The 72,089-nt window shown below is 37.4% G+C and overlaps 2 protein-coding genes across 7 annotated transcripts; both read left to right on the top strand.

Moving 5' to 3' along the window:
* Positions 1–15,258: 15,258 nt before the first annotated feature.
* Positions 15,259–19,965, top strand: LOC114365788 (keratin-associated protein 10-5). 6 transcript variants are annotated; one of them, XR_003656980.1, is made up of 4 exons: positions 15,259–15,691; positions 15,880–16,388; positions 16,531–16,977; positions 17,217–17,298. XR_003656980.1 is itself a non-coding variant. In XM_028322458.1 (3 exons), the coding sequence occupies exons 1-3, from the start codon at positions 15,326–15,328 to the stop codon at positions 19,884–19,886; spliced, it is 582 nt and encodes a 193-aa protein (XP_028178259.1). In that variant the 5' UTR covers positions 15,259–15,325; the 3' UTR covers positions 19,887–19,965. The 6 variants fall into 6 exon arrangements, 4 of the variants coding, with proteins under 4 accessions (XP_028178259.1, XP_028178260.1, XP_028178257.1 ...); XR_003656979.1 differs by lacking the exon at positions 15,880–16,388; XM_028322458.1 differs by lacking the exons at positions 15,880–16,388; positions 16,531–16,977 and adding an exon at positions 19,812–19,965 and having other exon boundaries at positions 17,217–17,357.
* Positions 19,966–20,026: 61 nt separating this feature from the next.
* Positions 20,027–52,333, top strand: LOC114365738 (uncharacterized). Its single transcript, XM_028322379.1, has 15 exons — positions 20,027–20,162; positions 22,703–22,861; positions 25,283–25,466; positions 27,796–27,945; positions 31,749–31,864; positions 35,556–35,730; positions 41,070–41,198; positions 41,668–41,813; positions 42,850–43,078; positions 43,671–43,945; positions 44,120–44,301; positions 45,568–45,753; positions 48,309–48,468; positions 49,203–49,327; positions 51,898–52,333. Exons 1-15 carry the CDS (start codon positions 20,072–20,074, stop codon positions 52,186–52,188), a joined length of 2,598 nt encoding a protein of 865 aa, XP_028178180.1. The 5' UTR covers positions 20,027–20,071; the 3' UTR covers positions 52,189–52,333.
* Positions 52,334–72,089: the final 19,756 nt, after the last annotated feature.

Here is a 72,089-nt window from a genome sequence, read left to right as displayed (position 1 = left end):
TCTTTCTATCTTTTCTGTTTATGTTTGTAATATTCGAATATTCGAATACATGTAAATTTACTATTCGAATACTAATTTGAAATGAAAATTCGAATATTCGAATATTCGATTGAAATCCCTATGCACCATCTTATTTTAGCTTTGACAAACGTCAAAAATCTGTCAAACTCCATACAAAAACCACCGGTTATCGTTATAGTTACCGTTAAAGCTTGGTGGTGCAACTCAGCCTTAGATTTTAGCGTAGTCTCTATCACAACCATTGGGTCCCGAAAATGAAAACTTTTTGTGCACATATTAGTGGAATTCCGCATGCAAGCAAATAAATGAATTTGTAACATAAAGTCAACTTTGAAACCAGAGTTAGCCGACTTTGTTTCTAATGTATTATGCTCTGAATAGCAAAGCTCTGTTTTGGTATGCGGTTTTGGTTGTTTTGTTCTACACAATACAATGTTCTACTTGGACTGTTAAACGAATACCTTATGTGCGAAGTATTTTCTGAGAACTAGCGTTGAATTAAAATTGTATAATACTAGATATCTCGTATCTCAAAGGAGTACACAGGAATACAATATCAACAATAATACCTACTTGAGATTAAAATCTATTTGATATTGAGTTGATATTCTATTAACTTTAACATTAACTCATTTCAAAATGAGTTTTGGAGAACGTCCTTTAACAACAGTAAAAATTAATCTGTAATAAATTAGCTATTAAGTCGGGCAGATGTGTAATTAATATATTTTTCCTCAATATATATTTCAATTAAATGCCTTTTCCGGAAAGTTCCTTTCCCAAAATTTGCCTTCACAACTTTCCTATTACGTAACTTTCAGTTCCAGGAAAAGTATTTTATGTAAAACAAGTACCTACCATCATTGTATTTTTAAATTATATTTAAATAAAACTATGTCGTTATAATGATAACTCCATAATTCGTAGATCAAAATAGCTAATACTGGAGGTACAAATATTAATTGATAAAACAAAATACGTTGGTTTCACTGAACAATTCTAAGGCTGGGTTGCACCATCTTAATTTAACTCTGACAATCGTCTGAAAAAAGCTGTCATACTCTATGAAGTAAAAACACCGGTTATCGTTAAATTTACGGTCAAAGTTAGGTGCTGCAACTCCTTAGCGAGTAGCTAGTAATAAAGAAGTTCGTTAAGATTAATGTGAAGGCAAATTAGATATGTATAGAAGCGATTACGAATTGAAACTACAAAGTTATCATTGAATTTGTAGAATTATTCATCAAACATACGTCTTTTACAGTCAAGTTGCTATAGTTAAGCTGGGTTGCACCATCTTACTTTAACTTTGACAAACGTCAAAAATCGGTGAAATTCCATATAAAATACTTACACCGGTTATTATTATAGTTACGGTCAAAGTTAGTGGTGCAACTGAGCCTTAGTGTACCTGTGTTCTAAGTAGACATAGGTATTCTCGATTCTCACTTTGATCTCGAGATATTTAATATTCACTGCTACCTAACTGTACGTCACGTCTATTTTGGGAATTCAATCAATGTACTACCTGTATGTACTTTTATTAGCTGGTATAAGCAACGTAAACCGAGCAATATTAAGGCTGGGTTGCACCATCTTTGTTTTACTTTGACAAATGTCTAGAATCTGTCAAACTTCATACAAAAACACCGGTTATCGTTAAAGTTAAGGTCAAAGTTAGGTGGTGCAACTCAGTCTAAATATTTCTAAAGGATGCTTTGTCGAGTAAATACGAAATGTTCTACGTATTCCGACACAGTCGCGTAAATATCACTCTAAATAAAGGAACAATGCAAAGTCAAAATGGATTTTCACCCAAATGAGAAAATAAAAGTAGTAAAAACGGACGGGGATTTGTTTTCAATACAATAACTAGCTCTTAATCTGGGTCGCTTTGAATCATAATAGAGTATATAGGTCAGTCTGAGATCAGCGGAGCGCAGTAATGCACCATTCCGTCGTGAGACGCGACCGCGCAACACTCTCGTTTTTTGTATGCAAGCGAGAGTGCCAAAACTTTTGCGCACTGCGTCGCCTGCCAACCTGAATATGTATGGTTTGAACTTGCCAATTCAAATCCGGTTATTTTATTCAACACTGTGCAGTCTTATTGAATGCTTCGAGCCTATACAACTCGACAACTGAATATTGGATGTTGCTTCAATATCGCTGGAATATTTGAAAGTTTGAAGCGATATTGGTATTTGTTATGGCAAATTGTCGCTGTCTTGCTTTACACTAGCAGTAAAGTTAGTTTATTTACCTTCACTTGAAGTAAAACTTTACGTACATTTTTTGTTGAAGATATAACTACTAGTACCTCTACACGGCCTATTGATTATTGAGCTAATTTAACTTCATATTTTAGTAGTAATTTACCATCTTGTATCTTGTTAGCCGAAGACACGTGTCTTTTGAATCTCTAGCGTCAACAACTTGTCAATACCGCCCAAAACTTAGGTACGCGGTATTAGAACTTACCTAAGCCACGATACGAGACTATAGGTAGGTACCTAGAATGATATAGATAGTATTCTTGAATATGATTATGTAACTTGCTAACACCTGAGGAACTACTGAGCTAAAACTTTGCATAATTCTTGAATAACTAGTATAGAACAAAGTTTTTATGGCTACTCGCACTTAGGCACCTTCTAAAAGGAACTAGCTGTGCCTGCGACTTCGTACGCGTAGAAATATATGGTTTGAATAATATTTCCCATTTTTGAAACATTTTTCTTTACTGCACCGCCCCTATTGGCTGCAAGGTGATGTTGTATAGCCTTCCTCGATAAAATGGGCTATCCAACATACATTTTTTTTTTAAATCGGTTCAGTGGTTCTTGAGATTAACGCGTTCAAGTCAAACAAACTTTCAGCTATGTCTAATATGTATGCTTATTATGTTTATAACGATAAAATATAATATAACTTTACAATGCAAAGTATACCCCATTGTATTAAAACCTGTGTAAGAGGTAAATTACTTGACTAAGGGGCTACAATGAAAGAAAAATGTATATCTACCTACAACACTCTCTCTCAAGAAGAACTGCTTATAATAATTTTCTTTTAACCCATAAGGGAAATCAAGCGCACAAAGTGAAATCAGGTGGGTCTTCTCCTATATTTATAGAGTCTTATAAATATAATATCTACTTTGAATAGGGAAAATGTGCTTAGTTTTTGTTCAATAACATTACGTAAATTGATATTTGAAATACGTTTTCTGCTTGAGAAATAGTATTTTTCATAACATATTTCTTTAGTAAATGAACCTGAAAATTAATAAGTTACTAGTCAAATATGTATGTGATTTCATCGGCATAATAATATCGAACATAAAATATAATTATTTGTTACTTAATTTCAGGGATATCTCTTTCTTTTTCTAAGTATGAATATGTTCCCATTTACTAATGATCGTCTCCTGTGCCCATGGAGTGCATTAGGTTTATCCCAAGGTCTATGTGATATTTTCATTAGGTCATCACGTTTTGAAATACCCTCAGAATAACACTTTAAATTAATATCCACGATGCTGTTTTAGCTGTGAATTGAGATAGCGTCCAAAAATGCATAGTATTAGAGCTACCACGTAGAGAGACCATTTGCATGGCTTGCATTTTCGGCATTCGCTCAGCAAATGTGCCTTTGTCAGAGGCTGCTGACATTCCAAGCGCTTCCCGGGTTATTTTTGACCCGCAAAACTTTGTTTTGTATTGTAAGGCTTATTATTTTCAATTTATTTTTCACCCATCACTGACTAAAAGAGGAAATGTTCCTTTGTGTCTTGGGAATGCACAAAAGAGGTATTTTTGGAAATTCCATTACTAGAAGGGTTAAATTGGAATTGAAAGGTTTTTCGGGGAATCTGACAATCACTCGCATAATTGCGATCCATAGGAAGGGGTTGATTTTCGTCTTTAGGTTTATATTTATAGTATTATTGACTTCTTGGAACCGTCTGTAAGGAATACTGCGAATTACAAGGAACTTTGTAAAATAAGATTACCATCTACTTAAAAATAATAGAATCGTTTCTGATATTAACAACCAATCTCAATTCAATCCTATAAGTAGGTACTATACGATTTAATACATCTTGAGATAAGTACCTATGATTTTTCTACCTTTATGCCGTGTCGGTCTTAACTAAAGATCATAGATTAAACAAAGTATACTGATTTCTTTTGTTAAAACCAACACCAACAAAAAGATATGCCAAAATATGTTTATAAATAATCTTATGGTATAGCGACAGCGAGGTCGCAACGCACTCCATTTAAATTTTACCCACGATCCCAAGAGCCCGGGACCTGTCAGTGAAACTTCCTGAAATTTAAGAAAATGGACACCGTTGGTTTCCATTTCAGAAGTTAAAAAAAATAAATCAAAATATTTAATGGTTTGTTATTTTCAAAGAACATCTTGCGAAAACTTGTGACAAACAACAAATTGAAGGTCTATTTTTAGCATTAAAATAAACTCTTTTGTAACTTAATAATTAAATGTAACAAAATAATGTTTTTTCCACGGAAGATTGCACTGAAGATATCATAGAAAAACCATTGACCACTTTTATTTTGGAAAAATAATCTAGAATTCGAGAAAAAGATATCAAGGCCCATGAAATTCTGGATCAATCTGTATCTGTCACAGAGCGATATCCACGCGGGTTTAGATAATAAAAACAAATGCTCAACTATTTCATTTTCCTACCACAAGTTTTACTCTACTACAAAACAAAATAACTGCTAACTGGAGTTTTACTTGGTATTGTTATTAAAATACTTTGTCCAGCGATGTCTTTATCTACTACGTACTAACAGTAGCGCACCTGCTGAAGAAAACTTTATTTTTGTTGTTGAACAGAGACATTGTACTCGATCTCACGAGTGGGTACTAACTTTTACGAGGGGTACTAAAGCAGATCATTTTAAGATTATTTTGGGTTTTGTAGATAACGATCCTTGAACAAAGTAGCTAATATTTTGCGATTGCAAAATAAAAGTCGTAATTTGGTTGGAGTATACGAGTTTGTTAGTATCCAGTTTAACGCATACGGATATGAAATGAGAATCTATACGGATATTTATACTAAGAATCTTGGGGCAAAATGGGCTACTTATTATTATTGATACTTAATATAATTTAAGCTAAATAATGCTTTATCCCTTTCTATATCTATTTTTTATTTCCACATACATAGAACAGAATGGATAGAAACAAAACAGAATTTCAATTAACACAAAGTTCAAAAGAACGTCGATGAAGAAGAAAATAGCTCTAGTATTTAATAAAGTGTAGCAATTTGGCAGTGTTTTCGTTACAATAGATCCTACAAAACATGCCACTGTCGAAAAACATATAACTTTTGTTTAAACTCGATTTTGGTTCCTGGAACTCGCAAACAAATCAACCAGCAGTTCATGGAGCGCGAAGATTTAGCCTCGTCCAAGATGCATGAGCGCGCGCTCCGCACAATTCGTTCCGTTCGCGTCGTTACATCGTCTGGATTCTGAAGAATGTATAATGTTCTCAGATTTTGGGAACAGCTTTATTGAGGACCGGATAATGGACGTCCTAAATCTTTTAATATTGGATATATGAAAGGACAATCGGGTGAAGATAACGATAGGGATTAAAGGGAACTCCAGTCTGGAGTCTCCAGACAAGAGAAACGTGGGCGTAGTAGATTAGTAACTAGGGAGATTTTAATAGACTTTAACCTAGTTGACATGGGTATTCTCGTACCGACTCACGGTTCAGTACTCAGTACATCGACGTCTTTCGGTACTGCAACCAATATTACAAAATTGTTAAAATTATACTTACGAACGTTTTTACACCTAAACCTCTGACTGAACCAATTTTGGTGAATTTTGGCATATAAAATTGGTTATAGCACCGATGATGCAGATGACTCCTAGGAGAAGGAATCGAGCTACCTTTTGTTTCAAAAAATTTACATTATAACCACTCAAGCGACTTTTGTTTCAAAAATTTACATTATAAGCAAGGCACTGCAATAACCCTAATTTCGCGATAGCCCGACATAAATCCGGGTAAGTCGCAGTCAAAAGTGTTTAATAAAATAATGACTGGAAACATCAACCAATAATCATCGCATCCAATCAGTTCTTCCGATCGTATAATTAAGTCATAATGAGCTTGACAAAATATTGATTTTACCGAGCCCAATCACAACCACAAATGCCGGTAATTACTTCGTTAAGGTACCACTCATATATGCATTGCATTTTAATTTATTAATAGCTAAATAGACGTACTGGATGTAATTTTTAATTTATATTTGACGGTTAAATTAAAAAATGTAACCGCAATCGATTTTTTACGATGTAAAATAGAGTCGAGTAAGTATTTGTTGTTGAAATGTGGTATAGTTTTTAGTGATTTTTTATTCGTTAAACTAAAATTAGTAACTGGATGGTATAGTTTAAGATAAACACAAAATCCAGGACTGTAGCGTCTGTAGCAGACTTTTCAACTACCTACAACAAGCAGAAAAGAGCAACTCAAAACTGAAAAATATCTTAAAGAATGGTAAACGAGCGATTGACCCAATACTTGTTTCGCCTAGAGACTAGAATACAATATTTACAATATTTATTTAATGAAGTCTATTATTGAATCAAAACTAAAATTAAGTGTATTTTATTTAATGTATGTTGAACGTAACATCCCTACTTACCGGCCAATATGGGCTTATTTGAAATTCAATCATATCGAACGCGATAACTGCTCTCGCAGTTAACTGCGGTTTGCTTGTTTCTATCGCCGTCAGTTAATTTCGGTAACGAATCGCTTGGCGGTGGAATTTAATTTCGGTATATCCCTTCAATACGAAATATGAATTGCTTTTGAACTGAACTTCATTTGTTGCGGTGAGTGAGTTAAATTAAACGATTGTTAAATTAAAAATTAATTTGTTTAGCAATTTTCCAAGACAACAGAGATTGTACTTCGGCGACTGAATAGCAATATACATATAATACACTCAACATCAAATAAACCGCACCTTCCGCGACGCGAACTTTAAAGATTTTCTTCTGACACAATTATGGTACCCCAACAATATTGGTGTTATTTGAAAGCCCAATAAATATCCTTAAAGAAAATACATTTCATTTCTAAATAAATGATTAACATTTACCATAAATGTGTCTTGAAAATAGACCTCACTTTGGGCTCACCTCTGGGATCAATTAGACCAATTTTTATGGTTATAAAACCAAATAAAGATCTCACGTGTCCTCTTTAACAGATGGATAGCGATTAATCCCAACTTAACAGTTTTATAGTCATAAAAAATGGCTATAGCGTAACTACCTATTTTTTGAAGAAGTGTCTCTGGATCCTTGTAAAGACACATTTTTGGGGTAAAAACCTTTCCTTTAATGAAATGAAGTTTAGAACTAGGCTTTCAAATGGTACCAACGTTGGTGGGAAGTGGGGATGCATATCTACGTTTGATAAGTGCTTGTCGCGGGAGGTGCGATTTATTTGATGCCGAGTATAGTAGTTAGGAATATAAAGGAAGACAGAAAAAAGCAGAATATATTTACGTCCTTTACCAATATTTCAAGCTGGACAATTCTTGGATGGATGAAATGTGATTCGTTTTAACCGTGATCCTAAAACGCTTTTACTTAAAATGAATAATTCAGTGTGAAGTTCAGACAGATAGTAATGCCATAGATAAGTAGAAAACTAGTTTAATATGAATTGATTTGCTTGTTTAATCTCTTCAAATTGTTACTAACTAGGAATTATTTCTAGAACAATGACATTGTAGTTGTAAATATAGTAATCAAAATGCCAAATATAAATTAGTCCAAGTTTAATTTGACGCCGCGAGCGCTGACGTCACGGCGCCGCCTCTGGTTCCTTTTAATGAAGTTGCCCGACTTGGATTGGTTGTTGGTCATTCAATTTGGATAACTCATCTTTTAATTAATAATTATTTTATCGTCTTCCGAGTTAATATTAAACGAAAAGCCACGTTGATGATGAGAATTGAACCATTATATTTTAATAGGTAAGGTAAAATGAGAGAAAGTTAATGGTGGCTAACCAAAGAGAATTTGATAAATGAGTAAAAGACCGAGTTTCAGTCAAAGGTATTTTAAATAGCATATTGTTTGTAAGGAAAAGTTTAGAGATACTTTTTTGTGACTTATATTTTTCTATGACAATGATAAGTAATACCATATTTGCAAGACATTGTGATAGTGAGCACGCATATCTTGCCAAGATTTATTATGAAATATTTGATTTCTGTCTTAGAATTACCCCTGAAATGGAAGTTTAACTCATAAATACAATCTTGTATATGTATAGGCACAACCCATTATTTAGTACCCATGACAACGAAAAGATATTGGATTTTTTGAGAATTTCATTTGTGTACAATATGCCGAACAAATTATAATATCGCTGTACGATAAATAACGTGCTCGTGATTTATAATAGTCCCCAAGCAGAATTCAAGGCGTCATCTGATGTAATCAACACCGTCATTTTTATGACTGTGGATAAAATTGTACTACAAAAAATAAAAATTGCTCGCCTGAAACATAATATTGCTTTTTCGCTGCGTATGAAAAGAACTACGCATTTTTAAAACTTAATTCGAAAGACTAAAAGATAAGTTCGTTCGTTCGTTCGTGCTTTTCAGCCAAATGACGTCCACTGCTGGACAAAGGCCTCTCCCCCAAGGATTTCCACAACGAAAAGAAAAGTTTTTTTAATCATTAATTTTGATACAAGAAATTAAGTAATGAACTCACAGAGGATACAACCACAAGTTTATAAAGGGAGTTGTAATTATAGGTTCCAATTTAATTTTAAAGGAAATTTCACAAACTTCGGGTTAATATTAATGTTAGAAACTATTCAGCAATATAATTTGCTTTCAGCGCTTTAACTTTGTTTGTAATATAATGAACTCGAAACAACGGAAAACTATCATCAAGTATAAAGGTGTAGTGCTTGAAATACAGCAGTTAGAATGACTTGAGGAAGTTACAAGTTTGCTGGTATGAAGCCAGTATACCACCTGGAACAATTGTGGCGTAGCAACACATCCGTGGTCCACATAATTTAATTATATTTCAGGGGTGTTGCTTGTTGTATCGTACGTCTGTATTATACGGAAAGTTTTGGTAATTTGGACCATTTTTTTCGAGACATTGAAACGAAAACGACTCTACCAATCAGAATAATAATACTAAATACCTGAGGCTGGAATGTTAATAGGTAACAGTAATTTGTCGGACCAAGCAATTGCCAAAATAATCATCAATTTGTTATAATAAATAAATAAATAACCTATTAACAATATGTATAAAAACATAGTAGGTATCAGTAAAAATACCTAAATGTAATCTTTTATGAAAATAACTGGCTGGCTAGAGATATGCCACATGACTACTGACTAATGACTCCGATCCCCTAGAGACTTTACCCCCGATCCCCCAGTGACTGAGGTTGATCCCTGATCCCCGATCCCCTATCTCACCTGTAGCGGTATAACGTTTGCGGAAAAATACCAGCTTAAAATCCAACAAAAAAGTAAATAAATAACAAATGAAAAACGAACTCACGTTACCAAGAGATGAAAATTACTTTACCAAAAATAGACTACACTAAAATTCACCGTAAAATTTGAAACAAAAACAATCTCGTAATTAGCGAGGAACGAAATGAAACCAGTAGAAAAAGGAACCCTTTTTCTGCGGGAGGCATAAATCTTCCCGTTTTGGAGATCAGACGCTAAGCATACACTAAAAACGAATTGTGTTTCCCTTTCAACTTTCTTCTGTGTTGCTTATCTTTGGTTTACTTACATCTATTTTATACTAGCTGACCCGGCGAACTTTGTTCCGCCTTAATGGCAATAAATAAGCAGACTTTTTTTTAATTTCGAACGGGATAAAAAGTATCCTATGTCCTTCTCCTGGCTCTAAACTACCTCCCTGACAATTTTCAGCTAAATCGGTTCAGCCGTTCTTGAGTTATAAGCGAAGTAACTAACACGACTTTCTTTTATATATATAGATTATTTACTCAGTCACTTTATTGTTACATTCTTGTAAACAAGAACACCAATAACAACAATAATACCCTAACGTTATTAATCATTAATATGAATTTTAAAAAGATCAGAACATTTGTTGATAAAATGAAGTTTAAATTTTTCTCTGTTTTTTAAACTTCAATTTTGCTCTAATAATCGTATAAAATCACCAGATGCTAATTTCTATACAAACTTTAAAATTAATTTACTTATTCTAAAAGCATGAAATATATTAGTCGAATATCTATAGCAGACATAATATTACTCACAGTATTAGGTATTTGAGATTTTGATGTTTGAAGTTGGACTTGAAAATTGTTATTCATCAAGTTACTGTTAACTTGTTATAAAACTGTGTCACACAGTCACACTACGAGAAAACTCAAAACTCGAGAAAAGTTTTAACTCACAAAAAACAAATCTAAAACAAGTTTTTGCTTCATAATTAGTTGCTAAGTTTCTTGTTGTATTTCCACGCGGATTTCCCCCGAGATGTCGAGTAATAAACAAAAGTACACTCCTTTATTTTTATGTTTTATCTCCGAGATGAAGTTTAGCACTTAATAAAATGTTTAAGAAATACAGCGAATGTTTCTTTCCATTATGAAAGATTCATGGTTGAATAGGTATCACATTTTTTCTTTAAAATACTTTATTTTATAGGGATTGTTTGCAGATTGGATTGGATCGCTTTCTCGATTATACAGTTGCACATTAATTTGCAGCATTAACACTGCTGAAATTGTGAGAGATATGAATATCTTCAGTTCCATTAAAATGCATTAAGAACATTATTTTATTTGAATACCTAACAAAGACTCGTAAGTAAAATATCTTACCTAACAATTTCCTAGTAGAGAGCTACTCTAGTAGCAGGTTGCAGGCAGGCAGTTTAAATAGGTGATTAAACTGCTTAATCATACATAATTTAAAAAAAATAACATTATCGTTATACCAATAATACCTACCAAAATCGGCCAATAAAAATTTTTTTACGCATTAAAAATGTAATAAAGAGTACGAAGTGGCCACTCGATTAACTGTCCTAAAACAATGGGAAAAGCTCTTTATGAAGCCAAGAGCACTTCCATTTACAGTCCCTTTTATTGATGCACAGATAGGGAAGGCCTATCAAAATTTAAATGCGGCCCATTTTGTTGTATTCAGATTGCGGGTCAGTAATGAAAATATTTTTATTTTCCCGAATATTGGGTTATACAATCGGGCCTTCCGATTATTATCCCAATTCGATTATATTCCGATTGTGATTACTGGAGCATTTTTGGTTATCCTTTTTTGTGGCGAGTGACTAAAATTGCAAATAAAATTGTAGCGGTCGACCGCGCCGCTTGAAGACGGACGGGAAATATGGCGCTTTCATAAAATCCGAGGTGTCATTTCCTTTTGAATAGTTCGTTATATCTGCGCTGCGAACCACGGCGTGTATAAAAGTGTCAGGTTATTCAGGTTATTACGAGTAGTCCCGAGACCCTGGGAGATCGTTTCGGGCACGGATGGTATAAAGCGGACACTAAATCTTGCCCCTATTGACAAATGACGCCGCTCGTTACAATACCGTATCGTTTTCCATGCCCATCACATTTTATATTTCCCCCGTATCTATTGGATGTACCATCGTAAACTTATATTTTCTCTTCTTCCGGAGCGTTAGGAGTGAATATTTTTTTCTAATAATATTATTTTACCCCATGCGGTTTTATGTTACGTTTCTGTAAAAAATAGGATTTATTCTTAAACATCATCATCACCTACACACGATGCTCACGATATTAAGCGTAGATTTAACTGCGTAAATACAATCAAAGTCATTCGTACAGGCGACAGAGCACATTTTGTTCCGAAATCACACTTTAAATTACAACTGCATAAAATATCGTTATGTTTTCTAAACCTGCCATCGCGTCTGTTGTACCAAGATGCTACTTTACACTCATCAACCCACCAATACTGTAAATTTCGTCTGCACATCTTGCAGAATGACATCACATATTTTGCCAGCTGTGACCACCGAAGAATTGCTCCACCTACCAATCAACAATACATACCTATCTACTAAGTATAGGTATTACCAATCAGTAGAGCACGAAATCGAAAACACCAAAACAATTTCATCAAAGCTAAATTCTGGTATAAAGTTTAGCGCGAAAAGTCGACAGCTAAGGAAAAGTTAATTGAAAACAGTTTCCCCGACTCTTTTACGCATTTTACCTTCGCGCAAAAACTTCTGTTTCGTAAAGTTGAATTCCTCGTAGCACAGGTACCTATTAAGAAGCGTAAAATGACTGTGTATTTATTGAGTTTTCTTAAATCTTAACCTTTAGGAAGTGGGGCGGAAAACATTAATAATACCGATTGAATTAATAAAGGTATGCTTAGCTATCAGTAAAATAACAAGGTTGAAACAACACGTGCAGAAAACATCTACTTAATAGGTATCTATTGTTATGCGAATCATTGACTTAGATTTAAGAGCGTTTCGACGTATTTTGTGATTGTTTTGTTCGTTAGAAGTACTTTTTATTAATTTAATAATGACCACACGTGCAACATCTGGAAATAGAATCTGACTTCCAAGAGTCTATATCCGTAAAATATTCTGACATGACAAACTATGAAGAGTTTATTTTATTTATTTATTTATATTAGGGAAACAAACAATTTTGATATACAGACAAATAATCACACAAAAAATAGGACAGAAATCAGCAAAGTTTCCACAGTTAAAATGAATACAGAGTGCAGACTAAAAATTAATTAAATAATTAACAAAAGCATTCAAAGTTAAGTAATAAGAAACGTTNACAAATAATCACACAAAAAATAGGACAGAAATCAGCAAAGTTTCCACAGTTAAAATGAATACAGAGTGCAGACTAAAAATTAATTAAATAATTAACAAAAGCATTCAAAGTTAAGTAATAAGAAGTGATTTACGTTAATTGGTAAATATATCTTTTACACGTATTATTGTGTATTTGTATAACTCTACAAACAATGAATTGAACATAAAATAAATTAAAATTACAAGGGACGACAGCATTGTGTGTTATAGACCGATTCTTTGTATTCAGCTCTCTTTATGTCGCATACAAGTGGAAAGAATTTATCACGACTCGATAAATAGGCATGTATGAACCCTCTTTGTGGAATGGGTCATAAATCACTCGAATGAACACGAGCATTCTTTGACAAAAGTACCATCATAAATAAATAAATACGCCCTCTTGCTCGATTCTCACAGACCTCTTTAAGGTGATGCGCTATTATGCAAATAAATGATGACAGTAGCTTTGTGGTTTATTTATTATCTCTTTACCGAGTTATGCTTTTCATTTTTTCATTGGAACGGGTTACTTTTTCTACTGTTACATTAGTTAGTACCCACTCTTCGTATATTTGTTTTATGTATTTTGCAAGTAAAATGAGATTTGCTAATGTAATGATAAGCTCAGGCTTATCATGTCTGATATTGAGGTAAAAATTCCACCTTATTTACCATGGCGAATTGTGTCTGTCTTTGCCATTAATTTGGGACTTATGTGTGTTAAACATTTAAATTGTAAGTTTTTGTTACAAGAGACGTTGCACACTGGGTATTTTCACGCAAAACAAAACGGCACGCTTTGTTCACGGAAACAATAAATAACCGCGCGTCACCGTGCATCGTTTGAGCACCGCAAGACAAACTCAAGATTCAGGTTCTGGCGAAAAATCAAGTGCTATGCCACATTGCCGATGTGATGAGCGCCACGTGCTACACGTAAATAATATAACTAAAGCCAACATTTGGGGTGACAATTTAATATAATATCCATACAATTATTCCGCAAGTCAGCAACATCGTGCGGAGGCTTTTATCAACGAGATGGTCACTCACACGACATGTCTTACATAATTTCCGCTCTCCCACAACGGCCTTATTTATCTCAGACATAGGATAGATAAATAAAGATATATATCTCGTGCTCTATTCAAGTGTGCAGAGTGGAAACATCTTACACGAGTGTACCGCAAGGGACCCTTGAAAGGGTTAAGTCGATTGGAAGTAATCGCCTTTTTCAGGTAATGTTAGGTCTCGGTTGTTATTACAAACATATTTGTTATTTGGTACAATTTCTAAAGCATTTCATCTGAGTAAATAGTTATTCTAATTAATATAAGATTTACTAAAATGGTAAATTATTGGCCCGAATTAATGTTTTCAGTATTAATAACAACGCTATAATACCTCTATTTGTACACTACAATAATCGTCTAAAGTAAAACTCATTTCACTTGGCGAAATACACATTATGGTAGCAATGTAAAGAATAAAAGTGTGATTCGAACGGTCTAAGTTTGCCGTTTTAAAGCTGGAGACAAAACGTTTGCCTTCAAAATTTTATCAATACAAACAAAATGCACTAGAGTACATTTTCATGGTTGGCTCGTGTAAACATAGACAAGAATTGTGAAGCAATTTGAACAGTGTACTAGAAAGATTTCTATGTTATTGTGAGCATTCGTTTTATTTTGTTGTTTTTGATTTCATATGTGAATTTACTGTATATTTTTTTCAATGGAATACCATATGTTATATCATAAGTTCCTTTAGCAACATAAATCCATTTTGACGAGTTGATTTGAATCAAATTATACCCAATGGCCTTAGTGGCTGACTATCTTCAATTCTCTTCGGAAATGATGAACGGAATCGGCAAGTAAAAGGCATTAAATCTGTCTGGCGTTCGATTTGCATTGGGAAAATTGCATTTTCGAGTCGTTGGCGACAAGGAGGCGCCTGCAAATGTTTGCAAATGCTTTCGAAAGCTTTGCTTTGGGATTTTACGCTGTATGACAAAAAGCGTCAAAGTGCCAAAAATATGTAAAAGCGGTTGGTGCTTGTGTATTTTTATTGCGGAACAAGCACTCAGGAAAATCCTGCGGGAAAAGCATTCCTGAAGATCAGAATAAGAACGTAATGTGTAGCAAGAACTTTTTAGTGTAAGCACCTACTTACTTTAAAAATTGACTATTGGCCAGAAATAAAATAAGACAAATAAAAATAACAAAAAGAATTCGATTTGAATTTGACATTAATAGATATAAAATTTTCAGAAAAACATCCAAAATTTTTTGTGAAAATTAAAAATATTATGGTATAAAATTTTAAAGTAAATTAAATAAAAAGATTTGAAAAACATGGCCTGCTGCTATCCAGAGGATTGTGGAGAGTATGCTGTGACGCCGATGCTGATAGCGCCTTGTTTGCCGACGAAGTGTTGCGAGGACCCGCCAGTGTGTTATCCTTGCTTGCCGCGATGTCCTAAAGGGCAGATGGTGTATTGTTGCGAGAAGCGGCCTCCACCCAGACAGTCTCAGAGCTGTGAGAGCGACGAAGGTTGTTGTGATCCGCCACCAGCGCCGCGGCAGAAATGCTCCCGACCACCACCCGCCCCTCGCCAGTCCTCATCTTGTGCAGCGCCTCCCAACTGCTGCCCGACCTGCTGCAGGCCAATGAAAACAAAATACGTCATCCCTTGCTATCGATATGAAGATGGACGTATTGTAAGTCCTTTTGCAATTTATTTTTTATTTGAAAGCCTTGGTCACAGTGTACCCCTTGCCACGTCTTTTGTTTTGCGTTTGCGTACGAAAATGTTAAAGTAGAAAGGCTACACTGTGACCCATTGAAACCTTTCTCCTATTTCCTGAAACCAATAGCGAAATTTTAAGCATAATGTTGTTGGTTTCAGGAACAGTACGTTCCGACACGTCACGGTAGGCTTCCCATGACAGCGTACCAACGGAACGGAATTCAGGATCAAATTCATGGGTATAGAGGGGCGATCCGATACTTATGTGCAGGAGAGGGCCCGAGAGGCTGTTGTGTTTACACCGCAGTCGAACCAATCAAGAGACTATTTCCTAAAGTCACACAAGAAGTCCTGCCTGTTAAAAGGAAAAAGGATAAGAAGTGAAAATAGAATCCCAAAAAATCTATTTGTTTACGTTGTCGCGTGATTAGTCTTGATATAAGTAAGGCGACAATTTCAATGCCCGCCAGGTAAATCCACTGCCATCTTCTGCACTTAAGCGAAATGGACTTCAAGACCAAAAGTTTATAGAGAGCGGTGGTATTTCATACATTCGCAAGTCCTGGCGCGAAGCGATATGGAGCTACTGTCCTATAACAATACCAGTCAAACCAATGAAGAAACTTCCCGTCTTAGTTACTAAGAAGTGATGTCTGCCTGCTCTCGTGGTAAATGCATTAATATTGTTAGTTTGGGCTTGAAAGGCGACATATTAAATAAGATTTTTGATATAATTATACACATTCGGATCTTTTTTAAGTTGTCTGACGAGTGAAATTGAATTAACTGCAACTGTCTGGTCGATTGCAGGTGAAAACATTGCCAGTGACTGCTTTCAAACGCAATGGGATGCAGGACCAGGAACACTCGAAGCTATTGGGCACTACGAATTTCCTCGTCAGACACCCGCGCGATGTGTCCATTGAGTGCGACATTTGTACCAACCCAGTCAAAGTAGCGGATCCCGCAAAAGTGCCCCCATGCCAAGCTAAGCCTGTGCTAGGCTGCGGCTTACTGAAAAAGAAACCAATAGAAGTGTCGCTAGAAGACATATTAGACGATTGAAACATTTTCTCGCGTGCACTGGGCTAGACCTAAGGAAATGAGTTGAAACGAATGTTTTGACATGTGAGTCATTGCGCCTCGAGGAATGAAGGCGCCGAAATAAACGGGTTTGCCCACGTAAGCGGATTTTCAGCAGTACAATGTGCGAAAGGGTCAAACTAATGTTTGGATTTGTCAAGATGGAAATTTCGTGTATGTATAATGCAATTTTTGTTTGTAAGAAAAAGACCCTTGCCATAAATAAACTAGTATGTTTTCATATCCGGGGTAGTTTTGATAGTAAGTTGTGTTAGTAAGCTAGCAAGATACTTCGTGGTAATACTCTTTTATTCTGGTACAGTTTTTAGATCTAACATTAGGTCCCCATTTTCATAGCAAAATAACCTTCAATTTAATTAGCTTTGGATTAACGTCTTTTTCTTTTGTTCCAGACTAACCAGCCGACGTTGCTGATGCGGCGCGCCTGCGAGGTCGCGGTCGGAGCGCGCCAGCGCCGCAAGCCCTTCGTGCTGTCCACCTACAGCGCCGACCCCTACAACGTGGAGCAGCGCTACCACTGTGAAGATGAACGGGTATCTCACAGTTAGTTTATCTCCTACAGTTAGTTTTGGTTCTACTTCGTGTATTTGTAAGACTGGGAATCCTTTAACTGCCTATAGCACCGACATAAGGGTCGAATGGAGCAGTGAAGATGTGCTGGTATTTCATGCTCAAGGACTGGAACCATGAAGCGCTATAATAATGTGCTTTTTTTCGAAATGCAAATAGTTTAACATGTTTTGATTGCTGCCAGGTGGAAACTGTCGGGATTTCCGAACCATTTACACAATTTTTAAATGCTTATCACAGCCACTTTTTCACGAGAATGTCTGTCATCTCAATATAATTTCTTTTTACACAGACAACATTTCCAACAAAATATTGTAATAATAATATCTTCTTACTAAGTTGTTGTAAGCGATTACTACTTCTAATAACACACGACATTTTACTTTAATTACTCATGTTAAAATGACGTCTCGTCAAAGTTTCTTATTTCAGAAAGTAATAACTTTAGTTAATAATTCAAAATTTTATCTCAAGGTGAACGTAAATTGTTGACGCCCGAAACCTGTCATAACGATTTTCTCCATCGAGGAAATGTTCATTTAATTTCGATTGGTCCCAGCGGTATTTTATGAAAAATTAATATTCAGTTTGAGGTTGGAAAACCGCCACCTGAATTGATTCCCACGCAATATCCTTTCAGAAACCAAAGCAAAAAGCCGAATAAACGTCGTCACTGGCGCCCAGGAGAAATTGAATTTCATTAAGAATCCAGTTCTGAACTAGAAAAATGAATTTCACCTCTGACATAAAAATTAATCCATCTTATTCGGAAAAACTTTGATACCATGCAAATTGGATGCCTCGATATTAAGAAGCTTATCTAGAGATCGGTTCCCTTTTTGATATTTAGTCGTTTCCAGTTTTATAAAACGTATTCGCAAAAACCAGTGACAAAATACGAATGCCAGTCATTGTTATCTAATTGATTTTCGAAACCTTACTTGTCTTAGCTTAATTTAAATAGGAAATGCTTCCAAGTGACGCTCTTGGATCCACAAACAAAATGAAAGTGTTTAGGAATCGAGTTATCTGGTGAATTAGAATTTTAATTGAATCTCACCACTCGTTTGCGAGCAAATTACGTAAGATTAGATGTTATTCGGGGGCCGGTTGCTGGGTATGTTTTTAACATCGATCGTGCTTCCTGGACCGCAATGTTTATTCGCTGAACGCGGCGAGGGTTCAGATGGGGATTTATTTCCGACTGGGGCTCGTGTGATTGGGCCCTATAATCCCGCAGGCTTGCACGGCCATCCGCACACAAAGTTTCGCCACTACTCCGTCCCTAACTCGTTAAATATTTTGCTTAGCACGAACACTTTAATTTAACCCAAATCGTTTCGTCACAAAATTGTTTATCCATGTTTTGATCGTAGTAAATCAATCAACACGCTACTTCGGACGTTCCATTTCCCCAGTAGGCGTTCATTCTTCGTAAAGTGAGAAATCTTAGATCTCCCCTAAACAATATGGAGGGTAGATGGAAAGCCGGAAATCTAAAGTTCTTATCCCCCTCGCACACTTTACGCTGAGTAATTAACAGAAAGCGTGTTTATTACACGAAACACCCAAGTTTTGGACAGGGATTCTGGCTCGCGATTTCAGTTTTTTTACCTGGAAGTTAATTTATTTACGAGACTCGACTTGAAAACTTATCTGCTTATGCAAATAACGAGATAGCTGTTTCGTCGTAGAGCGATTTTCGCGAAGTTTGCGAGTGGCCATTGCGTTTGTCTTAACGAAGTTTAGATTTCTGTCGAGTCGGGTAAAGTTTTGGTGAAGGGTGTATTTTAGATATTTTTTTAATTTTGTTTTTTTACGCGCAGGGTAACTGTTGTTTTCACTTCGAAAGAAAGAAGCCCATGTCCAGCTGCTGCTCGCTAGTGCCAAGCCACCACCACCATCACCCGTGCCCCGCGTGTCACCCCTGCGTCTCTAGTCCACAGTGCCAGTACACCGATTGTGTGCATGCCCGGGTGGTCGATTCTACCTGGAATCGGCCATCCTGTTGTTATTATTGTTGATGGTTTTGTTGATCGAAATCTTTTGTGATTGTCTGTGCCTAAACAATTTGGCGGCTGTGTTATTAAAGTTTGTATTTAATTATTTTTTTGTTTTATTTTATTTTATTTATTATTTGTTATTATCTAAAATATTCTTGTAATTACGCCAAGAACGCGTCAGAAAAGTAGGTAAAATATATATATCTGCAAAGCTTAGGATAAACGAAGTAGGTAGGGTATAGGTAATAATCATTTTAGGAACAGTGTAAGATAGTTTAATTATGTGCACTTTTACACAGAAGATCTACGTAAGTGAAAATCTTATTCAATTCATAAAATTATGTTAAAAACTTAAGTAGATAGAAGTAGTTAGCCTTTAATTAACCATAAGTTTAAAAGATTTTTTTGTTGCAGGTGCCACGTCCTTTGGATAACACGGCCAATCCAAGACACCTCTTTAAGAATTCGGGCATCTCAATAAGCGCTTGAACTATTTCGCGCAATCATGCGAAAGGGGTTACCTGTTGTTAGCTCGCTGAGGGTGCGTTGAAAGGGGTGGATGTATCGGGTGGGGTGTTGATGAGTGGGCGTCGGGGCAAATGAGAAGGCGGCGGTGGTCGGGGCGTTGGCTGGGGCGTCGTACGGGGCGTCTGGCGCGGTGACTCGCGCGCACGATGCGGCACGCGTTAGCGCTGTTGCTGCTCGCCGCGTTTTCAGCTGCCTCTGCGCAGATCGCTTGGACGCCGATTTTCTTGGACGGGAGCAGTGAGTTTTTGTATTATCCCTCATTTATTGTTATTGAGTAGACAAGTATCTCTCTGTCAGAAACTTCAAATGCTACCAGATACCCAACAGCTGCCACAGAATCAATCTAAAGTATCAGGGCTACCTTGCGCTCACAAGTTGGCGCCACAAAATGCCGCTATAGGGAAAGCTCTTGTCACTCGCTTGGGCTACAACAGTAGCAAACTGATGAGTGCTGAAGGAGTGAGAGTAGCACCATGATAGCGCTATTGAAAGAGCCTATCACTTGCCAACTAGTGACGCAAATACGGCAGCTAGGGCATGTAATATCGGAAGGTTTTCAATTCCGATATTGGATTCCGATATTAGATCTCAATATCGGAATTCCGATATTAATATCGGAATTGAGTTTATGTGCTATAAAATTAATATTTGGTTATATTCGTAAGAATTCTGGATTGTTTACAGTAAAGTAATGATTTTAATCAAAATATTCAATTTGGTACAAAACAGCACTTCATAAAATTGAAGTATTTTAAAACCATTTTTACGTTATGGGTATCCATTGCATTTGGTTTTTTATGTGACAAGAGGCAAACGAGCAGACGGATCACCTGATAATGAATGGTTACTGATAATGAACCTATATGGACTAGCATATAATAGGGATGTTTCCTGGGTCAAAAAGCAAGAGTTTTAATTAGTCCGTCAGTTAACTTATCAAAAAATACTCTACACGTATTTTTCACTTTTTCAAACTAATGAAAATTTAAAGAGATCAAGCGCGCCAAAGTTCATAAGAAGAGGCCCGTGACGTCAATGCGTGCATAAAAGTGCCGCACGTTGTGACGTCGTGCGGAAATTTAACGCACCATAACTATGTAATTATTTGTTAGATTGACAAATAAAAATATATGTGTACAATATTTTTTGATATTAAACATGACGGAGTAAAAAAATTTTTTTAGGAAACTAGCCCATTAAAGTGTTTTTGTAAAATCACAGGTATCAAACAAACTTTTACTCCTTCATTATATTACCCTGTTTTATGTTGGCGGAACGAATTTTAAGAGTCATTCAAATCACGTGTTACAAAAATTGTAGAGAGTGGTAAAAAACTTGAATATGCTTGTAATTTGTTGCTTTTTGATTATCGATGTACACTCGCAAAACCACTAGCCAGCCATATGTCAGCCATAGGACGTCCACTGCTGAACACAGGCTCCGATGCTGATTTTCACAATGGCCGGTTGGTGGCGGCCTGCATCCAGCGCCTTCCTGCTACCTTTATGAGGTCGTCGGTCCACCTTGTGGTTATGAATCCTACGCTGCGCTTTCCGGTACGTGGCCTCCACTTCAGAACCTTGCTGCCTCATCGTCCGTTTGTTTTGCGTACTAAGGCAGAACCGTTGGAAAACCTTATCACAATGCTCGAAGACCTTAATCGAGTTTCCCAACAGGTAGGCCTTCGGATGAATATGGAAAAAACGAAGCTTATCTCGAATGTCCATGTTGCTCCTTACCCAGTTTCGGTTAGGAGCTCGATTCTCGAGATTGTTGACAAGTAAGTATGTCTATCTCGGATAAACGATCAGCTAGGTAGTTAGATGCAATTTCGAGAAAGAGGTAGGCCTTCGGATGAATATGTAAAAAACGGAATAAAGTCTTCAATTAGTGTGTGTTACCAGACCAGTGATGATATTATACGGCTTGAAAATGTGACATTTGAATATAGGGAACAACGTGCTATGGAGAGGGATAAGCTTGGTGTTTCTTTACGAGATCTAATCAGAAATGAGGAGCTCCGTAAACTAACTAAGGTCGCTGACATAGCCCGACGGATTAGCAAGCTGAAGTAGCAATGGCAGGACACATAGTACGCAGAACTGACGGTCCATAGTCCAGTAAAATTTATGTTTGAAAGAGAGTGGAGATGTCGTTCTTTGTTGACCAAGCACCTATGGCAAATGCTTAAATTGATTTAGAACAAGTTAAATTAACCATATAATAGTAAAGATATTAAAATATTTGCAGTGGAACAAAAAGTGATGGTGAGAGACATGAGAAAATGATTGGTCTTTGCCTATCATGTACTTTGGGCTTTGTGGCAGGTTGTGGCGAGGTTAAACGCTTTGTTTAAAATCTCAATTAAAACTTTTATCTGATTCCGATATTACGATATTGGGTCGCTCAATATCGGAATTGAAATATCGGATCTCGCAGTCCGAGATTCCGATATTACGAGATTCCGAGATTCCGATATTCATGCCCTAACGGCAGCCCTTTAGTTAAGACTTAACTAAAGAGAGTTAAGTAATCATGTGTTTATTTTTTCTATTTTTATATCTGTGTCGCTATTCATCATGCTGTGTGTATACAATTAGGTTGTCAATCTAGAGCTCTTAACTCTAACCATGTGTACTTAAGTATCTACTAACAAAACTCGATTGTCAACTGTAGTATATACCTAATAAATATATAAATAAATATCGACGAACCTTTGTGTGATTTTGTTGGTATTTATTATCTCCATTTATAACCATTTTCCTATCGTCTACCAGGTCAAGTGGACCTATGGACGCAAGCGTCGTCGGGATGCGCGTGCGCGAATGGCGGCGGGGACGAGTGCGCGTGCTGCGTGCGCGACGGCGCCTGCCCTTGCGGCGACGTAGCGCCTGCGCGCTGCGCGCAGTGCGGCCTCGAGCAGTACTGCGCCAACAGTAAGTAATAATAGATTATTTAACCGCCTCTGTGGTCTAGTGGTAAGACCACCTGCTTCAGACGCAGAGGTCCCGGGTTTGATTCCCAGTGGGGGCAGATTTTTCTGTTTGGTTTGGTTGGTGGTAGGGCTTTTTCTAAGTCCGCCTGGCTATAGCTACCACCATCTTACCTAAGTCTGTCGCCATAACAATGTTGACAGAATTGTTGTGTTCCGGCAGTTAGAGGTAAGATAGCCAGTTCCTCCGTGGTTGAGGATTCCGGGTGAAGCTCGTTTCCACCTTAGGCCTGATCGTCACTTACCATCAGGTGAGATACAGGCCAAGAGCTTCCTCGTTGTGGATAAAAAAAGATCCTTAATAAATATCATAAAGGTAGCAGGAAGGCGCTGGACGCAGGCCGCTACCAACCGGGCAACATGGAAAGCATTGGGGAGCCCTATGTTCCGTAGTGGACGTCCTATGGCTGAGATGATGACGATGATGATGAATAAATATCCTTGGATATTTCACACTGAGCCATTTAGCCCCAAACTGCTGTGCGCAACGGGACCTATGTGAGTTTTCACATAGTGCGGCGTCGAGTAGTACGGGCCAGTAGGTAAATAAACATATTGAACATAACATACTTCGCTATTTAGCCCCAAATGCTGCTGTGTGCGGCGACATGACGCCAACAGAACCTCTGTAAAGTCTATCTCGTTGCCTATGGTCTGCCTCGTAGCAACCAAATACACTATAGATTTACTGTGTTACTTTGTATAATTGTGGTAATAAAAACCCGCCACGTGTAACATAGTAATAATCCGCTACTACAAAGAGCCAGAGGCAACGACTTGTCGGTTCGGCGTAAGCGAAAAGTTAAATATAAAGCTGTGGAAACCAGCGGCTGATATTTTTCGGTGTCAATGATAATAAAAACAAGCGTCATAACAAGGTCAGCATTACGTAACCACTTTATCAATTCCGCTGAATTTGAGCGGACAATAACAACTCAATAGCCAGTCTAATCGCATAATAAAAATATTGTTAAACCCAACAACATGATAGTTAAATATCAGTTTTGTACCACGAAAATGAACGCTCTCCTTCCCAGTAGTGGGTTAAGATAAGGACAATCAAAACTCGCACGAGGACGATTAAAGATTATATTTAATGTTGCGATTATTAGCGCAAACAATGGTAGACAATTTGAGAACGGTCTGGATGTTGGTAGGTTCCCGCAAAACCCTCGGGTATTGAGACCCAAACAATGTTTACCTTTTCCTTGAATAACGGTCCATTATTAACCCTTAGCCAACATCAAACCTTTAGAACGATTTCACTTGTCCAGCTAAATTTTAACCGCAATTTTTCACGGTTTGCTCGGTCACGTTTCGCTTTAATTATAAAGTTTATTCTTTGTGTAGACAATGAGATTGAATCAGAAATGAGGACACAAATGATTGGGTTCTTTTATGTACATAGAAGATAAGTACTGGGATGTTTTCGTTACCCTTATAGGCAGTGTTAACCAGTCTCGTGCAAAAAAACGGTGTGAATATTTTTGTCTCGATTAGCGGAACCTATATAATTATAATTATTTTCGATCAATAAGTTGTGAAGAGTAGCTATAGCATTCAGCGCATTTTTGATGGAATTCTTTTCAAACAAAATACATGCGATTTCCTCTCTACGGTATTTGTTCCATGGCTGGGTATTGTTATTCCATGACTTCGCAATTTTAAAATGCTCGACGCCTGAACTGGTGCTGGGAATCTAGTCAAAGAGTTTCATTTTTAAATACCAACCAAGCTTGCTTTCCCGTCTCAATCGTTTTAGTTGACAACTTGTAGCACTCCAATCAAGTTTTATTGATACACAAAGTGACGCTTGAGAAGCGTTTGTAAAATAGTTCAGTCAATTAGCTAAACTCTAGCTTATGGATTGATGAAGGCAGCTTGTCAATTGTTTCTTTATTGATGTGAAATTGCAACGAAATAAATAATTTAATAATTAAGTAATATCGTTTTGTAATGTTTGTTGATGTCTAAAGTAACTAATATTTACCAACCTGTTCTATGTACGCAAATTCCTGAGATATTCATCATTGTTCTTAGCACCAAAACGTTGCCTACGAGCGCTATATACGTTGTCTAGTTAGGTACCCATAGGACAAGTTTTGCTTAGATCGGGACTAGACAGTGTATAAATATCCAAGGTTATTTATTATCATTAAGGATGGATTCGACCAAACAAGAGTAATCTCAGAATAAATCGTCAGTTATTTGAGATTTTGACATATTTCCCATACTGAAACTGTCAATGTCAGTTATACCAGTTAATCTCAGATAAAATTTTGGTCAAATCGGGCCTAAATCAGGTTAATAAACAGTAAGAATATTATGATTGTCATTTGTTATTGATACTTTGTTCTTGTCCTAGTGTGCAACATAACCATCGACTCGCGCGTCCTCAAGACCAAGTCAGGGAAGACGTTCGGGCAGATCAAGTCGCCGTCGATAGAGGGCCCTGGCGCCTGCTCGTACTTCCTCCAACCTGACGCCGGCCAGCGGGTAGAGATACAGCTCTACCGGCTGGTCTCTGTTGGGAGGTTCAATGGCAGTAGGTAAGTGAACGCTTTATACCTCTTTTTTGACTAATTTAAATTAAAAATTAACATATAAGCGAATGATCATCCACTACAAGACTAATTACTACCCCTGTTCTGCTCTATAATATTTGTCGATATGATCTTCAGTTGAGAACTTTTTTACTCTACTTTCCATCGGTTCTGTAATACTTTGGCTTGTGTCAAACTACGATTACTTGGACATTCATTTTAGCTTGCTAAGTTTTTGTTCACAATTTCACTGGGGTATTTAAATATTAAATCACGGAAAACTATCAATAATCGACAATTTAAAACTCTTGGCACATGATTGTAACCATAAAATAGGTCAAGGACACATCGGAGGTTACACGCTTTGTAAAAATTTTAGGAACGAAAACAGAAACTCGACACGCCCTAAGGGAGATGTAAGATTATATAACTAAGACATCGCGATCGGTTTATTTGCCAGAAATCTACCTGCGGTGTGTATTCGGTCTTACATCAACAGATATTAATCTTTCAATTGCCAGCGAATCGAGACAATAGAAGTAAATTGTTAGCTGGCCTCATTATACCACTTAGGTAGTTATGGGTTAATTGTGCACTATTCTCGTGTTTTACTTAGTCTTTTATTAAAATTACTACTAACGCATTATTTATTTCTCAAAATGCAGCATTTTCACTAAGACGCATATTTCATTACCAAATGAAGCTTCAAAGACCATAAAACCGGTATTCAAAACCAGTTAGGTACCATTTAATGCTGTTTGAATCAAGAATAAAACTTTTTAAAATGCATATAATTGCACCATTGCAATAGTCAGAGTGCGGGTGACTAGCGCTGAGGTTGCGTATTGTCAAAAAGTGCATTGCTTTCAGAGATGCCTCAGACACGACTCTCATTACGCATTCAGAATTTCAGTACTGCTGTTTGAATATAATTATATTTTGCTTACCATTACAATGTGTATACCACTGGGAAGATATTATGCACTTTGCAAGTAGAAGTTACGGCAATTTAAAACAAACTAAAATAAATGTTATGTTTTATTAAAGCCTTATTTATGAGTAGTCTAACTATACTAATATTATACTATTTCTATAAAACCCTGATTGTTCTATGACTAACAACAAACAGTCTGGTTTAAGCCATTAAAGCAGGTACCCAAAATTAAATGTAACTGAATAAACGCTTCATTGTCCTCCAAACGTTACACTAGTCTCAAAACTTCAACTACATTCGCAACCAGCTGCTATCAACAACTTGGGATGTCGAATGCTAACTATGTGAGATGCCAGTTCAAGACCCAAAATTACCGTATCATGTTCAAGGAATAAACCATTCGGACAGCCACAACTTCGATGCCACGGGCTAGAAAATAACGTACAAGTATCATCTTGTTATTTGTTAAAATACCCTCTCCACAAATAATAGGTTTCCAAATAATAAAGTCGAGTTTCAGAAGCTGGCTTATTTGAAGGGTTGCAATTGATTGAATTGGAAGAAAAGAATCGGGCGTGATGGGTCCGAGGTTGTCACACACAGACAGCTATGATCAATGTCCCGTCAAATTGAATATTTCGAGCGCCCTGCCTCCAGGCGAGACCGCACGGCCGTTATTATACCTAAATATAACTATAGTAAAGTATATTATTATTATTATATATTAATATCAGAGATGATACAAAAATACGTAGGGTTGTCATTTTCTTTTAGCATGTTCGGTTGCTACGAAACGACAGATGCTACGATTGTTGACTTTCTACGTTCTTCGTAGCGCTGTAGCATATGCCATGAACATGTTCGTAGTATTTCATTCATGATTTACAGCTACGAACTTTAGTTCAGTGAGGAGAATATACTTTTTCTCTTTGAAAAGGAATTTATAGGGAAAAGTCAGTAAAGTAAATTGGCAGGTATTTTAATATCATGTTATAGAAGTTAATTGAAGGTAATTAATAAAAAAATATAAATACACCGGCAATATAAAGCGAAAAAATACATATAAAATAAGGAAGTAATTATGATATCACTTTCAGAGGCCATTTATAGATTCAAGGATAAATATACGAAACACTTAAAAAATTACCTTACATAAAATATTCTGAGAAGAATTTCAGCAAAATATTGTTAGTCTTTTCCCTGATCTTCTCATCTCTGCCTTTATAAAAATACAAGTACATTTTGGATTGTTAGATTGGTGATTACTATAACACTGTAGGTTCTGCATTTATAATAGGTGCAATCTTACAACAAAATATATAATTTGATGTCCTGCACACTTTTTTTGTTTCCTACTAAGCTTATTTGTGTCCTCATGTTAAAAAATATGTTTTTATTTAGCTGCGTTGGCGGCTGGATCCAGCTAGGCGGCGCTACGGCCGTGCGAGGCGCGGCGGGCGCGGCCGAAACTCGCCTGTGCGGCGCCAACGAGCGATATACGCCGCCTGTGGTGCTGTTCGCCGATCACGGCGCCTCTACTTTAGAATTTAGGTAACTATTACAGCGTGTAATACGATGGAAGCTGGATCTAGCTGGGCGCGCTACGGCCGTGCGAGGCGCGGCGGGCGCGGCCGAAACTCGCCTGTGCGGCGCCAACGAGCGATATACGCCGCCTGTGGTGCTGTTCGCCGATCACGGCGCCTCTACTTTAGAATTTAGGTAACTATTACAGCGTGTAATACGATGGAAGCTGGATCTAGCTGGGCGCGCTACGGCCGTGCGAGGCGCGGCGGGCGCGGCCGAAACTCGCCTGTGCGGCGCCAACGAGCGATATACGCCGCCTGTGGTGCTGTTCGCCGATCACGGCGCCTCTACTTTAGAATTTAGGTAACTATTACAGCGTGTAATACGATGGAAGCTGGATCTAGCTGGGCGCGCTACGGCCGTGCGAGGCGCGGCGGGCGCGGCCGAAACTCGCCTGTGCGGCGCCAACGAGCGATATACGCCGCCTGTGGTGCTGTTCGCCGATCACGGCGCCTCTACTTTAGAATTTAGGTAACTATTACAGCGTGTAATACGATGGAAGCTGGATCTAGCTGGGCGCGCTACGGCCGTGCGAGGCGCGGCGGGCGCGGCCGAAACTCGCCTGTGCGGCGCCAACGAGCGATATACGCCGCCTGTGGTGCTGTTCGCCGATCACGGCGCCTCTACTTTAGAATTTAGGTAACTATTACAGCGTGTAATACGATGGAAGCTGGATCTAGCTGGGCGCGCTACGGCCTTGCGAGGCGCGGCGGGCGCGGCCGAAACTCGCCTGTGCGGCGCCAACGAGCGATATACGCCGCCTGTGGTGCTGTTCGCCGATCACGGCGCCTCTACTTTAGAATTTAGGTAACTATTATAACGTGTGACACGTTGGCCACTGGGCCTAGTAGCTCGGCGCGCTATGGCCGCGTGAGGCGCGGCGGCGCGTCTATTTTATAATTTAGGTACCTATTACAGCGTGTGACGTGAAATTGACGCAACTGGTGCGCGACGTAGCCGAGGCGTCATCAACATTTTTGAGACTGCTTGTGACTTGCTCGTAACTTTAAGCTATTAGTTCACAACCTGCCACAAATCCGACAAAATGGTAACTGAGCTACGAAAACATTGGTAACAATAACAATCTATTGAATTTTCCTTTCTACCTAATATTCAAATAGATTGTTCACATTCAAAAGGCCACTAGTTGCGGTCATAACTAGCGATTGTACACTTGACTCTCAGCGTTGGAGCGACAAAGTACTTAGAGATGCGTCCGCCGTCCAGTTGCCGCCGACCGCAGTCGCCGGGCACGAGATATCCTGCTTTTGTCATTTACTTTGAACTAACCTTCGCCACTTCTGACCACAGCGTGTGACTGCCAGTAATAGACTTGTGCGGTAGTGCTGAGGAGTCTTGGAATTGATGTTGTTACATAATTTTTCATGAAAAGGCAAATAGGTAGCTCTCACCACAGATTTCATTGGAATTTTACCATACCAAATANACACACTGTATATGTACCTAATGCCAGTTTACAGCCACTATTCACAAATCCGATACAAGCTTCAGCAGATTTAGTAGATGAAGCTAAATGAATGAGCAACTCAAACAAATCACAGCACATTGTTTGCCCAAAGCCGATTTTGAACGCGGAATTCAATAGAGCAACTAACACGCACGTTGGTAATGAATCCGTTCGAAATGAACAATTTATTAATTACATTTATGTCCACTAATGAGAGGGACAGACTTTGGAATGAGTATTATTTCCGGATAAGTGAGGCGATGCGGTTGAATGCCGCTGCGCGTTTTGAATTTATATCCATTTGCAGTTTGGTTCGGAAAAGCTAGTTCCGGCGCGGAACGGCAGTCGGAACAAAAGGTCGTCACAGCGGAACCGGTAATGCTCGATTCGGAATTGCGGCCGGTCGCTGCGCGTCAGCCGGCACCGGCGCTGCAGCGCTTTATGAACTGTGGCTAATGCCGGCGATGCACTGGCGCCCTACGCCCGACGTCCGACTGGCTTCCTACTCCGCGATCCAGTGCGAGTCCGAATCACCCCAATTTCAAGATAGAATAGCTTTGTCCAGTCAGCGCTGTGTGTTCATTTCGTCATCCGTTGCTTTTACTATACGAATACGAGTTAATATTTGTTATTAATCGCGTTCTTGAAAACGGTTCTGACAATTACATTAACGAGTTTACGGGGGCTAGAAATCGATTTAGCAAGTCTCATTTCTTGGAAAATTCATTGCCCTCGCAATATGATTTTTAATTTCGTCAGAGAGATCGTTTTTTCAATAACCCAGTGGCTAGTGTTGACTTACCAAACCGAAGCGGGTGACTACAAATCCTGGAGGATCAGTTGGTACGTCCGTAGACGTCATTCACCTATGTACTTTAATGGGATTTACCTCGCCTCGACAATGAAATGAACGTCTATTTACCTAATTAAATTGTGGCATCTATGTGCATAGGTGGAGATGTACCTAATTGCGACTGACAAGACGTCTCCCTGTATGAGCTACGCTTAGTGTCGGGTTCGCACGAAGCTCTGGTGCGCAACTGAATTAGCCCAAATTCAAGATGGAGTGGTTCTGTATTTCAGTCCTGTGTGGTAGCAACATGATTCGCTTCAACCTTTAGGAATCCATACTAATATTAAAAATGCGAAAGTAACTCTTGTCTATCTTTTACCATTGAAGATAGAATTTTTTTGAGACCTAGGAAAACAGGATAATTTTTATCACTTAAGGAGAATCACTGACACGATAGTCTTTCTATGACAGACAGATTCTTACAGGCGAAGCAGCGGGCAAAAGCTAGTTTAAAATAACAGTATCCATATTAGGTATGCTTACATAAATTCTGGCGTCCGTCGCCAGCCTATTTGTTCACTTACTTATAGATAGACTGTCGATTCACAAGGAAACATTCCTCCTCCATGTGTATAATTTATACCCGTGCGAACCGGAGCGGGTCGCTCGATAATACTATTGGGCATTTTGTTGGCGGAAAAAACATTGATTTCTGTAACTGTAAACCATTTATTGTCTAAATAGAAGACTGGGGTAGGAATTCTAATAAAATTGGGTTGTTTTTAGGTTTTATCTTGAACCTAATAGGTACGATACTGTAATGTAAGGCAGTAGTAGGTTGGTAAGTACTGTTTAGTAGGTAACTATATTATTGCTGGGCACACCCAAAACCGTATCTCAGAGGCTTCTTAGAAATCGCTAATTTTTCTTCTACGAGTGTCTAAGTCTTTTCGAAATATAATCATAGTTACGTAGCTTTTATCCTGCCTACACACAAATACAGGGTGACAGGGAAACTCGACCTATTCCTTGAAAATACTAGTGGTCATTAGCAACAAAAAGTCCCGTGAACCAGGGGTCAAAACTGGATGGCTTCGACTTTTTATATTTTACCTGCTCTATAGGCCAGTAGAATTAAACACAAAAATTGATTAAATCGGAAATAATTNATTAAGTGCCCTTCAACCGTCATGAAGACCACTTTTTGATAGGGTAAGTCCTTTACGCGGTATAACCGGAAAACCGAAAAATGCCTCTTTCGGGGGCCCCCACCACTTAAGCACAACTCCGTCGAAGTCGAAAACTTAGGAGAGTCTTAATGGGCAACCAATGAAGCCATTAAAATAATAAAATCTTTTGTAGGAATTATTTCCGATTTAAAAGCTAATTCTACTGGACTACTATAACTCGTACTGAGTATTGTTAACGTTCTTCAATCGGTCATTCGTCATTCCACGAATTTGTTTTTTTTGTTGTTTCTTTATTTTAAACATTGTATTTTGTTACCAGGATAACAGAGAAGACTGTGCGGTCGCAGTTCCTGGCGTTCTTCAGCTTCACTTCTCTGAGCAACACCCAAGGGGTGGGGTTCCACCCGCGCGGGGGCTCCAGGATACCGCACACAGGTCAGCTGCTTAATCATAAATCATTTTCAACAATCGAATCATTCATTATAAACGACGAGTTACTTTATCTTGTTTATTAATGATGCTCATCTTTTATTTGGTAGACTAGAATAATTGTCTCGTTATTATTGTTTATTGTAACGTATTATTATTTATAAAGACATGTTTTATGTTTACATTTAAAATAGATTCGTTTAAACTGATTCATATACATGATAAATATTTATGAATTTATTTTAAAAGAGAAATCGAGCAACAAATTCATACGTTCATATCGCAATGAGACGAATAATACGCGTGTAATAGAGTATCTAGTAGCACTATTTCAAAAATCACTTTATTGCAATTTCACCGAAACGTTTTATGGTCCAGATTTCGTTCCTACAAAAAGCCAATATGGCAGAATTTTATGACTACCTACGTTTCAAATATCAAACTCTCAATTCACAGCTGAAATAATTTTATTCCAGGCCTTTTTAGGATGTAAAAATCATTTTGGTGATATCAAGTTTAGTTAAAATAAAACATTACTGCTAAAATTATTCGCGGAATTTACAATGTAAATGGTAACTTTGGGATTTCCCAAAAGTATGTTATTTTGCAGAGTTATCAAATAATTTCCGTCTGAAACGATGTAAATATTATCGCCGGAACTTCCTTTGTTCGAAATCCATGAATTCAAATTCGCCAAAGTAAATGCAAGCTTAGATATTCATGTTTATCACAACAAAGGTTCTAAGACGGAGCTGGAGGTAAAATATTCATCGAATCTTTGCGAATGGCAGTTTGAATATATTCGGCTGTTTGGTAATTACTCGTTGAGTACGTCGGTATGGGCTGTTGGGAACAAACTCTTTGGATTTATCGCCATACTTTGCGTGTACAAAAGATTTTTTCCAAAGCAACGCAAGTGTGGCCGACGTTAACGCGACCCTCGTCATAAGCCGCTTATAATTATTTTTTGCAGGTTGGAAGCTATTCAGTAGTGTACTATTATAGATACAGGTCTAGGGTTCGACTCCTAGTTGGAACACATAATAAAAAACTCTTTGGCGAGTACTAAGTCTGACACCAGGGTTGTTACTTGTGGTTAATTCCAACTGTGAAAAAAGCAGGCAACATAAAATAAACACTACATTTTTTTATTAATTTAATGTTAAATTCAAAACGCGAAAGAAAAGACCTTTACAATAAAATATCATCTAGGTACATATTCAATAGCGTATTTTAGATAACTCTTGCCATTGATTTAGATAATAGGTATTTTGATGTACCTAGTTAATTAGTTTTTCTTATTTATGCCCAAAAATATTTTTTTAATTCGTGTCACATCAGGGAATTGAACTTGAGAGCTTCAAATGAATCAACCGAGTCCAACTACTAAACCACGAAGACATCAATCGTCTTTTTGAAGCCGCATTGTTTAGAAAATTGTTTCCTGCACTTTTCCAAGCTGTATTTTGTCTCGCACTGTACACGAAATTGCGCTGCGATGATGTGACAAGACCTCGAGATGTTGAGAGTGAACAAAATGGTCTTCACTAACTCGCGGGTGCATTTTGCTACGTTTCACTCGGCATGAGTGTATTTTTGTGAAACGCTTTGCACATTTATTTAACCTTTTATCCGATACGTGTTGTACTTTACATTTTGCAGTGGGCCTTGATTGAAATGGATTAAGCGGGGTTCCGTCCACACAACTGATAGATTTTATGATATGCATGACCCGATTGTGTACTCTGATTGTTTTAGTTTCATTTTAAAATGTAGAGTTTTTAAGGCAGATTAAATTCGCTGCAACAATTCTAACTAACAAGCATTCATTATTTACGGCTTTAATTTGTTTCATTCAGTGGCATTAGTTTTATTTTTTGGTAAGCATTAAGCTACAATATACCTCTGGTTTTCATCTAAAAATACAGGTAGACACACTGTATACCCACAGTGGCATTGCTCAAAAGTACACTTTCCTGGTAGGTATTTATGAATTAAATATCTTTATCTTTGTGCATTTTTTGCCCCATTTAGAAAAATAGTAACAACATTAACACAGTACTTGTGCGCTACAACATAAAAGGCTCTCCACTCAACCACGAGCGTCTGTCATACTTGTGCACAGCAAATACAATAAGCTTCGAACGCTGAAACACTACACGCGTTCGGCTCAATACAAATAAAAGCCACAATAAGAATTTTGTTTTACATTCTTACAGTTAGTGATGGGCTATTTGATACTTAGAAATGATATTTGATACAAGGAAGCAGTTTGTATAACAAAAATAAGACTGCTAATATTTTTAACAAAATAAGTACGAGTAATAGAGCTTTTTTTTAAATGTGAACGTGAGACACGCGTCTAAAGTGAAGGTTGACAAATTAAGATTGCAATTAAAATTATAGTTTTTATTTTCTTTTAGCTTTTCTTTTTTGTACTTAATACACTATACTTAATAATTTTTGTATTTCATACACTTTATAGAAAAAAATCGGTATAACTGTGTAACAAAATAAAACGATAATTAATTCAGCAAGATCGAAAATAAAGCGGCAAAAATTAGTTCCTTATAGCGACAATTGATTTTTAGTAAAAACGCTGGAAAGCTCCCATGCATGCATTTCATGAATATTAATGAACTAAATGAGCTTTTTCAATGAAAAATATATTAGAGCTTTGTCCTTCATAAGGGTGCACATATTTTTATATTTATTTACAGAAGGATTTAGCTCGAGGTTATGATGATAATGAGTAGTTCTTTCACTTAAAGCCATCTCATTTATTTTTCAAAAGCAAAATAACTTTTATCTAAATATGAAATTCACATTTAAAATATTTCTGTAACGACAAAGTAATACATTTTATAAGTCAATATTCAAAAATTCTACAGGCAACTGTTGAAGACTTGTTCCTTAGCAATTCAAGAAATCAAGGTCGCTTTTTCATAATCTCCTTAACAATACAAAAATAAAGAAGTTATAATAAAAGTAACCCCTCGCCCGATTCAAGAAAAGAATATTTCTGCAAGTGATATTTATGGCGTAGCCAAATACATGGGATATGCAAAAAACCGTCGCCAAGACAATAAAAAACAATGCCGGTCTCATAATTTTTACTATCCCTACAGATATGGGACGTCCCTTGGGATTGAGAATGACGCTGAGAAAGTAAATATCAGTAAAAAGGTTGTGTTAAATGCATTTTTTTTTTCATAACAATAACGAATGCCAATGAATTACACGGCTGCACACGACCGGACTCCTAGGCCGCGCAACACTGGCCACCAAGAAATGTCATTATTTTTTCATTCGATTAATTTCGATTTTCTTTTGTTATTTTTATCTCGTCTCGACTCCTCAAAATTTTCAAGCGATTTTGTAAATAATTATTCTAATAGCTACAATTACCTATATAATTTTAATCACGGTATTATGGCGATTACCATCGGGAAAATGCCATAATATTTTAAATATAGAGTAGATATAGAGTTCTTTATCTACGTAACCACGAAAAGCACTAACATAACATTTTGAGCCCACTGAGGCATAATAATTAGTCTTTTAATTTAAAAATTAAGAACATTTCGTTCTTGTTACAGAATACCTAACTTTTTTACTTGCTATGATTAANATGATTGAGGTTTTAATTTTATTTGTAAGTGGCCGGCACTGTTTCATTAGCTTCTATTTTCCACAGATTGCGACTGGATGTACCAAGACGTGTCGTGTCGCGCGCCCGGCTCGTGCGTTCTGGCCAGTCCGGGGTACCCTGGATTGTACCCGCCACATCGCCGATGCCGGTACCTGTTCGCCACCAACTCAGTGAACACGCGTGTCAAGATCATCTTCACCTCCATACTGCTGCCTAGAAAGTGAGTACGAGACAATATAATTATCATTTTTGCTACCTACATTTGTTGTTTACATGTTTCAAAACCGTTCTATAATTCAGGAAGATGTCATTTTCCAATACTGAAATCCCTTTCACTAAAAAACAAAAATATGTTGTGAAGAAAAAAACCTTTGTAGATTTTTTCCAAAACTCGGCAACAGTTCCAGCTACTTATTTCTGCTTTTTCTCTCGCTTTCATCAAATGGTGATTCTTTGCGATAGAACGAGACAACATGACCAGAAATGGGTAGCTGGAAGTCTGGAATTGTGGCCGATAGTACCTATGATAGAGTGTCTACAAATAGGCATTTGTCTACAAAGAGTGTTTTGGGACTTTGTTTTAATCCAAAGGCTCATTTCGGCATTTTTTTTTACGTACACAATAAAGTATGCGCACGCCCAGGTAGTGCACCTCACAAGTATCTCCCAAGCACCGGACACCGTAACGAGTTAACTTCGCCACTTGACAAATGACAGATAGCCCCGTAATTAGAACTCAGAGCTGTAGACATTTTGTCTCCGTCGCCGCGCCCCGCCCACCCTCATAAATCGGTACCCACTTCCTGAGAATTGTCGCTACAACGTAATATTTAATTAGATAGTTTGTGTTCCAACACATTTGCTCATTTAAATGGCAGTGAAGCATGGTGCTTGTGGATATTAACATTTATGCTATTGTGCTGAAGTTTATTGTTAATGTATAGCCGCACAGGTTTCCTGCTGGTTATGGGGTATATTATTGCAATTCAAAGGCATTGTTTATATTATTAATTGGGGTAAATAACACCCTCTATTTACCCTACCCAAAGTTAGTTGATACAAAGTACCTAATGAGTTCTCAAGAAATGTCTTACTAAAATTATCCAATCATGCATTAAATTACATTCAATGGAATGTGATGAAAACTTTATTGCTTTATTAACATTATCTTGATCAAATAAGTTCGAAAGACAGATTTCAAACTACAAAATGTTTCATTTTGTTTGGTTGTAATTAATTTTGCAACAATAAATATACTCATCTGTTGTATTGGTGGTGTATATCATTTATCTTAACAACTCGATACAAATTCAACAGCCGAAATCCAGTAATTTAAATGTGACTGAAGAGTCTCACGATCGCGAACAAATAAATTGCCGAGCTTGCTTATTAACAAATATTTCGATTTTGAGCACAATATGAATATCATTAACCACGTAATGATACAAATATTAATTATCAATTGGATACGACTGTGGTGGTTTTGGATTTGTTAATTAACATTTTAATTTAATAAAACCTGTAATAGAACAATAAATAAACATACCGTCGCCTACCAAAGTTGAATATTATTCTGAACGTAATTCAGCATGCATTTGTCATAATTTAGACCAATTTGTTATTGAAATAGCCATCTCTCATCAAATATTAATTTACTGAAGTCGGTAATAGAAACGTGATGATGAATGAATAATCCTGAAATATCGGCAAACGGAAAGAATATTAACCCTTTATTATAATTAACCCTTTCATTATCTAACGACTTTGAAAAGTGGGGTTTTAACTGAATGCTTTCGGATGTTAGACAATAAATTATTGTAAGTTCCGACGGCGACACGACATTTTTGTTTTATTTACTCGTTTTTTAGAAATAAGAGTGTATAAAGTTACAAGTAAATTAACTCTTCCCTCTTTTTTTTTCTCGATTAAAAATAGAGCCCTAATAGATTGAAAAATAAACTTTTTATTCCATAAATATAATAACGTATTCGTTATCCGAACTTTCCATAGTAATGTGCCTTTATCCTTTCGCCAGAGTTTTTATATCCGCTCAAGAAGAATTTTACGTGTGTCTTACACTCGACAACTATAACTCCGTTTCTCTTTGGCGTTTTTATCAAGCACCCGTATGAAATCCAGTCGTGCCCGTTTGAAAGGCCTGCGAACAATCGTTCCAGTAAATAAAAGGACCGCCCTATCTCCCTTCCACCCTGTGGGTTGTCGCGTGCTACTGAAAATTTACGGCGGCCCATTGACTTTAAAGGGTAACATGTTCTTCCATATAGGTTTATCAGGCCCGAATGTAATGACAAATGATGCTCGATGATTTTGAAGTGTTCTTTTGCTTCTTTTGCTGTTCTTAATAATACGTTTATTGTTTTTCAAGTAGGTACTCAATTATCTATATGAAAAACAGATCGCACTTTGTGACGTCCAGCAAAAGCCCGCTATTGACTGAAATTATGAACTGCTATGGTCACTATGGTCATTAATTACCTGATAGTTAAGGTCATTGTTTCTCCAACAAGTTAATTGAATTTTGCTAGTCGTGAAAACGAGTACAAATAGCAATAACCTGAGGGCTTAGAGCTGTACAATCCGTCATACATTTAATGTAATTTTTTACGCGCTCAAGAGAACTCACACTAAGCCCTCTGTTTAAAAAAGTCCGGAAAGGTTTTCTTCTAACAAGTATAAGCATTTTCTTCTAATAATCATACCTAGAAAATGAAATAAGAAACAAGAGATTATTTGTGACAAACAGAAATCACGTTCGTATTATTGCAGAAACACATAAAACGAAACGCATTTCTTATAAACGAAAAAGGCAGTAAACATAAAAATATATATAAACACAAGACCGTAAACAACTTTCATCATAACGGTAACACGTAAAAATTTTTCAAAACAATTTTCACCTCTCGCTCGCAGATTTACGACTTGCGCATTTTTATTTCAAAGCAGTGTTGATATTTTTATGTAATGTAAATTATTTTACATGTACAGTATTTATTGTTTGAATATCAAGAAAATAATTGTCAACGTTGTTACTGTGTTGTAGATTCAGGTTGACTGACTTTTCTAAAGCATTTAAGGCAGGCATTAATATGCATATAGGTATTAGCGTGATTATTGTATTATTTTTAACTAGCTTTCCGCCCGCGGCTTCGCGCACGTGGACTACATTATCTACATATTTTACCGAACCCTATTTTTCCCAAAATAAAATTTAGCCTATGTTACTCGTGGATAATGTAGCTAGAATGGTGAAATAATTTTTAAAAACTGTCCAGTAGTTTTAGAGCCTATTCATTACAACCAAACAAACAAACAAAGTTTTCCTCTTTATAATATTAGTGTAGATAAAGATTGTTTGTATTTACGAAGAGCGATTTCAACCTTTTTCGCTTTGGAACATCCACTGGGGAAAGTTATTGACATGATGTATGCTCCGGGCAATATCAAGTAGGCTGTCGAAATTTTGTAAAACTACCGAATATTGTAAAAGTAGGAAAAAACCAGCCAAATTCGATTCTGCACAGAGAAGAGATCATTGCAATACATGGTGTAAAGCCTGGTCCGTGAGCACGTAGAATTTTGTCCAATGACCCCAAGCTACCCATCCTTATCGCTCGCGCGTAATTATATTGCTGTCGCGACTGTGCGACGGGCGCCCGCAGTGAGTGTGCGAGCGCGAAAGCAACATAGGGCAGCAAGGATGGGTAGCTTGGGGTCATTGGACAAAACTCTACGTGCTCACGGACCAGGCTTTAGACAGAGTTACTATATAATTTTACTCCACCATATCGAAATCGCTATATTTTTATTAATTACCTAATGGCTACGTACAGCTTTTTGGCTGTCCAGTAAAATAATACCTACCCACATGTGAAAAGAAAAATACTAACAGTAACGAACTAGTTTAATGAAATTTGACTGGCGGACTTTGACTGACGTGTGACAGTAACCATACCAGCCACCATCTACGCCAGATTTTACGCCGCCATGAAAGTATAACCGGCGATTTACGACTATTTCTCTTTTGGTATTAGGTGACCGAGTATACGACTTTTCCTCTATTTTCGTATTATGTGATCGAGTATGTTGTTGCAAACTCGTTCCGAGATGATGTGCGGCTTGCCGTATAATGCGTATGTGTTAGATTTTCTAAAGTAAACAAAGGCTTGCTGTATAGATATTTTATGTCATAATACAATTCAATAATGGTGTATTTTTAGGATGTTTATAACTTATCGTTTATTTTGTCTAATCAGCTACGCTACCTCTCATTCAAAAGGATATTACATAATCTCGACATGCGCGATAGCAACATAATTATTCTAAAATATAGAAAATAACTTATAAGGACTAACCCCAATAGTTAGTTTCTGCTAATTTTAATCTGTTGTAGCGTGAACTATTCAGCATTAAGAACGAATATACACGTACCTATGTGTGTACATAAAGTCGAATTCCATAATTAAGTACCCACACATGTAGTTATACGTAATCTGTGATTCCACACAGAAGTTCTGGATTACATTTAAATAGAATTAGCATGCGTAATACTATTAACCGTTTAATAGCTCCAGACATCACATATTTTCGTCCTTAAATTACGGCTTTTATACACCCTTCATACGGTAATGTGATTAATTAAGAATTATTTTCGTAATAACATTCCGGGAAGCACAGAAATTATTAAAAGAAGATAGTTCGCTTTTATCTTGAAAAATATTCGAGATCGAAAGATCCCAGCGGATTTTTAATATATCCCCAAGCCAAAATGTTTCAAGAAGCCAATTTAAAATTCTACGAAAAGCCAGGTTATCTGTGAGGCTTTCAGCGTCTAAGTTTATTAGCTTTATTTTCTTTGCGAGTCTTTTAAACTTAAAGTATAATATTAGTTGGTGAAATAATAGCACGTACTTTAAACCGTATTTGTTTCAATCGCACTTGTTCGGAGATAAATCTCTCAGGAGCAGTGGAGTGAGGGAAATAAAAGTGCTATCTCGGTGCAATATGTTTCCCTACACACGTACTAATAGAGCAGGAACCAGGAATAGAACTAGTTCTCGCAGGCTTAAAGCAAACACTAAGCTCGCTGAAATTACCGCATCTTATCGTCTAAGCGATACTTCTATTTGGACATACGTAACTAGACGTGAAAGAGAATGCTTTTCTTTCTCTCTTTTTATTTTGGCTAACGTACATTGTCGTTTCCGCTTTATTTTAATGCTTGAATCTACGCCAAATTGATTTTATTGGCAAGTTTGTATGAATGTTTTCCGCATACCATATTTCTTGTTACGGGGTTGACTGGTTTATTTCCTGTATTATATTGTGCGCTATCGCAGATCTCCTATTTCCAATGTCCTAATTTGAAAAAAAAACGACCATATTTTAATCAGCGTAAACAAGTGATTATTTTTACAATTACAAAATTATCTTCAAATAAATAATACAAATGTATATTAACATAGATTTAAATAATATGTTTAGTAGGAATTATCAAAAAAGTTGGGTCAAATAATTTGTTAACAAAGATTTTTTTTTCAGTCACTGCGCCACAGACTATCTAACTCTACGGGCTGGAAATTCGCCGTCAGCGCCGCTGCTGGCTTCCCTGTGCTCAGAGAGGACGGCCATTTTGGAGCAGCCTGGCCCGAATTTATTGCTCGAGTTTAAGTAAGTCTAATTAAAAACATACATATTTTCACAAAGCTGTGTGCTTTTTCAGATTGTGAATATGCAAAAAATGAAACTAATACGCTTTTAAAAACAGTTTTTAAAGTTAATTTCGAAATTCGTATCGCCTTCGTAACTTTGCAAAATCGTTGTAATTTTGTAAGAGCGTTTATTAATTAAAGGTTTTATGTTACGCGATATGTTGACACCTGTATGTAATACATTCCTTAATTGCGTCACAGTCAGAATTCTAATCTCGTCTTATTAATTTCAATTGTGTCTCCTAGAATTCGGTTAACATCCTTAGTTTAACTTGAAATCGCGCCGAAGGCAGTTACACCATTGTTGAGTCCCACTTGCAGTGAGCGTAGCGAGAGTTATTGCTCGAGGAAGTCCCATTTACAAGCAATTTCCGTGGTAATGTGAAACCTGGTGGTTGAAATTCTGTCTTGATTACATTTGTGCTTAGCTCGGGCCCGTTAGTGCCGCCGTACGATTACAACGGGTTCATCGCGAAGCTGGAGTTCATAGAGCGGGCGGACGGCAGCGCGCCCCCGCCTACTGTGGTGCCCGCCTCGCCGCCTCTAGCTGCGCTTACGCATCACATTCCGAATGGTACGTATTCTGATTTATTTTTGATAGAACGTTGGCGATTAAATTACAATTTTATCGTTTTACATCTTACTACTTAATTATGTAATCATTTTGTATGAGACAAGCAGGGAAACGTGCTTTTGGAGCTTTTAATGAGGCTGAAATGCTGAAGATGGAAATGTCATTAACGTTTTAAAAAATTTGAAAGAGGATGTAAAGTTATCTACTTTCCGATTTAGTATTATTTAAGCTTTATTTGAGAATTAGGATCACTTTGTGCTACAAAATACCGTAGCATTACAACAGTGATCGAAAACGAGTTAGCTTAAATTCGCCTTGTTTCACAATCGTGGCTTAAACATTCCAGCTATCCAATAAATGATAGTCGCAAGCTGCTACCTGCGAATTATTCCCGAATTCAACGGTAATACCGCATCGTAACGGATTTCTGGAGTTATTCGGTACTTTAAAGTGGAACTGTGTCCAATGCAAGCGAGCCCCTGAGGGCCAATCCGCTGTAATTGCGTTGCGATGCGACATGACCGCTCTGCCCGGCGGATCCCGCGTTACGACCCACAATGTAATATCGTTCATGTTTTACTAAAATGCAATACCACGGAAGTGGTACCACGCTTAACTAAGTATGCAAACGTTAATTCCAAATAACGCTTATTCGCTAATAACCGTTGAAACTCTGCGCAATTGTGCAACAAACCCTGATTAAAACTACTAAAGCTCATAAAAGAAAGCTTACAAAATCCACTGCTTATCCGCTAAAGCGCTCATGGAAACATATCCCATTTATTTACTGGCAGCGAAATTTAGTAGTTTTCACGCTTAAATAGCAACGGAGATACTCTGAAAACAATTGAGCGTGCAAAAAACTTACCGCTCGCCAGTTTATTACGAGACATTCAAGTGCTCCACCGTGAGAAGTGGGATTACTTGAAGTCTAGTCTTCCCTGACCGGGTACAATTTCTGTTTCCATTTCGCCGGAGCGTTGTCTCGGGGCACAATAATGAAGTTGGGTAATATGTTTGTTTTGTCTTTATTTAGTGGACAGGGTGGCAGCGATGGAAAGTAATGTGGTGTCGAACGAGGTTTCCGCTAACAATGGTGGCGGGCGAGTGGGGTGCGGCGCCACTGTGCGCGGCTACGGCCCGGGTGGCGCGCGCTCCGGGCACTTTGACACGCGCGCCAGCGGCTGGCGGACCCAGTGCGCAATACACCTGCTGGGAGCACCCACCGACGTGGTTCAGGTGTCGCTGTTCAATTATAATTTAAGGTAAGCCCACTACTGATACTGGGTACTTTACGACCGTCCATTTTGTTGTCGTTTCATTTTATTTCTACCAAGTCTCACGCTAGTCTTGGCCAGGTTTGCACAGAGCAACGACCGAAAACAGGAAGTGACTCGTGAATTATTTGCACAGGCTTAATTCGGTATAATATTGCGTTAAATTTTCAAACACATTTCTCGGAAAAATATGTTAATTACTGTCATAGATTTTGTGTTTATTGCAGTCAGCTCGCGTATATAAATTAAGCAAATAAACGAAGCGTTTGAACTTAATTACTGTATCAATTTGAATAATAAAACGCCATACAGTGCAAATTATTCAAGTCTATAATCGCGCGCGGGTTGTTTCAAAGAACTAATTAAACCACTTTTCCACATGACGTTGCGGCTTGGCGTTTTCTTTCGTACAACGCTGGTGACCGAACCACAAACCACTGAGTAATATGAAACGTCCATACCAGTTTCACTGCTAATTGCTTTTGACTCCTTAGCTTTATCTGGAGTGGTGCCAAAGATTTATCGAAAGCAATTCCATTGTGACGAAGGCAGTTTGGAAAATTATTATTGTTTTCTGCAGGTTACAAAGCTGTCGATCTCATATTGAGATCTTGGAGGGGTTACATGAATTTGGAGCAAAAGGAGATAGGGGGGATCGGTCTGAACGGGGAGATAGAGCACTGCTTTGGGTGTGCGGACCTTCTGTGAGGGAGGCTCGGGATCCCTCGGGAAGATTTTTACTGCGGCAAGCAGTAACATCAAAGGGAGCAAACTTAACAATCCTGGTTCGGAGAGCAGGCACACAAAGTGCTGATGAAGAGGAATTTGTAGATGGTGCTTTTGCTTTTCATGATGGTGAGTAATCTTACTATGTTTTATGAGTGGTATTAATAGTCATTGACATTTCTTGGAGTAATACGATACAGTAAATAGACTCAAAGACCAATCAGCAATGGGTCCGTGATGCGGATTGTGGTGATATTCTTGGGGCCAAAGCTGCATAGCTTAGCAAAACCCTCTTTTCACCAGAACTCCACGAAGGCACAGTGTCACCAGACGCTACTTGCGCGGCCACGCACTATGGGCTGGCCTCGCCGAAGCACGGTGGCGTCTCCGCGCCATCCCACCACCACATATTCTGGAACATAGAAGAGAGACTGCAGTGTACCCATCGCTTTATCCCTGCTGCTAACCAGAGCGTCACTATCGAGGTACGTCTAATCAGCTAAAATATTTACATTTAGTTTGTTTATATTAATATTTTGATCTATTACATAAAAGGATAAAACAGTATAATAAATAAAATAGAAGCGACTGCAATCACACACTACTTTCAGAGCCATGAACAATTTACTACACGCAACTGAAAATACATTTCCTTCCACATAATGGTTCAAGAGAGATTCAGTGTATCCAGTATGCTTTATACAGATGATTTATTTTTATCTTGCAACTGTGTGATCTAGGGGAACAGTACTCATTCAATTGCTATCCTACTCGTATATTCTAAGTAGGTGATTTATTTAATCCAGCAATTTTATGTTTGTCTCCAACAAGCTATAACTTTAAACATCCAAGAATAAAAATAACTGAATAAAATATACAAAGATAGCATATTCTTCAATGGTACAGAGTGCAGTAAACACAACCGATCCGATACGAAAACAAAGCAAACGAAACAAACTTGGTGTTTACTTTAAACTTCTGAAGTGCAATAACAATGATTATAAAAGTCGGTGAATTTGTATTCCGGCAGAACTTTCACTCCCTCGAGACAGTCATAAATTTTACGCTCTATTTATCATTCTGAATATCTGATTGACCCAGATACGATTCACATTGTTGGAGATTGATGAATCAGTATTACATAGGTAGTACTATAAATTTATTTAGCTGTAATAATGTCCAAGATTTCCCGGGTTCATTCGGCGATTGTTAAAATGTATGCTTACCTTTCAATTCGCCGAACAAAAATGCTATTTGCAGTCAGTTTTGTATTGAGGAAGGCGGAATGAAAATGCCTTGGGTCGCGGTGTTTGCGGTTCCCTTATTGTTTCTTGTTACCTGGTTCCAATATTTGCCAATGTTAATAAAACTGACCGAGTGGGTTTTGTTGTGGCATCTGTATTTTTTGCACAGGAAAACGTAATTCTATCCCCTGAAATGTTACATTTTTTCGTTTCTTTTTGGTACCTGAAATCTGACCTAATAGTTTCATCATTTGATTGATAAAAAAGATGTCCTGAACAAAATATTTCCTCAACAACCGGTCCACCTCTCCCCGCATGCAGTCCAGACTTAGTAGCTGGGACACAACTCGTAGAACTTATGGCCGTTGGGGCAGAAAAGTTATCGCCTCTCACTCCGTGAACCGACAATCTTGTTAAGGTTAAAAGACAAGCGGCTTAATGAGGGCAGCGCAGGACCGGTCTTTGTGGAATGAATTTCTTGATTTTATTTTTCTTGTTTTCGAATAGATTCAGCGGTTAGACCGCATGTGGAGCGCGGAGCTCACAGGCACGGTCGGCGCCGCGGGCTGCCGGACGGCTTGCGGCGACGCGGGCTGCGAGTGCCGGGCGAACACTCCGCTTCACTATCACGATCATATCGCGCTGGTGGCTGGCGACGGCACTCACTTATCGTGCCTCTGCGGCGACTTCCAGGTAAATTCGTATCTAGACTTAATAGATCCTTCTAGATACAGCTATTTGGCAGCGATAAAGGACTCCCCTTTAGAGGGGAGTCCTTTATCAATTACCTTTTTTAATGGTAGTACCTAGTACCACGATCACATCACTCTGTAGGTGCAGGCAACACTCGTTTATTTCTTTAACTTTCAGGTAAAGTAGTTAGGTAATCTTTTGAGCATAATACTTAGATGTAAACTGTCCGTAAAATAAAGTTAATCAAGAACAATATGATATTCATAAAGCAATTTTGTAACTGTTATTTTCAGAGTTATTTATTTTGTGAAACGGCAAGGCAATCATTTAATGCCGTCTTCTCATAAATAAAACAGTACAGTAATTTAGATTGTTGTTACATCGAGATAGGTACCCGCCCGTATTGTTAGCATTTATTCGTGCAAAAATACAGACGTTCAAATTGATAATAATTCACACACGAAGCTGAATGCAGAGTCGGCGTTCGGTGATTGAAATCTACGTCACACGTACGAAACATCAAAGCAGTGAATAAATGCGCACCGAATTGAAAAAAATTGCAACGTGAAAATTAATATTTATGGAATCCAATCAATTACGAGAAATTTTGTTTTTATCCCGCAAATAACGTTAAACCGCAATCAATCCACCAATTTGTTGGCAATCAGTCAATCTTTTTATTTTACGTTTTTCCTCGACCAGCTTAGTCGGTACAAATTTTGTTTATCGTCGTAATTGAGGAAACATTGTTTATAAATGCTAAATGCTTAGAGATTAGAAAAAAAAAGGAAATCCTTTCCAAATGTATGTATCATAATAAGTGTACAAGTACTTATGGGAGATTATGTACCTACCTGTCTACAAAATTCAATTCAAATTATTATACTCAGCAGCTAAAGCGTGAAAACATAACCATAATTATTTTTGCATTTATAATAGGTGTTAGTAGATTACAAAACAAAGTTTAGAAAAGAGCGTAACAAATAAATTAATCGTGTTACGGAGGCCTTGACTGTGCTAACACATCCGAGGGATGGCAACCCTTCGCTTCGCCAGCCTATGCTCCGGTTTGTGCGATCCGCATAATTAAGTAAGAGGGTTACTATTAAGTATGTAACAGCAATAAACCGACGAAAGGCCACCCAACCGTATGGGGACTTCTAAAAGCAAATATGCCCCTAAATAATTTACACATGTTGTTAGTAGCCTCTCTCGTTCTAAATTTAACTTTGTTATTATCAATGTCCTAAATATAATAACAAAACACCCATAATAATTCAATTGCTTTGTTTATCCAAAGTTGCCTAAACTCTCAATCGAATTTAAGTCTCTCATCGAACGTCGATTAACTAATTGGTCCGCTTTGTCAGTGTACGAATATCTCAACCGTACCAACTCATCAAAAGTGTAATAAGGAAAAATGCGTGAGCCGTATAAGTTCGCAGTTATGTAAAATACGCGGCCAGAGCCGAGGTAAGAGAAACTTTTCTTTTTCCATTTTCATGATTACGCCTAGTGTGTGCGAGTCGAGAAAGTTTGCGGGCTCCGTTACAGATACAGGGTCGAGTGCTCGCTCGTAGCTTTTATTATCTAGCTATGCGGAACGGGCGCGTAATTTAATTATTAACAGTGCTTTACCCCTATCATGAGTTTGACGGCGGCGGCGCTAAATTGTTACGAGGAGGCATTGTTGCAAAATGAACTCGGGCAATATCGGGCGGCGCGGCGTCCATTGGTACTCGTAAACGCGCGACCGTGGCGTGTCATCCGTCCTCCCCCGCTATTAGCGGCCGCCGGCCACCCGGGGCGACAGCCCGAGACTCGCCTCTGAAAATTCAATTACTTAGTAGCCGACTACGTATGCGTGCTGCGTACGCGGCTGCACGCCAAATTTGTCAATACTCCACACACGTAATGCCGGTGCTAACTAAACCTCGATATACGCCGCCATTATTCGCAACCTCCGTCACGTAAAACCACCCGACATCTCTGACGAAGTGATGAGAAATACCAAAGATAAATTATTTTAAAAGGGTGAAACATCTCGCATTTCCAAAAATACTTATCCCTCGGAGGATCAGTCGGAAACTTGGACTGGATTTAATTTTTTCATCAACCGTTCTTACAGTTTAATTATAAAGTTAGAATTCTCTGTCCCTTTGCAGGGGATTTAAAAAGAACCGTTATTAAATTGGGATATTTATATCAAAACTTTGACATTAATTCTATTATGAATGAAAGGGCTGTAAATTTTCATAATGTATAATTGAGATAGAAGAGAAAGGGAATAGGGTAGAGGACACCCTACTAAATTGACGTACTTTTTATAAGCTGTCAAGGCGTGACTCTCCGATGCTTTTGAATGGCAATGGGGACATAGGACGTCAACAAGTCGCGAACTCAATTTATTGAATAAAAATTATACTTTACAACCAATTAAGTGAAGACTTCTTCGATTTTCAGGGTTGTGTATTGGTTTTTTAAAGAAGTTGTGTCTTACAATAATTATTGGTTGGTGTCGAACACTTAATGATATAATTGGGTATGTTTGTTAGGCGGCCTGGCTGCCGGTGGTCGTACGCAGCTGGACGAGCGTGCGGCTGGAGTACTCAGTGGCGCACTACACGTACGCCAGCCGCGGGTTCGATTACGCGGCCGCGTACAGTTTCAACGACGACGCCATGTGCGGTCAGCGCACATACACCACTCACTCAGGTAAATACGTATACTGTCTATGAACATAGTTTGTAGTTGCGTCTCTTCTGGTCCTTTCCTCTACTTTATATTCAGATTTTTATTTACCCCCTTTTAGGTGACCTGGTCACCACTACCTACCCACATTAAATCATCTCACTTAACACCAGGTGCGATTGCGGTCAAATACCTGCCTTGTCTAGCATAAAAAAAAATCTACAAATTGCTGTCACAGACTTCTTTCTTCAATGCCCACCGGCCTCTTGACACAAATAGCCTTCTTGATACTTCCCACGCGTCCTACGCACGCATCCCCAATACACACCTGTACATAATTTTATCACCACATCTACACGAAAACAGGGCCCCGAATAATTCGATGAAGATGTCTCTCGGATGGGACGGATAATCGGCAATATACCTCGAACGGGCCCTATAGACTTCCAATCGCATAAAGCGAAAACAAACAGTTCAATTTGACATTCGGCTCGCGTCTCGGGCGTTTGGTAAAACGCGTCGGATATTGTTCTTGGTGGCGCGAGGCGTCCGAGAAAATTACGTGCCACGACCCAGTTTCACGCCGCCTGGGGTAGCACTGGATCGAAAAAAAACCTTGAACAAGGTCGTAAAGTTCCAATTACAGCGTTGCCATTGCGGCGACTCGTGTCTGCCTTTTCATTCCATTATTGCTCACGTAGATGTTTCTGTCGCGTTTTAAATTTCTTATTTCCACTAGGAGCATTTATTTCTCGCAGGTGAAATATCGTCGCGGAACGTGTCGGTGACGGGCAGCCTCAACGAGTTCTTCTATCAGCAGTGCACGTGGGTCCTGGACTCGAACGTTGAAAGGCAGCTCTTCATTGATATTTCCTCGGAACAAGTAAGCCTATTAGCAGACAAAATTGTTTCAAATACATATTAGGTAGAAGCTTATTCAATTACTAAATCAAATTCGTCGAAATGAATAATATTATTATAAATTATTAATCAATTTGTACGAATGTATTGGGTCCTTTACACACTGCGACTTATTTATTGCAGCGCTTTCGTACCGGTTCATCAGTGATACAGACGCGATTAGCTTAGATTTTATTTAATGGGCAATCACAGAATAATGAATTACTAATGTTATTTATATTTCATAACTTCTTGTTGTTATTCTGAATGAAAGAAAGAAACTGCATTAAGCAGAGATTCAAACGTGTGTTTTATTGATTTGCGGGGTTGAATCGCTACAGGCGCTTGTTGGCATCTCATAATTGCTAAAGTCTTGATGCAAATGTGACAAACGCGCCTCTGTATTCTGGCAAAGAATCGTACTGTGTAACGGGACTTAGGTCAAAGCTCGAAGTCGTAACCATTAATTTTGTTCAAATTTTTGGGAAATTCCTTTACCTATAATTATGATTTGAATGTGTAAAATAAAACCGACTCCAAAAAACCTACACTAAAACGTAGAAAAATAATTACTAATTACCTACTTATTTATTAGGACGAATTATTAATATTTATGTAGGTATACCATGATTGATACTTCTGGAGTCGGTGCAGGCAAACTTTACATGTTTCATAATCTTGGCACCGACTCCAGAAGTATCAATCATGGTATACCTACATAAATATTAATAATTCGTCCTAATAAATAAGATGATTAATTAATAATAATTTGATAGTCAATCAACTTACGTTTACAATAATATTAATCGTATACTCAACTTGTACTCAAAATCGTGATAACGTGTAAAATAATATCGATTGTCTATGTTATTAACTACTGTTCCTTTTCGTTTCCTAATTTGTTAAGAATGTATTGTATAATATTTTGCCATAGTTTTTTTATAGGCTTGAAATTTATTGAAATCCAATTTAGTAACCCTGTGGTACAAATTATCAAACCGGTTGGCTAAATTGGACCGAAGCTCTGAACTCGTACTTTGTTGATTTGTGCTAATATACAACAATCATGTTAATTAATACTTATGAAATAGTAAGTTGAATAATGTATCTTTTATTATGTACCATGGATATTAGCAAAAACAAAAGAAAACGATGTGTAAAATGGGATTGAAAAAAAGTGGTCCAAATTAGCGGACTCTCCCTTATGTGGAAAAATATCTTAGGGGAGACCGACGAGAGTTGTGACAGAGGAGAACAATAACATTGTCGATGTTTTGCAACTTATTAACTATCAGCGAGCTCGCAACAGCGCGTATTTGTTAGCTCGAGACTTGAACCAAAAAACACGCATTATTATGTTACGAGCACGCTAGTAGGTATTTAAAAGTTCCAAAGATCGACAATGTCACAACTCTCCGACGGTTACGAGTGAAAAGGGCTCTTGTATCTGCACAGCTGTCATCAGATGTTTACTGCCTTAAAGTCTAAAAAATGTAACTGCTTGTAGCACAAATACTCGTTTACAGAACTTCTGTGTCCAGAGCAGTCACTGTCGAAGTGATATTTTAGGTGAATAATACTGAGCAATCTGAAATATTGTCAATCATTAATTTTCCAGACGAATACTTTTGTACTTGTAACATTGTGCTTAGACTTATTTGTATAATAAATTAAGTCTCAGAAACAGAAAATAGGAACCATTTTCCACGAAGAGACAAAACACTAAAATATCACAGGCACACAAAGAATCCTTATTCAGCGTTAAACAAAGAGCTCTCGGCTTTACTTACCTAATGGCCGTGTAACGAAAAAACCTTCCCATCGTTACTTAGTTGGCAGTTTTTTTTACTCCTGCTCCAGTACTAATCATATTTCGCAGCAAGAGAACCTCCATCGAACGTGTGACGTTCGTATAGGTGAACACGGTAGCAAAGCATGAAAAGGAGTCAAAGAAATTCTACGTGCGAGCTTTTAGCACGGCCTTAACAAGAAAGGGAAACACTTTTCAGATCTTCCATTTGATAAATTATTTATGAATGGTCCCTAGCTTTAATACACTGGCTGACGTGCCAAATACGTAAGCGCATGCTTGTATACACGCACCTCTGGGTGGAAAGATCTTTTTCTTTGTGCATATTAGAGGAACCCATAAGAGGGTACGTGGTGTGTTTCCCAAATGATATCCACTCGTAAGTATTGAGTAACGATGTGTGAAATCGTCTTTTATCGGTAGATTTGGAGTCCGAGAAATCGCTCCGTCCGGTAAAGAGAGCATTACAATAGGAGGATATAACAGTTTTTACCTACTAGCATAAGATAAGGGTATATTTTTACAGTGAAAACTTGTTTTCAACAAACGTTATACAGGTTGATTCTTTAAAAAGGCACAAATTAGGTGTTTTAGTTCTATGTTTCGTACGAGACAAATATCGAAGAATTTACTTTTTTGAATACACTGTTAAAAGTTAGTAATTTCCCTTAATTTTCCTCTTCGATCCCATAATATGGGAAATTGTTGTTGACGAATAAAGTCAAGTCAATTCTCTTCATCAGTGGCCTGTGCACATAATGAAGTCCTACATTATTCTATTTCTTTTCTTTTATAGGTTAGTAGCTCTGTCAAGACAACAGCCCCTATACAGGATACGCTGGCGGTCGCAGGTAGTCCGCTCCGGGACTCGGCTGGGACCTCCCACGCCCGCGCCCATGCCGGCTTCTGCAGGCTCTGCCAGCCTGACAAGACACAGCCTCGCTATCTTCATCTTTGTCTCATTGCTCATCGCTCTCCAAAAACACACACTCGTGTACAGTGACGTCATGTGCAAAACAATAAGTGCTCGATAATCGTGTGTAAAACAAAAGCTGTAAAGTGTAAAAAGTGTAAACAGTGTATTCGACAATCACTCTTCAGTCGCCAGTTATTCAATTTGACGGTATATTGATGACTGCGAGTGCAAAACTGACAATGGCGACTGGAAGTTCAAATTCCGACTCTGGAAATAAAACGACATTATAACGACTCTGGTGATTGTGCGGACTAACAGTTTTTGTACGTCGACTCTGTTGTGTTTTTGTATCGTGCACATTTTGTACAGTAATTTAGGGTTGTGTAAACCGTCGGAAATGTAAATAGTGATAATTGTGCGCCTTTGTTAGACTAGTCGATTTACTAGTTTATTGTGTAGCGAATAGATAGACTTGAAGCACTGACGATGTAGATAAATTATGTAACCGTGTCGCATCGCGACGACGCGTCGTCATCCATTTGTTAATTTAATTTACTGCTGTAAAATGTATGTCAAGTTTGTAAAATTTTCATTATAGTTAATTATTAAATCAGTTAATGCTAAAAGCTACGAAATGCTTATTAATTACTATGAAATTATAATTTTAATTGCTACCGTCACAAAATAAGATTGTAATTATTCCGCTCATAAAAACTAAATCACTTCAATAAATATAAAATAATTTTAACATTCTAATTAGGTACCTGTATTTAAATAATACTGCAATGAAAGTCTAGGTATGAGAATATAAAGGCACAATCAATTTTATTGTTATATTTACAACATTACACTGTCAATGATCATATAAACTAAAAATAAGCATTGCTTATCTTACATTACAAGTACCTTTAATAGATATACATTACAAGTACCTTTATGTACCTTCTTCTGAAATTGTAAGCAATTGAACTTGGTGTAAGTGGTTTGTGCTCCGCAAAAAAATTGGCCAAAGGTTCACTGTGTCATTTACTCGTATAATAACTCTCTTTCACATAAATTTCCCTGCCAAAACGAAACGCATGCAGGGAACAAAAGAAAGCACAAGATACTGTAATTTTTTTGTTTTTTTGTAAAAAAAAATTACGTGCTTCAAAGGAGCTTTAAAGCTATATTATCATGGGAACATTGACTTTTGGGCGAGCAAAGCCGCAGTTAGCGTAAAATATTTATTTCAGCATGTGTGAATGAAATTATTGAGTTTTCTGTATTCTGAAACTATTTCAATGTGTTTAAATTCAGATTTTAGGACTGCACAAAGGGTATTTGTTAGCAAACTACATAGTTGAAATGTACACGGAAATGTTTGACATTATTGTACAGATTAAACAGAGAAAACTGGATTTCAAATCCACAGTCAAAGTTCTGTTTGGAGTAAGCATCTATAAAAATACGAGTATACTTTGTAACTTTTAAAGCGAATAACAATTTAAATACTGTCACTTGCTGGCTTTTATTGTGCCACTTTTATAAAATATTTATTAATATTATTGCATTTTTACGAAGAATTACATTGTAATATCGATCGTGTAAAATTGTGGCTTTATAATTTTGCTATGTAAATTTTAAGTAAGTTTAACTACTGTAAATGGCTAAAACGTCACTAAATTAGTCACATAACATAGATAGTAGATGTAAATAGAGTTCACGGCTATTAATTTACTATTGAAATGTTGATTTTATTAGTTAGACGATTCCTTGGGATATTCGAAATAATGTTTGTTACACCGAAATAGATAAACTGAACGCGATGTGTGTATATCATTTACATTTCACCCCTAAAGCTGCGAGTACACTAGACATGCTATAAATTTTTGAGGTCAAAGTGACTTGAATTCCTACAATAAAAGCTAAAATTTGTATGTTTTATCATTAGAAAAAACCTACCAAAAAAATTTAGTAGTATTGTAGCCAAAGCCTCACATAATATAAGTTCACCCTTATCTACGTAGTGAGGATACGTACCTAACACGTCCCTCAGTTAAAACGAAGTGATGCAAAGCTGCGGTCTTACTTGCTTACGCTAGAATTTCGCGTCTGCATTTATTCCAAACCACATTCAGCAGTCGCGCTCGTTTGTTATTCTAGAACCAAAGATAGCTAATACTAATATTAAATTTGCGGAAATAGGTAACTCTGTTACGGTTGAAATAAACCTGGGAAAACAGTAGCAAATCTATGTCACAAATAAAATAGGTAAATATAGTATTTTTCTAATGAAATATTACATATTTTTGGTCATATGACGCGGACTTTAAATATTTTTGCAATGAGGGTTTTCGCGATTGGAAAATCCGCCAGATGGCAATACGTAGACGCGAGGTCCAAATGCTGCACGATTGGTTATTTTTGACATGACATTGACAGATATACATATATGTCAAAATCCACCAATCACGCAGCATTTGGACCTCGCGTCTACGTATTGCCATCTGGCGGATTTTTCGATTGCGAAAACCCCCATTGATCGATAATCATGTTGTCAAAGCCGCAGGCAAAAAGCCAATAAGTACCTATATGATTTTATTCCTTAACATAATTTATGATCAAACTTAGAAACTTTAAAATAAGAAACGAGGAAATCAGATATTGAAATCGAAAATGTTAACTACCTCCGAGTTGGGAATCTACTAACGAGTACTAAAGCTAATAAAATCATGGGAGCAAATACAGGAAGCTCTATCAGTTGATCGTGGGTCGTTTGGAAGTTGGGAACGAGTGCCTTTCTTCCGAGTTCCGTACCTTTGAGGTTTCAGACGGAAACTTATTTTCAGGGAGGTCCCGAACTGAGTGCTTTCCCTCTGTTCACCGGCAACTATTAAAGTGTTTGGTGTGCAGCTGAATGGTGGTGAGTACCTAACGTTTAAACTACCTCGCACTTAATGCGGTTTCTTAAGCGTACTTAGGCTGATTGCTTTGCAAGTTATATGTAGGTTATTGAGATGGTGTGAGAAATAGTCGTTGGATAATTTGAAGGGATACTGATTACATATTGCATAGAAAATAGTAGTACCTACCTGTACAGGTGGTTAGCTAACCGGAACATTACATCAAGGGTGAGAGAAAATGTATTGCAAAAATGAAACGGTTAGAACTTAAATCCTTGGTGGTAATATATCAATAGATATCAATGCTGTGGAAAAGGGAAATGTTCCCTTACCTTATTGATTTTACAGTTTTAGAATTCGTTATTTCAGCTATTACGCGAGTTTCCGTGACTGAAAGTCCAGTCTATAGCAATCAGAGTATGCATTTTAATGCAAAATAGCACCTCATTACAACTACTTACATAAAATATTATTACTACGTTCTATTAAAGTGTAAGTAACCAGCTTGGGCCCTTTTCATCGTGCCTAACAATTTTTCTTGCTCAGTTTTCCATAGCAAAAAATATTACTGTATAAACTCGGACGCCTATTAAAACAGTGGTTGTACCAAAAAGTATATAAAAACTAAACTTCGCCGAACAATGTTCTCAGTCATCAGTCGACTTTCAATTCGGTACAGCAAATTCGTCGGCAACTTTGACGCTTTTGATTCGTCCGGAGCGGCGGCACTTCGAAACTTGCGTCTGAAAAAGGCTGTTGGCTCACTTCGAGGAAGAAGTTCCTCGCATCAACCGACGTCTTTGTGCCCCACTCAAAGGCAACGCAATTTAAACTACATGCGGGCACGGCAAATATTCATTCCGTTAGCTCAACTCTTTCACTTATTTTTAAGGCTCCATCCCGAGGATTCCCCGACGACTTAACGTAATCATTAGTAAAATTCGAGAACTTTTTCGGGACAGTTTGCAGTTCGTTAAAACTCTGTAATTGGGTTTTGTAACAGCGCATGTAGGCATCGCTTATCCTCGCCGCCGCGCGTGATTCGCTTACGTTTTTGATTGTAGTAACGCTTTTAAAAATATGAAAGTACCTAGATACCTAAACAAACAGTATCCTTCTATCTAAAAGCACGTTTTAACCAGTTTGAATTTTAATATGAACAAACAAAACCTAAATTCATACTTTCATGCCACTTAGGAAGTAAAATTACATTCGTAATTAACCGTAAACGATTGAATATTAAATAACATGTACTCGACAAATTCAATTTACGAAGTGTAATAAATAAAATAGTTTTGACCATTTCAAGTAAAAAAATACGTTACCTTCACTGGAAATTATAAGTTTCAATTAAAAATGGACTAAATGGTTTTAAGGCTTACCTGTGGCTTGTACAAATAACGACTAGGCCAAGACTTTTTAGCATAAGTTTCATCAATCATTTTCTAAGATTAATTCAACAAATAGGTACTTTTAAACTTCTAATTACCTTAAAAATGTTTTGTACATTTATCACCACTATTTGTCGTTCTAAACTGACATCTCTCGACCATTTTGCCTTTTGTACAGCTGTAATATATCCCAAACAAATTGAAGATTATCGTCCTTACAGTGACCCATAACAATCACTCATTTGTCATGAGGACGGAGCTGTTTCAGCTCCTTACAAAATAGACCCTAGGCCGAGTACTCACTGTGCGAAAAATACATGAAAGTTAAAAACATATTTCCTTTACCTGCATTTTTAAAAGTAATTAAATTATAGTATTTCAAGTAGGATATTCAACATGCAATGAACATGAACTATCTAGAATAGATTCAAGCCTTTGAAGAATTCAACATAAACGAGGTTTATTATCGTGGTTTTCAGTAAAATCTAAGGCTGGGTTGCACCATCTTACTTTAACAAACATCAAAAATCTGTCAAACTCCACACAAAAACACCGGTTATCGTTATAGTTACTGCTAAAGTTAGATGGTGCAACTCAGCCTTAGAATACGAGAATACGAGTAGTATAATGATGTCCTAAAAGTCTGTTAATTTTAACAACCTTGTAGGTTAAATTATACCGTCCTGTCTATATGCACCCGGCTTTATACTTCTAAGAGCTATGATATCGCGCCGGACACTGGCCGGGCTCACTGCAGTCATATTTAAGTCTTTTAACTAAGACAAATTAACTCGAGCTACGCCAAGACAATGGGCCAGTACAAACACAGTTAATTCGGACGGACAATCTTTGTTCTCTTATACTGTGACACTGCATTAATTAAGGAGATTTGGGTGAAGGGAGACATGTTATGGTAACAATAGAACTCGGACAGTTATGTCAAGATAAATGTGTTTTGCTTTTTACATGTTAATCATTTATGATTTATGAATTCGAATGAAGTCAATATGTAAAAGCTTGAAATAACATTGAAATGATAAAAGCAATGGTTATTTTATTGGCATTGAAATTAATATAAACTAGCAAGTAATACAAAGCAATACTCAGACCAAAACTTAATTGTTTATTTTGTCAAAGTTATTATTTATCGATTGCGAGATAGACTTTAGCGAGAAACCCACGACAGTTGCATAGGTACGAGTATACCTACCATAATACTTTCATAAAATTTCATACGCATTTTGTGTACATGGACTGAAATTATTTCAGCATGCTTCGTTGCCAGCTTGAGTCAAATCTAAAAAATGCAATATTGCGAATGAACGTCTGCGAAATACAATATTTAACAACGGTGAAATTACATAATCATTTTGTAATTTAAAAGAACTCACCCGGAGATCCGTGCGCAATCGGCGCAAAGACCCGCTAATTCAAATTTATTTTCCATCAACGCTCGTCAGCGAGGGCCCGGCCCTTATGTACGTTCGTACAAGTTAAATTAAACTAATTATCATAGTCTTCTCTGACGACATCTCTTAATTGACCTCCCGACAGGGCAAAAGTTCCACATTTGTTAATTGGAGTTAGAATTACAGTCCATCTTCGCAGTTTTAAGCTGCTTAATGTGCTTTTCGCTAATGAACTTAGGAAATTAACAGATGTGTTCGTTAGTTCTATTATTTATTGTGGAAAGAAAATACTAATTACCTCCGAGCCGTATTTCTTTATTATTGTTCATTAGGGTTATTTCGCGAGTTAGTGAAAATTAAAGGAAACGTAGCTAAGGCCTTATAAATCACTTTTATTATGGTTTAGGTGCCTTTCCTTCATGGGTTTAGATTTTTTAATTAAAAATGAAAATGACCACGTCATATTTCTACATAAATTAACGAGAATTATTTTTCTTTGTTCGTAGAAATCTTTATTTTTGAGCTACCAGTTCACAGAAGTTGTTATTTTATACCTATACAAGTTGTAGTTGTAACAGAATTACAATATTTAGGTAAGGTTTATGTAAAGTTTGTGTTTAAGCTTTTTTCAATAGCGATCCTAACCTGAATGAAAACATATCCGTTGACCGCACGCATTTTTAGTTACAGTGTTTCCTCACTTCAAATAACCATAGTCAACAGCCCGAGTGTTGCCAGACAAAGTTTGTTTTAAACTAGTCTTCGCCGATATAAAATTGATACGGTGAGGCCGGCAGGTGCGTGCCGCCCAAGGGTAGACTCTCGCCCCATTGCACCGGGAAATTGCTTCGGCTCCAAAGCAAACTAACCGTATTTCACACCGAACTGTCGACGAATTTCTTTTTTATCCAGCGCAAAACAATTCGCCAAACCCAATCATGTGAACAAATATTCAAATAATAATTGCTTTCGTCGGATGGCTACGCACACGGAATGAATGGAATTAATTGAAAGAAAGTAAACTGAACAACAAATACAAGGTCATGTCTGCGTTTGAAGTTGAAACTTAATATTTCAAGTCGCGTTCAGATTCAAGTAAACCTCTTTATAACAATTTAATAAACAGACATTTATTAATCTAAGGATTTAATAAATTCCAAGACAGGTTAATAGGTATTAATTACGTAGATATGCTTTGGTGTAATTTGGGTTTACTTACTACACAAATTTAATATCTAAGGCTGGGTTGCACCATCTTACTTTAACTTTGACAAAAATCAAAAATCTGTCAAACTCCATACAAAATGCATTGGTTATCGTCATAGTTACCGTTAAAGATAGGTGGTGCAACTCAGCCTATGTCTAGGTATTAATTACTCCTTTCAGTTAACTAATGCGAATATGATAACAAAATTCCCTTATAACTTAATATCTAGATTACGTTGTAAGAAATTATGTGTATGTTGTATATTATGTAGGTATAATAAAACCTTACAGTAATTAAGTAACTAAGTTAGTTGCTTGGATGTAACAAAGGGGATTGTACAGTAGTTGATCAGAAAGGTTTGTCGCAAAATAGCGCGTATTACAGCTGTATAAGATGCCATATTGTTTACCTTAATGTGCTGTGTTCTGTATGTACGAGTATGTATTGGGTTAATTATTAAACACGAATGAAATGTGTTCTCGGGAAGCCACCGTACCTTCAACACGTGTAACGCTCGGCATGAAACTACGAACCTTTGTCACTTACTATTTGTGTTAACAATCAGTTAAAGTGGCCTAATACTTTAGTGTTAATACGGGCTGGAAAACGTAGCGTGGGCAGGCCTCCTACTAGGTGGACCGACGATCTGGTAAAGGTCGCGGGAAGAGCCTGGATGCGGGCAGCGCAGGACCGTTCATTGTGGAAAACCTTGGGGGAGGCCTTTGTCCAGCAGTGGACGTCATTTGGCTGAAACGAACGAACGAACGAATACTTTAGTTATGTAAATTGGGCTTTTAAATAATAATGTGAAATTATATTAGGCAGGTTCAAATATCAATGACACAACGGAAAAGGCTCAGCATCGGAATCATCAGCAGATGAGACCTAGGCTCTTTTCAGTAAAAATCGTATGATCACGGGGAAATCACGAAACACAGGTCGAGTCGAAGCAAGTGTTAGTTTTAGTGCCTGCAGCCACACATCGATGATTTGTCATGCTTCAGAGACCAAAACGTTACTTTTGCCGCGCTTTTCTTAAAAACCATCCAGGTGATAGATAAGACCTTTATTTTAATTTTGACGTGTTTATTTATATGTCATTTAATTAATAGTTATCCCAAAGTTAGGGCAAGATTTATTTGGGACGGGCATAAGTGTCCTGAAAATGGCATGCAAATAAACAAGTTGAATTTGAATTTTAATTTTAATGATGTTTATACTTCCTTGCAGAGTCAGGGGTTTGCTTCAACATCAGTACCAGCATAAAGCTTATATTTAGACTAGTGAGTGCTGGAAACCGGCGGTATTCATGCTCGTCCTAATCTCCAGGGACAGCCGGAGGTGGCAGCTATTGCAATCTTGCAACGTCACACCGGACCTCATGACTGTGACACTATGAAAACGAATGCATCTCGGGAAACGCTTTGCATTTGCTCTGTGAAAGACATAATTTGAAATGGGATCTTTGAATTCAATTCGTGTAGTTTTATTGACCTGCAGTAGTCAAACTTACGCCCGTATTCACTGACGATGCTTGCTTAAGTGAAGCAACAAATCGAACGCACAGCGTTGAATAGAGCTCTATGATTGGTTCGTGTGTTACCCTGTGCGTCCACGCGCACTGTGAGACCCAAGTGAGACCTCATAGTATTTTTTGTGATTACGGGCGAAAGTCTATCTGTATCTGTTTGAAATTCGAGCTAATACTGCAAGAAAAAGCTAACACTATAAATACAGCAATCAAAATAAAAAAGCTTAGTAACAAAACGTTATTCTTAATTAATCGTCATTAGTATTAGGCTCTTAAGGTCTCCTAACAATGTAATTAGCGGACTAGACTGGTTTTCGGGCGATTACTGCTACGAAATTACTGCCGCGATCACGTTTCTTTTTGATACAAAATAATGACAATGTCGCACCGCCAAACATAATATGATGGTAGAACTATTCTTATTTCTGTGAAGATAACTTAATATTAGTATAATAGCACAATATATTTTATATTTTCCTTTATTAATAACTATTTATTAAATCGTGAAATAAATTAAATACAATAAAAGTAGCACTGTCAAATTATAATAAGCCTTAAGGTCTTCCAGTTGATGGCGCGAATCACTGGAGCGAACAAATTAAATGTAATTTGTTAGGATATTACATTCAGTAACGTGCTTAGGTTTATTTATACAAAGTGAGATTGTCTCCAAAAACTAATTAGATAGGAATTGCGACAGGCAATTTTATAACAAAGTACTAATTAAACTTACCGATCGTATTCCAGTATTCCACAATGTATTTTTGGGACGGCTTTTCAATGGATAGGTACCTACTTCAATGAATGTCGAAGTTAATTGAAGTTTCGTTCGGAGGAGTAACCGGGAATTAAATAACAATGAGCCCTCATCCTGAAATTCGTAGCTTTAGAGCTGCGCATAGTCCAGATGACGCGTTTATATATTCGCGCGAGGTAGGACTAATAGAGCAAGGATGCACAAAAACCACGGCCCAAGTGTAAGTGCGGCCCGCCAACGACCTAATAAAAATCGTGAAATTATAACAACTTGAAACTATATTCCTTGGTTTTTTTACGGCCCACTTTTAGTTCATAATCTACTCGAATGGTCCCTGACGGTCTCAGTAAGTCTGTACATCCCTGTTTGGCCAGGCGGCACACGCGGGCGCAGCTCGTTGTACTCAAACATAACATTACATAATCGAGTATCTTCTATAATAGTAGAGCACGTGCGCATTTCATAATATGTTTAGTACAATAACGTACCGCGCCCGCACCATGTAGTTGTGCATGTACTCGTAGTTGCCTATGAAAATTCACGCCCGTATTCTCAAACAATAAGTACTTGCTTAGGTAAGTGAAGCAGCAAATCGAACGCACAGCGTATGTCACCCTGTGCGTCCACGCGCACTGTGAGACCTCATTTTTTTTTTATTTGTGTTGAGCGGCTATTCTAGTTCAATAAAGTCCTAGTATCACTGCGACCGTTATCGATCTATTGTGATCGCCGCTGTTTTCCTTACAGTTCGCCTCCGAGTCCTGCATCCATTAGGAAGTGCAGTATCTTTTGGGGGGCGATATGTTTTACATCTTGTGGGTTTAGGATGTGTTTGCCCAGGTGTAAGCTCCGCTTGCGCATCAGAGGTCCGCGGTCCGTCAGAATGTGTAGTGGCGTTTCGTCTGCCTCTTGGCACATCCTTCACGTTCTTGTTTCGGACAGTCCCATAGTGGACAAGTGCTTGTTTAAGCTGCAGTGTCCAGTGAGACCTCATAGTAATGTTTGTGAATACGGTCGTCAATATAGCGCGTAACGAAACGCGCGAGTAAAACGCGTTATCTGGGCCAGCTCTTGGCGGACACATCGCGGGAGGAGGCGGCAGAGGTCCCGGATTTTCGGGTTACTGCGCGATTCCCAGGAACAAAACTCGGAGTGCGCAACTTTTGAATTGATAAGTTTGTATGTGTCGATTGGCATAAGCATAATTTAAGTATACTTATGCTGATTAAGCCACGTAGTTGTTACAGAAACTAATTTATTAATTTAATCAACCGCGTCATCAATACTTTGAAAAAGCTTTGTATCTGTTGGTAACACAGTTTTTTTGTTACAGTCATGTTTGTGAAATGCAACTACAAGTTAAATAATACCCACAATGTCCCTCAATTACTAACACATAATTAACCTTTAATTAGTCGTTTTGTGTACTTATTACCCGAATGCGCCAGAAGCATACTCTCGTATCGATATCAAAGTACCTAGTCCTCGAGGCAATGACTTTTCAATTTAAGTAAGCGCTAGTTATACAATTATTGTACCTACTTATTTATGTGAGTTGTCCAATATCCCGTCTTCCCGAAGAACATTGTGCTAAGACTACAATAGAGGGGAGTCGTCAAACTGAATGAAAGAAGCAATTGGGTCATCGAAATAATATTCAAAATAGGACTTCTTTGTTAGAAACCCAAGCCGTGAGAAAATCTGTAGGTAAGATTTCATTTTTAATTAATCTTAGACGTTGGTTCATTCTTAAAATTCTATTGTATTCTATTATTATACAACGAAACAAATTGTTTTACAGTGGCACTGCGCCCCCCTGACCACCGAAGTGAAACAATAAAATTGGATCAACTTACGGAGTTCAATTTAATATTTGTTCTATAAAAAGCGCTCAGTATTCGATAGCTAAACAACACTATTAAATATTAAGGACTCGCTTTCCAGTGTAACTCAATCAATACAACTCGTATTNCACCTATCACCTGCCTTCGGCTTGACACCTTACAAGAAACACCCTGTAAAGGTAAACAATTTTTAAAAAATCTATGACTGAGAGATTTAAGCGTTGTTTTGCAAAGCTTCAGCCAAACGAACGCGCAGTGATCGCCATCCGGCGCGATCTGCACGCGTTGGTTTCGCTGAAACTTTATACGAACCTTGGTGTCTGTCTTCTTCTTTCTAGTGTTTCACGTGAGCATACATATACATTACACGTGTCGTGTGCCATCAAACTGAGTTTCTTCCGCTACTTCTTTTCAGCACCACCACCTGAAGTGGTGGCAGGGCAAGTTATATTGGGACGTGTAAAGGGGACATCTATCAAAGAATCAGCCAATCCTAAAAAAAACTATCAAAAAATATTGGACACGTATTTTTTTATTTGTCAATCAAAGAAGTAATTACGAAGTTACAATACGTTGAAGTTCCACGTGACGTCACAAAGACACACTTTTAAGCACTCCTTGACGTCACGCGCCTCTTCTTCTAAACATTGGCGCGCTTTAGTTATCTCTTTTAATTTTCATTATTTTGAAAAAGTGGAAAATACATGTCGAGTATTTTTTGATAAGTTAACTGATGTAGTCCGTCAGTTTAAACTCTTGCTTTTTTACTCGGGAAACATTCTTGAATTTAAATTTGAAAAACATTGGTTTTGAGTATGTACTTAGGTCTTAGCGTCAGTAGACCTGACTATCGGCTGTCTCGCCTCAAAGTCAGTAGAGCGGTGCAATAATTCAGGTTGTTGCTATTAACGTGCCGGATCAATATCTACGGCAATTTGCATACAAAAGCGCTGTAAGGGCGAGTGAGTTTTCCACAGTGCGGCTCGGCGGTGGGCCGTCGTGAGCGCATCTCAAACAAAAGCACAGCCGATGCAGATATTATATCGACTGTCTCTATAAAGCTCTTATACTTTTTATCACTTTCTTTTAGTATTGTTCTGTGTTAAGATTCTGAAGGATGATTCTAAATTCCGTGTACTCTAGTTTCAGATATTATACGCTTGCCCTCTTTATATCAAATCACGAGATTTATAATAGTAGGGACTGGATAGAAATGGCAATGCCAGATTTTGTATAGAAGGTGGCGTCTTTTTTTTTTCGCGCGGCCATCGACCTAACTTTGTTTTTTGATTACAAAATGGTGTAATAAACTAAACTTACTATGACATGTATACCTCTAAACTCAGTCTGAACTGAGTTACGAGCGTTAGAAGTTTGATGATTTACATACTAGATTTGCTTTTTGCGCGCAAGTTTTTTAAGAAATTGCAACAAAATATTGCGTTATTTTTTTATTGCGCTGATTCTACTCCACATTGATGTCTGGAGCCTTTAATGGTTGGTATTGTTTGTTTACACATAAAATGTCACTATTTTGTTGCAATTTCTTACAAAACATGCGCGCAAAAAGCAAATCTAGTATGTAAATCATCAAACTTCTAATGCTCGTAACTCAGTTCAGACTGAGTTTAGAGGTATACATGTCGTATTAAGTTTGGTTTATTACACTATTTTATATCCAAAAAAACATGGTTTGGTCGATGGCCGCGCGAAAAAAAAAAGATGCCAATTTCCGGCATTGTCTTTTCAATCATCTGAAATCCTAGAACTCTTTAAAGAGATATAATAATTTGACTGTAATAATATGCTGTAGGGAGCTTTCTCAATATCGTGTCTATGAATAGTTTTAATTAAAATACATAGCACCTACTCGTATTATAATCAAATAACAACTAACGAAATTACCTACCTACGTGTTCGTGCTTTATCAAATTCAAACTGTACCTCTAGTAGGAAAAACTTTCGAGTTCGTTTCGTTGCGTATTCAAAGTGTCATCGAAAAATTTTGTATGAAAAATTAAACAGCGCCCCCTAGGTTTAGGTATATAGGGGGCGCTGTTTAATTTTTCATACAAAATTTTTCGATGACACTTTGAATACGCAACGAAACGAACTCGAAAGTTTTTCCTACTAGAGGTACAGGTATTTTAGTTACGTTACATCGTAGAGATGCGTAGTCTTTGAAACAAGTGAGCTGTCTGTTCTGGCTGCCCTATATCGTAGGTCCAGGACACTAATTAAAACTGCAATTTATCTCACTTAGCCTGGCTCCCTTCTGTTTGCGAAAGTAGAACACCCACTAGTCGTGTTCGGAGCCACTTTTGTACGCGTTCGTAATGATATGTCGGCCTTCACAAAGATTTAATTAACTTTGTTGCTTGATATGTTACAGCATTTGTATGTAAAAAATATTATGACTAAGTAATTAATTACTTTCTTTCTTCTTATCTTTAACTAAGACTATTTTTTCACAGAGTTATTAATATAGTAGCGGAGATATTATTTCCGTATTTCCGGATCTATTTACGAGTATCCTTGTAATTTATCTTCTTCATTTCAAGATGGTATAATATGTGACTATAATAGATAGGAGTACATACCATCAGGTAAGTATGTGATACCACTCAATCGATTAATGCCTAGTTATTAATATAATTATTTTGAATTCAATATTGTTTCTTAGCCAAACTTTGAACTCGTAACCTTACTTGTATCACCAATGCAATAGGACAAAATCTTTTAAATAAACAAACTATTGTGAAAATTCACTCAAACCGAACTGAACCTCCATTCACACACTGCGACTGATAAACTCCATTCAAAACTTCAGACAAGAAAATATAAAGGGAGTGGTTACATTGTGGTAAAACTTCGTGAAAATGAATGTCCTTGTTTTCAACGACTTTCTACTTCTGCTTAAAGTCCAGCACAGTGTTGTTCTAACAATTGCAATCTTCCAAATAGGATAGTTTAAAGAAGGTGTATCAACAATTCGCGACAACTCCTGTAAAAATAAAAGATCAACAAACAACACATGAAACTTAATGTTGAATGAAAGATAAACAAGCATTTCACGATTCTGCAGTATTTAAAAGAACTCCTTTTTATTTGTCATCCACCAAAACCAGTAAACCAATTTTAAACACATTATTGTCACGGAGACCTACGATAAGGAGTGGACTAGAATAACAAACTTGAAGAAAAGAAAAAGTAAGGGATATGAAAATGTATAAATAAATAAATACTATAAATTATTATTGACTAGCTTTTGCCCGCGGCTTCACCCGCGTGAAATTTAGTTTGTCACAGATCGTAATATAAATTATAGCCTATGTTGTTCTGGGTTGTAAACAATAATACTGTAAAGTTTCATCAAAATCCGTACAATAGTTTTTGCGTGATTTTGGTCACATATTCACATACAGGGCGATAAGGAATTTCAGTGACAAGAGAGTAGGTAACATGTTAGGCAAAGCCACTCTAATTATAAATACTAAATTAATATCATGGTATGTTTATATTCGCAGAATGCAGACGTAACAAACAAAATAAATCCTTCCAAATCGAGAACAGGACAGAGACGATATAACGAACTCAAGAACAGAATAAAGGCGATATAGTTACTAACGACAAGCAAACATTTCAGCTCAGAATATTCATTCAAACGGCCAAAACTGTGACTGCAGCCCGTAATTAGATAAGTTTATTTCAGTTTCATCCCACTAACAAGTTCATTTGTGCCCGAGTTTAGGAAACAAGCTGTTTGCGCTGACCCTCGTATTGTGTCAGAGTCTTTGCACAAGTCAATCAAAAATAGAAGAGGGTCGGCACTCTAAGACCTATGATTATAACGTCCAGGCTTAATCACTTTTCGCTGGAAATCACGATAATACCAGGCAATGGGAANAATGGGAATGAACTCCCAATCTGGATAAAAAAAAAAAAAAAAAAAAACTGTCTAAGTGAACCTAAGCTTGATAAATCATTATTAAATGACGTGTTTTTTAATTATACCACATCTATCAGTGTAGTATATGATATTAGTTATAAAGAGCTATATCCCTAAAAGAGCCCCAGTAAAATATTCAGCTTTACATAATTTAGGGGTATTCCTTTCTTTTCTTTTTTTGTGTGATGTACAGTAAAGTATCATCTATCTATAGTAAAATAGCACTTATTACCACTACATAACGGCATGCACAGTGTTTACGTTGATGAGCCGTGCCATCGTCTATACGAATAGGAAATTTTACCGAAATGATAGTAGGAAAATTGGCCGAAATGAAAAAAAAATCAAATACCGCGTTCATTTCGCACTATAACCAAATTCAATCTAGCATCCGCCAATTGAAATGTATTGAAATATATTTTAATAACAGTGGAAATAGCAGACGTTTTCCAAAATACTACCGCTACCATTTACGGATTTGCAACACAAAATTCTTTTTATATAAAAATATTTAATTGTTGGACGGTGAATAAAAGCTCCAGCTAGCAATACAGCTTTTCAATTTGAATCGGTGAATCAGATTTCATTTACGATTCTGTTTTAAAATTAATAGCTTAGATATTGGAACATCAATTAGCTTTGTAATTGAATCGTTTTAAAAAAGCTAAGTCTACTTTGGGATCATTGCATAAAATAAAATCGTAATAAAATATAAACGCAAACACGACAAAACTATACGGCTTTCGTTTCGATAGGTTTCGATCGTTCATGCAGTCACGTACTGAATTCCACAATGTACAACTTCGTACGCGGAACACTCCATAAAAGTTCGAAGTCGGCCAAATTATTTACTTCTCTCCAAAATAAATAGCGACCGAAGTTGCGTGGGGAATCCCCAGGGCGGCCCACCACAAATTTGCTTGCGGACGCCATGTAACACTCCAGTTAATGGCCGACTAATGATATAAAGAAAACTTACAATGTCGGGTGTCTTGCTGAACTCGAGGATGTAATGAAGTTTGTAAAAATTCTTTAAAACTTTGAATATCACAAATTAGTACCTATATGAAGAAGGAATTGTTTTGAAGTTGGATCAAAGTCTTAGCACGCCGGCTGTCTCAATATTTACGAGTACTGAATTAGCACATGAATACGAATGGAATTCTTAAATAATAATTAATCATTATTTTGAAATTGGAAAAGACCACCGCGGCACCGTATTCTATTTTTAGAATTGGTCGCTCTCAACTTGATCGGTAAAAGACCCTAGTCTGACATCTTCAAAGTATGAGCAGCTCAATGCATTTCCTTACATAAACAAACTAAAAAGGGATGAACCCTACTCATACAACAAAAGAAGTCAGAAAATAAGACGACGTGTTTATTATACTGTAGTAAAACTTTGTGTAAATCCCAAAGCGGCCGCCACACACTTAGCCTGGACGCCCATGTAACTATCCAGTTAATAGCCCCTAATGATATTAAGAAAACGTTGTACACTGCCGGGCCCGTGTCCTGCTGTGTTACTCCGTCGCCGGGGACATAATTAAGTTTTCAATGGAGCTGAAATGTGGTTTAGCGGCAAACAGTGAAAACAAACTAGCCTCTCACAAGTTCGCCCTACCTGCCGCCCTCCTGATTTAATATGCGGAGTCAAGGCGTTTGCGCTGTATGGATAATTTAATTGCTACCTGAGAGTGCTTTGTAATGCTCCTTTAGCTCAAAAGTTACAATCTCAGGTGAGATGGTGGCCTTATTTAATAATCGTTTCACACCTGCATTGTCGTCGCGGACATACCTAGGTTCATTTAGCAAGATCTTGCCGGGATGAACTAATTCGTGATCATGAGTTACGAGCTTATACGTACGTACGATTATTCCTTCTCCACTTTAACTTATCAATAAGGAATTTGATTGCAAAAATATATTCCGGTAAATTAAATTAATAAATTAAGCCATGCCCTAAATAAAAACTCGAAAAGCAATGAAGAATTTTATTTTAAACTACTCGTACCATACCTACGTATTATTTATCAAAACATAAATACCTAGTATTTTGTAACTGTTAATTACAAGACGATTTATTCATCTTATATTTAAAAATGTACGATTTTCTACGAAATATCATGCAATAAACCAGCCCGCTCTTGAACAAGCACTGTAATTACAACGATATTGAATTTCAATTATTATTTCATCTTCAATGTAATTATCTTATACAGCATTAAATAAAAAGGGCTCTGTTTTCAAATAGGTATCTTGTTAATATTTTCAATCAGACGTTATAACAACAGTTATTAGCTAGCTTATCTTCGGCTTGAAGACGTCTGGATGTTAAATCCATCTATAAACATCTTAATACCGCGTTAAACTATGCATATAGAACCAAACCAATTTAACACTCTCTTCTAGGAAACACCGAAGCAGACTGTTGCCCATTTAGGTAAATTAAGAATACACTCAAAGGCTTTAAATAGAATTTGTTTGGAGAATTGTCGAAGCGTCGTACAAAGTTAGGTCATTTTACTGATTGTATTTATAGATTTACTCGTAACTGGATACGGATCTCTTAGCTAATTTTAACACCATCATGTACCAACCGGTATAGATACGAGTTGCTAATGTAAATTTTGTCTTTGTTAATAGAAACACAAAGGAAAATCAAAAGTAGGTTTTTGTTGCACAGGCACTCTTATTACAATTGTATAAGATGCCACAGTGTTTAGCTTGATCTGCTGTCGTCTTTACCTTATGATACCATTCCCTTTGACACTGTAGTGCAGTGATGGCCAAGAGGTCGACCGCGAAGACGATTTTGGTAGCCCGCAAGAGTTAAATAAACTGAACAGAATGATTGAAAATGAAAAATGTTTTATTTCACTCTTTTAAACTGTACCTTGAAGTCGATGCAAGAAATATTTTTTTGAGCATAAGTAGACCTCACAGGTCAAAAGATTGGCCACCCCTGCTGTAGTGTAAATAGAAACGAGCAAGTCGTCGAGTATGGCTACCATCGCAAACGCTTTATTGTCGGAAGTGGCCGGCCGGCCGAAATCGAACAGTACCTTTGTTCCGAGAAAATATCACCTGCGGTGCGTGATTCGGCAAAACCATTACTCAGCAAATCCCAACGGGTGCACAATCTGAGATGTTTATCCAGTACAAACTGTAACAGGTAACTGTTAAATACAGAGTGTGGTTTTGTAAAACAACGCCCATCTCAGGGGTGGTAGTTACACGACAGTGACGCCAAAAAAAAAATAGTACCTTACATTTTCATGAAAAATTACACGAAATCAGGAAATTATTGTATTATTGCGCGGGAGAGCTATCGGTCATTCCCCCGGGGCCGCATGTGCTCGGTGGTGTAGCGGTGTACGCGGGGGTGGTGCGGGCGGTAACAAGTGCCAAAAGTTTTAGGATACTCAAAAGTATCCAAATAAAGTAATAGTTAAATATTTATTTCATATTTTTCTTGTAATTACTTTCACGTGTGCTACCCTGTTTATTCTGCGATATTCGAAATTCTTCTGAAAACAGTGTGCCTACCATGAGTTTACGTTAGGTGAGCTCGCTAGCGAATACGTCAAAAAATTATATGAAGATTTTATTTCTTAAAAGTAGCCGCTAGGGGCGCTGCACAATATGTCATACATTTAAATGTCATTTTTTTACGCAGTCGCTAGCGAGCATACCTAACGTAAACTCATGGTAGGCACACAGAAAGAGCTTTAGAGCAGTGCATCAGTCTGTGTACTTAGTTTACCCATATCAAACAAATTGCAACGCACTCGACACTCCTCATCGAGTGTCGAGATTCGAGTTAGTTCTTGGCATATCTTTGGAACTTGCACCAAAGTGAACAAAATCTGCGCGAAATCCATTTGATATACTTAGGCAGATTCTTCAAAAGGCACAGAGTCTCCAAACTAAACGCTTTAAACTTTCGTAATGTCGAGTTTACTATTATATTCTAACGTAAAGTAGTAAAATTCTAAAACAAAATAGAGTAACAAATAAACTAGCTGCGAAGCGTTCCTATTTTATTTATTCAATACTTTTCCACCTCTTGGATCGCGATTGTTTGTGACGATGCGTACATTTCGGTTCCATACATTATTGAGCATCGGCATTAAAACTGCACTAGCCGTAAATACCGATTCACGTATTTTGAATTTGATATTAGATTTATTGGTGCAAGGGAAATCGCAGCATGGGATGGATGGTCATCCATCCATCCACGCGTGATGTCCAGCACAATATGACCCAGTACCTCTAACGAACCTCAAAATGTAGCATCACTACGTGCAAAGCTATGAAGCAACCTAGCTCACTGGATTAACGCATGATAGACCTACCTAATTTAAATCAGAATATCTTCGGATATACTCGTAAGTACCTACCTACCTACTATCCATGATTAAAAGAAAAAAAACGTAAACTAATCAAAAGATTTTCATTAATATAATGGGTCTTGCATCATCATCAAACCGTTTTGACGCATACGTATGGAATGATCAAAGGCATCGCATCAATAGCCATGTAATAGAAAAAAGCGGACTCCTGGGGAAATATGGCATCTCGTCTCTCATCATAACTCGCGAAGTTTGGTTATAGTTACTGAACCCTCTAACTAGTTTTGGCAACTCATTTGTACATTCGAGCCTTAATTAAAGTTGTTGTAACGAAGAATATCAAGGCACCAGTGTTATGATACTAAATACATCAAAGTTTGTTCTAGTAATTACCAGTGACGATAGATACTAGGTAAGGTAAAGCACTTTCGAGAAAGATAGAAGAAACAACAGCTACCAATTTCAAATTTCACAAAGTAAATGTATGGTAAGTTATACTATAGTCATATTGTGCTCAATATATTTTAACGATGTAACTATTTCGGTACAACTGTGTTTGATTCCCATCGACCACTAAACTATTGAGGTGAACCCAATTTTAACACAAGTACTACCCTTCACTAATTTAGATTCACAACTTTATAAGAATTTTATAAAAGTGAATAAAAAATATTACAATCTTTCATTAAAA

Source organism: Ostrinia furnacalis, unplaced genomic scaffold (genome assembly GCF_004193835.3).
Source record: "Ostrinia furnacalis isolate ACB-3 unplaced genomic scaffold, ASM419383v2 OfSCF7642, whole genome shotgun sequence".
In the NCBI taxonomy this organism is placed as follows: Eukaryota; Metazoa; Arthropoda; class Insecta; order Lepidoptera; family Crambidae; genus Ostrinia; species Ostrinia furnacalis.
This window is presented reverse-complemented; position numbering and strand designations above follow the sequence as displayed.

What these genes read in the sequence shown, in the direction of transcription:
- LOC114365788 (XM_028322456.1), top strand. Translation starts at nt 15,326, where the DNA reads ATGGCCTGCTGCTATCCAGAGGATTGTGGAGAGTATGCTGTGACGCCG. An exon ending in GATATGAAGATGGACGTATT is followed by an intron (nt 15,692 to 17,216) that starts GTAAGTCCTTTT and finishes CTTTTGTTCCAG; the next exon opens with ACTAACCAGCCGACGTTGCT. An exon ending in ACCACTGTGAAGATGAACGG is followed by an intron (nt 17,358 to 19,220) that starts GTATCTCACAGT and finishes TTTTACGCGCAG; the next exon opens with GGTAACTGTTGTTTTCACTT.
- LOC114365738 (XM_028322379.1), top strand. Translation starts at nt 20,072, where the DNA reads ATGCGGCACGCGTTAGCGCTGTTGCTGCTCGCCGCGTTTTCAGCTGCC. An exon ending in GATTTTCTTGGACGGGAGCA is followed by an intron (nt 20,163 to 22,702) that starts GTGAGTTTTTGT and finishes ATCGTCTACCAG; the next exon opens with GTCAAGTGGACCTATGGACG. An exon ending in CTCCAGGATACCGCACACAG is followed by an intron (nt 31,865 to 35,555) that starts GTCAGCTGCTTA and finishes TATTTTCCACAG; the next exon opens with ATTGCGACTGGATGTACCAA.